At 43.8% G+C, this 60948-nt stretch overlaps 5 protein-coding genes and 1 non-coding gene across 6 annotated transcripts; 3 read left to right on the forward strand and 3 right to left on the reverse strand.

Moving 5' to 3' along the window:
- Positions 1-12015: 12015 nt before the first annotated feature.
- LOC128714917 (RING finger protein vilya-like) lies at positions 12016-13002 on the forward strand. Its single transcript, XM_053809797.1, has one exon. It carries the CDS (start codon positions 12016-12018, stop codon positions 13000-13002), a length of 987 nt encoding a protein of 328 aa, XP_053665772.1.
- An 11373-nt stretch (positions 13003-24375) lies between these two features.
- Positions 24376-24448, reverse strand: Trnaa-agc (transfer RNA alanine (anticodon AGC)). Its single transcript has one exon. It is a non-coding gene; the product is annotated as a tRNA-Ala (tRNA).
- A 700-nt stretch (positions 24449-25148) lies between these two features.
- LOC128712309 (uncharacterized) lies at positions 25149-28400 on the forward strand. Its single transcript, XM_053807204.1, has 7 exons — positions 25149-25221; positions 25587-26289; positions 26354-26812; positions 26882-27295; positions 27369-27529; positions 27809-27988; positions 28270-28400. The coding sequence occupies exons 1-7, from the start codon at positions 25149-25151 to the stop codon at positions 28398-28400; spliced, it is 2121 nt and encodes a 706-aa protein (XP_053663179.1).
- Positions 28401-31366: 2966 nt separating this feature from the next.
- On the reverse strand, positions 31367-32146 carry LOC128714519 (uroporphyrinogen-III synthase). The gene has a single exon (XM_053809394.1). The coding sequence runs from the start codon at positions 32144-32146 to the stop codon at positions 31367-31369; it is 780 nt and encodes a 259-aa protein (XP_053665369.1).
- A 520-nt stretch (positions 32147-32666) lies between these two features.
- Positions 32667-33311, reverse strand: LOC128714420 (exosome complex component CSL4). Its single transcript, XM_053809295.1, has one exon. The coding sequence runs from the start codon at positions 33309-33311 to the stop codon at positions 32667-32669; it is 645 nt and encodes a 214-aa protein (XP_053665270.1).
- A 1377-nt stretch (positions 33312-34688) lies between these two features.
- On the forward strand, positions 34689-55992 carry LOC128714786 (putative odorant-binding protein A10). The gene is made up of 2 exons (XM_053809666.1): positions 34689-34896; positions 55850-55992. The coding sequence occupies exons 1-2, from the start codon at positions 34689-34691 to the stop codon at positions 55990-55992; spliced, it is 351 nt and encodes a 116-aa protein (XP_053665641.1).
- Positions 55993-60948: the final 4956 nt, after the last annotated feature.

Raw genomic sequence — 60948 nt, forward strand, 5'->3', positions numbered from 1 at the left:
GTTTTATGCTGATCTCGTTTTGCGTCCCACTGCCGTGCAGCAGACAGCCCGGGGATGCGCTGCGAGATGGATGAGATGATGGGTAACGTGGACGAACTGTTCACCGTTTTGGGGCACCATAATGTAGAACTGACCTTTGCTGGTGTTTCTTTACATCGGTGGTGTTGTATCGCAAACCGATTCGAATTCGCATCGAGTTCTTTAATAGCTCTTTATATAATTTCCTTTTCTAGAGCTGAGCGAAGCTGTTGACAATATCCACTCTGTAATACTGTCCAACTAGTAAGTGATAAACTTCAATTTTATTTTGTTAAATTAAATAACTATCAGTTTGTCGCTAATTTATAAAAAAGTTCTCCTCACTTGTGTACCTTGTGTACCGAAAGGCACACTACTGGAGCACACTTTCCACAGTTCGAGTAAAATGCATAATTCTACACCCCAATGCACGTAACGCCAACAAAACATCGTAATCTGACCAGAGAGGCATGTCGTTTCGCGACACCACTAACTCATGCCAAAGGTCATAAAAGTGACCAGGCAACGCGAAGGCGCCCGAACCTCGGACTCCCCGCTTCCATTTCCCCCGCCTCCACCCGTCAACAATCGGAGCGACGCAATTTTCCACGCACGACCATGAGAATCCTTCCGAAGGACGCCCCGTCGTACGCACCAGAAGGCGTAACGGATGCTTTGTTTTATGTGGTGCGCCCACTGCGGCCACCACAACCATCAACCTGACCAACCGGGGGGGCTAAGGGTGCATAATTCCCGCACGGAACACGGTGCTAAAGCATGATATTTTCACCGTTAAAGGGCGTCCACAGTGAAGCATTACGGTGCGACAGTAGGCTTTTAAGAGAGCGAAAATAAACGCACGTTTTTTGTTTGTCTGTGTGTGTTTGTGTGTGTGTAAAAGTAGAGCAGGGGTCCCAGTAATAAGCCCGGCCGCAGCTTCCAATCGGGATGATTACGGTTTATTGCGAAAATTATTTTACGATGAACTGCTTTTTAAATCGCACCCAACGAGGGGAGTATGATACGGAGGAGAGAATAGGAGGAGGGAGGGATGGGGAGGGGGGATCTGAATTATGGTTGCCAAATTACATCTCCCGGCCACTGTGCGATCCATTGCGCAAGGGGTTTTGCCAAGAAGTGGCTTTTGTTTCCCTGTTTTTTTTATGCGTCCCTTTCAACCTCATAAAACATTTATAAACATAAGACACGATGGGGTTCATGAATAATCATTACATTACATTGTTCCAATATTTGCTCACTTTAAAAAAGGATTTTTTCGAAGCATAATGGCACTTGCGGTCATTTGCTGTTTCAAATACTTAAAGTTGATACCAAGCAAAAACGTTGTTTTGGCCAAATAATTGAATTATTCTTGTCTTTTCCTATTATCCGGTTTTTTTTCTTTCAAGGGCTTCCAAAGATCAAAACATTGTGGGTTGTAGCGGGGAAGCCACGGTTCCACTGCTACCATTCGGTGTTTGATCCGCGGGAAGCTGATCTTTGCTTTCAACAATCAACCCACAATAATACCCTCACACACCCGATCATACGCACAAAACCACACATGATCTATGGATCTTGCTGCCATGCCTCCTGAGGTGCGGACCCGGGGAGGGAACTCGGTTCGCAAAAGTATTCCCCAGCGAGAGCAAAAGACAAAACCGAGCATGATTGATGGTTTCGTTGAAAATGTAATAATTAGATATGCTCTATCGGATCCTCCATCCACCCCTTTCTCCACTGCTTTTATTTTTATTCATAAAGCTTCCTTCGCTCTGTGGGGCCACAAGCGCAAAAAAAACTAATCCTGCGTATGGCACGACCTCCCTGCACGCCCGCAATCCGACCAGTGGTCCTAATAAATGAAATCAACAACGGTGCCTCGAAGCGCACGGCATTATGGACCTCCGTGCCCCGGTAGGCAAAACACACACACACATACAAAGGGAGGGGGGGGGGGGGGGTTTGAGGGTGGGGTAAAGAAAGCCGAAACGTCGGACCGCGGAACATGTACCGGATCGAACGAGAAGGCCAAACGGGGATGTATGTGATTTGATCTTGTTTGATCCAAACCTAAATGGCTGTCCGGCAACAAACGCTTGTGCCATTTTTGTGACCATTTACGAATGGGGCCGAACCTGCACACCGATCTGCAGGGGCAGAATCGGGAGCAGAAGCAGTAAACAGCCAACGCGCTTTAATCTTCGCCAAAACCGCTGTCGTCAAGTTTGTTGTCGGTCCAAACACTCGCACACGAAATGATCCAGTGATCGGGCCCGGGGGTTGGCCTAGTGTTGATTTGTTTTAATTATTTTTTCCACCCCCGAAGCCTTCCCCGAAGCTAAGAGGGGGGAAAGGGGAAGGGAGGGAAGGGAACCCTGTGAGGTCAGCGAATTGAGGTTTCGGTTGTTGCGGCACCCCGTCGGACCCTACATGTGTTGCGGATTTGTGTGTTTTTCGATATTATTTTCATTGTGTGCACCATCTAACATGACGCTAGACTCCATTGACGTCATCAGGTAGCGATCCCGTCCCGTCCGTCAAGGCATTGCACAATGTGGCGCTAGCAGGCGATTAAGTGTTGACTTGCTGCAGAAAGGTTTGGGGCGTATAGGCCGCACCATGTATGGAGTCTGTGTTCTTGCTGGCAGCTCATCGGTTTCGGTGCAAACGTGCATCTTATGTAGTTCCCTTACACATGTTCCCCCCAAAAAAGGGGTTTATCATCATACTCTCAATACAGCCATTAATTACGCAACCATTCCACAGTATAAGTTTTCTTTTAAAAAACAATGCAAAATTTAAACTCTACATTGTTTCAGCTGAACAATGACCTCAGCACCATAAACGAAACCAAGCGCCATATTTCACCCAAACTCCTTTAGCATAAACTTCACTTTTCACCATTTGTTTGGCGATCAGCTTGTCGGAAGGGGGCAATACAAAACAGTCAGTCACCTACTCACGACCGTACTGTGCGTTAAATTTGATGCGGTATAATCATTGCCAGTGTACCAATGCAAGATAAAAGCATTATTTCACGATTCGGCAATTAAAGTTAACCATTTTAACCTCCGCACGGTACGGGTACGGCTGTGCCTACGGGGCTGTGGAGATCGTGTGGAAGTAAGATTCTCGTGTCACAAGTGCAAATTTCATTAAACCCTCGTTAAAGCGTTCGCTTGGTGGGTAAGTAACGAGCCTTTCCACGACTGCTGGAGAGTATAAATTGGTAAAATGATATTCCGGAGTTCAAAAGCTAAAGGTAGATGTCATCACATCCCCTTTCGTACAGTGGAAATTCGTTCACCAGGCGTTTTAGAGTAATTTACTTTGGATTGCTTCAAGGCTTAATAAACATAAAAACAACCCAAAAGTAAGATACGTTGGAGATTGGAGAGAGTTAACTTGATCATGAACAGTGTTGATGACTTCATAAATCACCTTAAAGCGCCTCACAGCGTTTCATCAGACGAGGAGCTTTCATTAAATTTTCCTTTTCTTCTTATTAAAAAAATGTAATTAAATTAACTCTATTTTAGTGAAACTAACCTCACTAAAGTACATTCTCTCGCTTGAACTCCATTTCCCTTGGCTTAACTTTGTACGGAACCAGTTTGTGCACTCTCTAACGCAAAATGCAACTCTCCTGGCACCGTATTAACTGGACCACCACGGACGTGCAAGATGATTGATCGAATCATAATCGAGGCCCGGGTGGCAAATGAGGACCCACTTACCCATTGCCGGAGCGAAGGTTGACAGATGAGTGTACCGGAATGAGATGAAATTAATTAAAATGCAATTTCCTATCGGTGCACCGCATCTAAGCACGGTTCATATACAATGTTTTATTGATCTGGTATCGGCGTGCATCGTGCTAAATTAGCAGATTTCACTCCGCAAAACCGGTCCGCACACTGTTTTGGGAATTAAAATGTCTAACCGCTTACCGCATCGCGCGAAAGGCAAAATAAAGATATCATTGCATTGCATCACGGGGGAGGGAGGAACTTTCAGCTCAATGCATCAATGCTGTGATTGAATGTTTATCCCTTGTTATGAACGATGACTGTTTAAATCAATCGCTTAAAGTGCGCAAATCTATGCCGTTCGGTACGCTAACGAAATGTATCAGCAAATCAATCTTACTCGTCACTTATGTATTAATGAATGCAATCCGATCTCGTCCTGCAGCCCTACCAGTATTAATCTGCAAACTGAAGATACGGAATCTATCTTTTAAACCCCGCTCGAAAGAGACCCTTATTGATACATTGAAGTCAATGAGGTGACCATTGGATGCTACTGCTTAGAGTTCCGTCGCAGATGAAGCGAATCAGATAGCTATAACTGGCGTTTCATGTGAATCACCATGCAGCAGACGAGAGGATCTATCGGTCCCTCGGTCGTTTGACAGACCGATTAGCATCAGTCATCAACATCAGCATTGCCAGACGTAACCGAAACCGCTTCCGCAGATGAATATTGATGTGCTGCTCGTGGGGTGCCGTAATACGATGACAAATCGTTTCGAATTCATCCACGTCCCGAAGGGCCATTCTTCGGTTACAACCAACGCCGGTAAGGTGGACAGAAACATTCCAAATTGCTCGGTAATTGAAAGTGGACCTTGCGCACACGATCCAAACGGGGTTTACCCTCGCCATGGAGGATGTTATTAGTGGCGAAGCTTAGATAGGAACATTCATCTTCCCGTCATACTTTGCTGATGTCACGGATGTGCTGTGGATATGGAGGAGGTTCCAATACGCAGGGTCCTATACGCATCGTTTGACAGGCCTGGCGAGTGCTGATGGCACACCGCATTATTCAGCAGACCTTCTCATTGTGCTGTGAGCGTTAGCGTTCGACTAGATCTGCTCTAGAAAGAGTTCATTTAATACTCGCCCATTGTAGCTCAGCGCTGCACTCCAGCGTGTCAAGGTTTCGCGCAATCCACCAGTGCGTATGGAACCGTTCCGACAGGTTCAACCTACAGCTCCACTTGGCGCGACCTGTACGTATCGCTCCAGCCGTCGATTTATCTTTACCGCCTAACAATTCAATTAACATATTAATTACATCGACGCTAAGTGCTAGACGTTGTACCGTCTCAGGAAGGGTTTCCGCTCTGCCCAGAAGTCATCCCCGTTCCGCGCGGCACCCTCAGTGTGTGTGTGTGTGTTCTGCTGGTGCAACACGGGAGCTAGCCCGATTGCCACTGGCATGATTCTGGCCACCATTAGACGGCGTCGATGTAAGGCTACTGCTGAAATTCGCCGTTTTCACTGGGCAAGCGGCAAGCAAAAACCCCCCAAGCCTTCGCAACGATCCAAGCCGTCCGATCCCATTCGGCCAGACCATGGCTGTGGAGTGTCGCAATTACCTTTCCCTCCTTTCCGACGACAAGCACGACACTCACGAGACATGTCATGTCCTGAAACGGCGCACTGCAATAAATTATTCTCTACGAGTATGGACCCTTATAGGTCGGGAGACCGTGGAGTCCGCGGCATAGCTTCACCGGGAACGAACGAACGCGCAGTGGCGATGATTATCTTCCGGCCGGACGCGTTTCCCTCGATCGACAGAGTTCAACCGTACAACGCGTACAGCGTAGCAGTGGCGACGCGGTGGACGCGGTGGACGCGTGAATCCGCTGTCGGTCTGCTTACGGGTTTCGATGTTGTTCACGTCGAAGTTTGCCTTTTTCCTGCTAAATACCATCCCGGTTTGATTTCCAATCGCAACAAACCTCTCTGCAGGCCCACGGTTGCTCCAGTTCGGGATCAGTTGGGCTGTGTTGGGTAGGTTCGCTTTCGTTGCCTTCCTTCGGTTCGATCGAACGCAACCGATTGGCTTCGATTGCGAAGCTTGGAAAATGTAATTAAAAGTCAATCGACCCCGGAACGGATCGGATGCAATGGACAAAGTTAATGGAAAACGCTTTACCATTCGCGACAGGATTAGAAAGATCTATAGCGCGGCAAGCGACGAACCCTTCTGCTTGGTACGCCGGTTGCGCTAATGAAGATGTAACTTTAGGGGACATGTTGCCGCAGTAAAGTTCGATCGATTTTATTGAACTGTTGCAATTGCGTCCGCCACACGGGTCACATAAATAGCCTTCGGCATTAGTGCGGTGTAGCGCTGTCAGTAGATTAAGATTGTGCGACAGCGGGCATTCTCGCAGCCTGCTTAGCAAGTGCATTTTGTTTCCAAGCGGCTACAGCGATCGAAAACGAGACTTTAATTAAATTGCACATATCGTGCGGATCGGCAAGTGATCGTAGAAAATTAACTCAAACGATTTAATGTTTACGATTATTTAGAAATAACTGCAGCATCGATTCTTCTCTGGAATCATTCTACTTCCAGATCCAATTGGAAATAAATTAGTAAAACAAGTTCTGACAAGTAACGGGCGAAATACGTGACACGATCCAGCCCGGTCATAATTGGATCCGGTAGGCTTAAAACTGTCCGGCTAGCCTTACGGTCAAACATTTTAATCCCTGTCTGCCGTGAAATTTGTTGTGACAGTAAGAATATCACGGCCACATTGCGGTTTGATCACATGCTGCTGGTGATATAATAACGATTCCGAGGTATTAAAAGAATCCACTAACTAACACAATAAGTCAGCGCTATGGATGATAATGAGTCGGCCACTTTTTGTCTTGTGAATTGTTACCTTCTGTTGCATGAACATGAAAAAAAATGCTGAACCTCGTAACGCATATCATTAGTTAACAACGGCAGTGCGATAAAATCTCATGTCGACTAAGGAACTCACCTTAACAGGGAGTGGTCAGGATTTTTTTTCCTCCTCCCGCTGTCGAATATGTTTTGAACCGATTAAGAGCACGGAATTTTTTTGCACGTGATTAGAATGTTTTTTTTTTCTTCGCTTTTCTCTCTCTCTCTCTCCTACTCCTTTCCTTCCTTCCGCCACCCCTGGCAGTCTAATCGGCAATGATCCGAGTGCCAAACCTTAACGTATTTTGCCCGGGCTCGTAAACCATCAGGGTCAGCAGCATCAAATGTGGTCCGAAATGTACGAAACATGCGATCACCGGCAGATAGTGGCCGCGCTGACAACTTCCCCGCCAAACTGATTATAGGGTTTGAAAAACCTCCGGACATTGCGGGGAGTACGGGACAGGGTGGTCCAAAATTCCGAAACGTAACAAAAAAAAAAACACCACAGCCACAAACACACACGTAAACATTTTAATCGCACGCTCTACAAAGTGAGATGTTTGGCCATTTGTTGTTGTTTTTCTCGATTTCTTCTTCCTTTTTACCTGTCCAACTTTCAATTTAGTTGTTCTCTGTACCCACCCGCCCAGGGTTTAATGGTGCTGAGTGTGTGTGTGTGTGCTTTTTTTGTCTCAATCGATCGATTTTAAGATAATATCGACATTGGTGGAATTCAGACCACCGAAAACGGCGGCCTTCCCTTCGGTGGAAGAGTTTCCATTGGATTTCAGCTTTATTTTGGCCCTGCTGCTAGCTGGTTATAATGTTTGTGGACCAAAAAAATGCGATCATTTCATGACTACTAAGTGAATTTTAATCGATCTGAAACATTCCAGAAGAGAAGAGATATTTTCGGTAAGATTCCAAACTCCACCTGGAGAGGAGGCCTGTTGTTTTCATTCAATCAGCGCGCTTTCCTCCAGAGACGAAGGCGAAGTAAAATTATCTCATTCTGGTGCAAACGTGTCACAATTAGGGCCTTCTAGTTAACGAGTCCTGTCGTTGCGTGGCGGGTAATTGGGAATAAAACGAGAACAATTTTTCCGACCCGACGACCCGAACACGTGGGGCACAGCTTCAAACCAAAAGCAAAGGAAGCCAAATTGCCCAAGGGCATCGTCCAGGGTATCCAAAGCGACGAACCCCGCTGTCGAACGCTTGTGTCGCACGATTTAGTTTCAACGACGACGAAAAACTTCAACCACCGATCGCTCGATCAAAAGACAATATCGTAATTATGGCGTAAAATTACGCCTCTCGTCACTGGTTAACTTGCGGCAAACATTTTCACCGTATCCTTTCTTTCCATACTGCATCGAGGAGGTAACCCAAAGCTCGATCGCATGCACAACCCCACCACAAAGCAGTGTTATCAATTTACGTGCGGTTGACATTCCGCGGGTGTTTGCACGTTATCCGCGAAAAACAATGCCACATTCAAGGTGGGTTTTGGTATGTGTAATTTTTGGAGCTGCATTTTTTCACACCGAAGCCGCCTAAATGTTGCACCTCTCTTGTTCTCCTTTGCTTGGCGTTGGTTGTTGATGTTTTCCCCGCAAAAAAAACGCCAACACGCACATCGGCATCCACCATTGTTTCGTCTGTTGTGTGAATTGAATGTTGAGAAATGCAGAAGGATTTTATTGTGCGCCAAGGAATGCTCGATGGAGATATTTATTGCACACTTACTGTAGCGCGCGGCAAAAGTTATACTTTCGGTGCGATTGTATTAAAGGAGCATATAAATTTTATCACTTGCATAATTTTATGGGAAAGCTGTAGATGGTGCTATAAATTGTTTGGAGGTGTTCGTTGAAACTTTAACGAAAAAAAAACTTATTGAACTAACGTCATGCTATAGTGTTGTGCTGAATGAATATTTTGAGAAGAATCATCCATTTGTATTAAGAAGAGTCATTACAATAATAACTCAAATCAGGAGTCGATTCTCTCGAGATTCATAATTCGAAATACATTTCCCAAAGATTAATGAATCCTCAAGATGAATGAATCCTCATGATTCATTGACGAATCATGACTCAATATTCACGAATAATACCTCCTCAAGATTTATAAATACTCAAGATTCATACATTCTTAAGACTCATGAATTCTAAAGTATAAGCACTGTTAGAGCTTGGCTGATTTTGTGGCTGCATGAAATTTGAGAAATTATGAATCTTGACGATTATTGAATCTTGAGGATTTATGCATCTTTGAGGAATCGTTTAGATCTCTGATGATTCATGAATCTTTGGTATAGAGATTCAGATTCATTTCATTCATGAATCCATACTCGGAGATTCATTCAGATTCATGAGCCAAAATTCAAAGATTCATTCAGATTTATGAGTCTGAATCAGATTCATCCAACACTAATTATACATTTTTAAACATATTTAATATAATTTTTGTATATTAAAGTACATTAAATGGAATTCAGCACTCCTTTTTAAATAAAAAAAAAATGTTGTCAAATAAATTATGTTACAGCTTGATCTTTCACATGTCTTAATGCCGATCGAAACAGCTTTAACTTCAATTTTAACACTAACAAACACAGGTAATTGAAAAGTTGACCCACCGGTCAACATTTCAACCACGCTGCAAAACATATCGGTTCGTATCCCGAAGGCAATGCTGATAATTAATAATTAACCCCAAACTCCTTTCGTTCTCCCCGCCTTTGTCCAGCGTATTTCGGTCGATTCTCTTTCTCTCTCCCGCCATCCTTCACGCAGACAAATGCTGCCTACTGTTGGGTTTTGATCCGGTTTGAAATTCCGTTTGCCGGTGGTCGATGGTGGCAAAGTGTGCGTTGATGCCGCCGGTGGCATCCCGTCCATTTATCATTGCGGCCCGGTTCCCCCACCCGAATAGCACGTCGCCGGGAGTATGATACGCAAAACTGGTGCGTATTCCAGCTTCTCCGATGCTGGGGGTGTTTGGGTACAAGGGGTTTTGTGTATGATCGGATCGTCGCTTTGCGAAAACCACCTGCGAACGAGGGCGAGAAGTTTGTACCATGTCAACGCGCGGATCGGTTTCCATTGCGGTTGTGCTGGTCGGAGTGCGTGCAACGTGAGCTTGCTGTGAAATTGAACTGTCTCAAAGGTCTTATCTTTTTTGAAACGACTGAAGAAGCAATTAAATACCTTCACATTCGTATGGAGGAGTAGCGATGCCTTTTTCGCCCAAACGCACACTTCCAGACACGAATAGGGGCAGAATATCTGGTAATATTTCATCCCTTATCATTCGACCACATCCTACGCCCACAAGAGGTCAAACATCGAACAGAAAGCATTCCATAACTCATAGAATGATATAAATTGCTCATAAAACGTCCACTCCTTTATTCGCTCCCTTTCAGCTAGAAAGCTAAACAAAATAGCAAATCTTACACGGCGAAGAAAGCCACATGAGCCTGGCTATCGATGGAAGACGCATGAGCAAAGTGGTACACCTTCTGCCGCTGGCATAAATTAAAATGATAAATTGATACCGCAGAGCAAACTCCCAACATTCCCGGTGTTTTTGCGTTTTTGCGTTGCACAACGCGCTTGTCGCGTTGAACATGCAATTAGCTTTTGCCAACATTATGTGTGCGAGCGCGCGCGCGCTCGTAGAATGCAACGCAAACAACCTTTAGCGCTGGGCACGAACACAAATCCATTCGGCATTCACCTGGCCGCATGCTGTTTTAACTACGCAAGTCTATTCCGTTTCGTTGTGTACCTTGGGTTTCTGCTTATTTTTTCATCTTCCTGCAGATGAATGATCGAAAGGATGGTTAAGCCTTCCCGCTGGTTGCATTAGATTGCTAGAAGAGTGCAATTATTTCCCGGCGTGGTCCTATTTTACAGCGTATCTTGATTCCATTATGAAACATTAAAGGGTCAACCGTTAACAGCAAAGTTATGATTTGGCTTAACACTGGCAATGCATCTTTGAAATGCGAATCCTCCATTACGCTAATGTTACTAATCGTTCAATCTAAACTGCACTGTAATGTGCATTAAATTTGTCAACCAAACGATGAAGATAAACGGCTCGTGGGCAAAATGGGTGAAGATTTCGTATCGTTTCTGGCGACAAAACACCGATCGAAAGGCTTGCGGACGATCGCTATCGGTCTGGCAAACAGGGCGGGACAAATAGTCATCTGCGGATCGGATAAACGTTGGTCCGCAAACCGACAAGTGCATAAGTTTAGTTTAATGTTCCAGCTGCTGCATAAATGAATAAATGAATTTTTCACTAAATCCACACACTCCAAACGGTCTGCTTTTTTCCATTGCGAGTCGAACATGCGAACGGGTTGCGAGCGATTTTCTTCCGTTATCACACTCATCAGCCTGCATGAAATTCAATCGTCTGAGCACACGCGCACAGCTACTCCCGGGCTGATCGCTTAGTCATCGTTGTGGACCGTGTGGTTGTGTGAAAACTACTTATTCTTTTATTCATAAAATACCCCATCCCCATCGTGTCGGGATGTACTATCGGGTACAAAATGTTCACTTTGCGAAATGGTTGTTTATTTTATCTTCAATCGAAACCGCGCCACTGCTTGGCACAGTGAAACACATCCCTTTGCGTGGTGTGTGTCAGTGGTCGGACCGAGACGCGCGAGACGCATGTACCGCCGAACGGATCGTTCAATCAATTATCGAATTACCGGAATGTCAAAATATTGCACCATCGCCATTAATGGGTTCCCGTGTCGTAAAACGTCAATAATCCGCATAAACAACGAAGACGATGTAGCCCCGTTGGAGGAGCCATTATCGTTCGGCATTAATCGGTGCCACATGGTGCGTGAATTAGGGAAGCGAATCGGAGAACCACAACCGGAGAGACGCTTAAAAAGAAGTCCAAAAAAAAAATGGCGTAAAATAATAATCACGATATTTATATCTACATGGCAAGAGTTTCGGGATGAGCTACCCATTTACCCTTGGTTTTTATTTTGAAATTTAATTCTACGGTTAAGTTGTATTTGTATCAGTCCACTTCACGTTTGAGCAACTTGTAACGGTCAATTTAAAGTTGAAATTGTCTAATGATTGCAAATCCATTCTAGTAGCCTTTCCGTAAACTGTTCTTGTTCATAGTAGTAGGCGCTGAAATAAATAAAACGTCAAAAACCTCTTAAGTTAACTATTATTTGTCGTCGTTACGAAAGTTTGCCGTTGCCCGTGTAAAAGTGACCCAAAGATAAGCAGAACCATGTCCGTACAACGATGGATCCACTGCGGGCTTTGCAGCAGACTGATGTTAAACCAGGAAACGAAATTCTACCATCTATCCTGCACGGATGTACTGTGCCGGGCGTGCATGGCGAAAACAAACCGCGGTACTAGCTGCCCCATATGCAACAGCTCCGTGCGTCATTTCACCGAGCTCGGTGAAAGTATGGGCAGACGGGAGAAGATACTCTACCATCCGTCACCGGCCAGCTTCTACCAGCTCGCCAGCCAAACACTCATATTCCAGCAGAAGCATCGATTGCATCTCGTCCAGTCGATACTGAAGACACGCGCGTCGTTACGCCGGCTCGATGAGCTGGAAGCACAGATACGCCAGCGGGTCGCGGAAACACACCAGCGGTACGAAAATATGCGCCGATTTCGTCGAACTTTGCAGGAAAACATGCGCAAAACAATAGTTTCGGGCGAACGAAGAAGCGGCGCAGCGGGTACTTTGTGTCCGGTAGCATTGGGTACAACTTCTCAGCGCAGGATGTCTACATGTACACCGTCGCTGCGACCGGTACCAGTAACTCCTGTGCAGTCTCAGCGAAGATTCTCCATTGATGCGTTCTACATGGTGGATAGTGTGAAGATGTCGCAGGGAAACAATTCGAATGATTCCGGCATCGGTGTTACTCCTTCATCCGATGGTAGTTTTGTTGGAAGTGGTTGTCCCTTGTCGAGTAGCAGTCCGAAGAAGATATCTCCCATGCCTGCTATAGATATTGCTCACCGACGCATGTCTGTTGGCGTGGGTGCTTTGCCAATGAACTTCACACCCTTTAAAGCCCCACGAAGATATTCAACTGATTCTTTTAATCAGTTAATGTCGGGGCAAAATTCTCACGGCATTAGTGGCATGTCCAATCCTGGAGGTACTGGAGGTACTCTAGCCAGTTCCTTATTCATTCGACCTAAACCTGTTACAACCGTTAGTGAGTTTTATACCAACAATAAAAAATGATTCAAATGATTAAATAATCAATCTATTTTTTAAGTAAAAGTACAATAAAAACACCAATTACAGGATGTCTAATGTCCAATTGCGGCTATTTTTGTCTTCTTTTCTCAATAGAAATGGATGTCTAACATGATGTAGTCATATTCTGATTAACGTCCATTCTCGGAATGTCTACACCAAAGTCATAACCATTAAATCGGCTCTTACAAGATACATTATTAGACGAGAAATGTGAAAAAAGAAATCGCTATACTTTGGCAGTAACTACCTGCTAAGGAGTTCCTTCCCATTTGGAAGAGCACGTGTAGCATTAATAGAGTAACAGCCTGGTTTTTTTCAATCAAAACGAGTATCGTATAAAATAATGGTAAACTTTAAATGGTCACGACAAACAGATACATCCATTAGGCACTGCACCACACCACCTGCTAACTTCGCTCAATTCAATCAGGCTTATATTAAGACATTCAACCATGTGCTGGATGCTATTAATACTAACCTCAAGGTGCTCACCGCCTGTGATTAGATTACCCTGCTCAAGTGTCTGAAACAGAACGCCCAATTGCCAATCGAAACCACTACCAACAGAGCGGGCTAAAAATGGGCCATAAACCACTGTAACCGGTACCCCCAGTGTGAGAACCTTCACAGGCGCAGCCGGGTTCGTAAACGACCGGGCAGACTGTTGCACCATTCGGTAGCGATTGCACCGTGCGTCGATAATATAGGTTCATTTATTTTATCCCTTGCAGCGTACAAGCAAAGCCGTAAGAGCCTACACCGCCCAGGCACGCAGAGTGGCCACCCATTGGAAAAACTCTGTGGCACGTTTTCTTTTTTTTGTTTCGCTCGCTTGCTTGCTTTGCTCTCAAAGCACCCGTATCGACCGTCATAAATGTATTGGAGCTTTGGTGAACGAAAGCCCCCCAAACGCCCGGTGCGCATATTGCGTGCCAAGGGATATTTTGTTCTACGCGAACTGGTGGTGCGTGCGGTTGCCGGCGGGGATGGGATCGGTACTGGGGCACAGACCGTGGGACGTGGTCAAGGTGCCTTCCTCGGCAAAGCTAATTCAAAGGCAGGCTCGCCGGGCTAGCGACAGCCGAATGGGCGGCCGCTGGAGGAGGAGGTCAATGTGTGTGTGTGTACGATCGCTTTTCTTGCGTGGAGTCGCGATGTCCGGACCAGAAATCATGCACACGCTCGGTACTCGGTGCATGTATGCATTAAATCAATGACAAGTAATGCGTAGCCTACGGGAATCGTTTCCCCGTTGTCGAACGGGTCCGATCCGTACCCCAACCGGGGTACGCAACGACGGTACTATCGAATTAAGCACGAACCTACACGGTTGCTTCTTCCGCCGTGTTTGTGCCCCGAGGCTGGTGCTTTGTAGGTAAATCAGGGAGCATAATTTCTGCGCAACCTCTCGCGGCATTTGCTCATCAAATACATTCACGGTGGTTTTGCAGGAATTTTCCTATTGCTGTCTGACGTGCCGGTGAACGACTCCGTCTGGTCCGATGCCTTTTACCATCAACCGATCAACTCACCGTTGACATTGAAGTAAATGTTTCCGTAATTATAAACCCTCTTCCGTACAAGGCGCTCTCTAATGTCCCACCGATGTCTTCCTTCAGCAAAGCGTCCGAGTGAAAATCCGATTAATGGGTGGCTCGGCGCTTCAATCGTGAAATGAATCCATCTCACGCCACAACAAACGCACATAATGAGTGCATTGAGACTCCGTGCAATGCCGTGCAGGAAGGGGTGTGTTTATCGCACCGTGAGTGAACTCGTGACTGGATCGTAAAAGAGGGTTGGTCCATCAACGGCTGCGCCAGCGTGATGGAGATGGAGATCGCGGCACAGTCACAGCAAGGAAACATTCCCCCCGCCCGTGTGCGAGATCTGTACAGAGCGCCATCTGCGCCCGACCGTGTGTCCTTCACGTGCGCCAACCGTTGTCACGTGATACGCACGCTGGGGTTAGTGGGGAGCACGCATCAAGTCCGGTGCGACGCGGCGATTGGACAGTTTGGTAAATAAATCACTGACCGTTCGTGCCAGTCGCACGCAGCCAGTACTCCCCACCAACGTGGGCGATACCGTCTGGACAGTTGAGACAGGTGACCGAATGGCGGGTGTGTGTGTGTGTGTGTGAGTATGTCTGTTGTCTCCTTCGAGCCTTGTGCGGGTAAGGTGCGATATTACATAACCCGTGCGTCAATACGATTAGCTAGTAGCGCCTTCGAGCGATCGCGACTGCTGTGACTGGGTCGGTTTTATTGCTCCGGCACGACCGACCATTGCCTGTTGGGGCTGTTTGAATTCACCAGATGGATGTATTAAGAGCATACCGCAAAGAGAGCAACTTCGCTTGCGTTAAGCGTTATACAGTGCGTAACGTTACATTACCACGGGCTCAGTAGATGCTTCTGTCAGGACAGTTTTTTTGATATATTTTCGAATGGAGCCCCGAAAAATTATGTAATTTGATTTACATCTCTTATCAAATAATTTGTTCTACGTTTATTGTATTCCTACATACATATTGTGGTTGTTATAATACAGATTTATATAAATATGTTGAAAGCGTTGTATCAAAATGAAAAAACAAATTGAGGTACATTTTCCCAGGGAAGAATTACTTTCCTATTCTTATTTAGCGGCACAATATCCTCAAGAGGTCTCTACAAGAAGGCTTGTCATTTCTGGATATCTCTGACTTTTGTCACCCATAACTGGATATAGTCAAGTCCTGCTTATGAAAGATGGATCCGGATTGTATTTTGCGTTGGTACTGTTGTGTACCAACCGGCGTCGGATCGGAAATCAACCAATGACTAGGTTAGCCACTTCTCTAGACCCTAATGTATTGGATTCATTCAATAGTGATTCATAGCGACTTATCAAGGGGCTACAACTTGGCAACGACTTCTTGGTTGATGGATCAACGCCTTCAAAACATCTTTATTTGGGCCTACTACGCCTTCTCTGTCCATGTGGACGACCTAAGAGGACTTTACGGGATGGGTCGTTCGGTGTCATTCTCATGACGTGACCAGCCCACCGTAGCCTGTCGAGATAGCTCGTACAGCTGGTCATTGTTGTGGCTCCTCCATTGCCCTTCCATACATACAAAAAAAAAACTGAGCTGAGAATAATCATTGGGGAAAACTAATTCAAGAGGTCAGCGAAGATGACCGACCCTAAAATCCCATACAGAAACTTGAAGTCAGAGCATCAGACCGGATTTACAATGTCAAACAGTTCGTGATAGGAAAGAATTATCTAAACGTATCTCTGAATCATTTTTTTTCAAGTTATAAATCATAACAAAGGACCAACTGAAACCTAAATCATCTAATCTTTCATGGATTTATGCTCATTTAAGCCGATAAGGTATCCACGTAAAAAACCTAAGTTATCATATTGGGACCCCATGTAATTTAGTGTAGTGTTTTGTTCTCACGGTTTTTTAACATTTTTTTTAACATTTTTTTATGAATAGCATTCCTTCATTGCATAAATATGTGTGTTAAATTTAAAAAAAATCGACGCTTTATCTTAGCCGTAGGAAAAGAAATGAGTGAAGCTTTATTGGGACACAATGACACAGTGTTGACATAATTAATATAAAAGAAGTTCTAAAGTTACCATTGTTTAAATTACTTTAACTTTCGTTGCTTATATAACTTTGTTTGTGAATTATTTGTATTACTATGAATGCTTTAAAATTTTAATCATATTCGCTAAATCAGTCCACCTATCAATAGGCTTGTAAGAAAAATGCCATATTTAATAATATGCTACAGTTCAAAACATGTGTCTTTACTGCGACCGGACCTCTATTGACATAAAGAATATTTAGAGACGATTAAAATTCTAATGCCGTAAAGCCTTTGGCTGAGTTCGTGTTTACTTAACGACACGCCACGATCTACCACCGCTGGGGATTATTATAAAACAATTGTCGAACCGAGCGTTGACCGTGGACGGTCGGCGGTGCGTTTACAGCTGGCCTGAAGCTATTAGTTTTACTACCAATCCATGTTTAGTTCATACATCCCTGTACACCGTGTTCCCTTCCTTTCCGATAAAACCCCTTGTAAGGTCGGTTCTAATAAAGACTCCTTTGGATGCCAAGAGGCCGATGTGATCTTTGGCGAACTCTTGCTGCTGAGCGTCCCCAAGTACTGTCGGTTTTGCTTTCGATTTGGTTGACATAAACCGGGCGATTGGTGAGGGGAAAGCGACGCGCTGGGGACGGATGACAACAGCCTCCTTTCTAGCCGCCCTCTCGCCTACCCGCCACAACTCGATTCCGGTGGTCCGGCGTAGTGTATGACGTGCATTATTAATAACGCGCAACCTCCACACACTTCCACCAGTTGTGTTTGTTTCATGTTGTTCGCGATTGATCGTACAACGCGACCCTGGTGACATTCTAAGCAAACCGACGACCCGGATTAGTGTGCGGCGGCGCTGACGACGGGGTCGAACCTTCGCTGTCGAAAACAGTTGGCAGCCAACATGAATGGTGAGCCGCGAAATGAAGTGAAACCGCGCTCGGAACCGTCACCCCGTGACAATGTGACAATGAACACGATGAAAGACACGATAGAAAAATCGCACCTGAATGCTCACTGTTGTACGGGGGGGCCTTTTGAACGGGGGACTGTGGAGCCTTTAGAAACAATTTAATTGGAACGCGAGTTGCGCGGTGCTGCTTCCTTTTCCTCTGTGAAGATGATGCCATGGTTCTTGTGATGGGATCACTGAATGTGTGTCTGTGGAAAGAAAAAAAAAACTATTGCATCAGTAAAACAAAAAAACCCCCAACCAGCGGAAGAAAATGCGTCAAACGTTGCAGATGATCAATAATTTCGATCCGTTCCAGCTGCATTGAACGCGACGTCTCATCGAGAACGGTAGCCAATCGATCGTTTGGACCTGATCGAAGGTAGATCAGGGTCACGAGCGACGGTGATTCACAGCACCGGGCACAAAGACGACAGGTCACATGATGATGGGAGGTTTATGATTGGGGAGGGAAAACCCCACGGCGGCAAAGGTCAGCGTGATGAGCGACTTCAGCAGCGCCGGCCAGCTTGAAAAAGCCGAAAATCATGCACTAATTGGCTGGCGCGATGTTTATACGTGCCGATTGATGAAGCGGTAATAAGCAAACGGGGGGTTGGGATGGGACTTTTCGGGCTGCGGCTGCGGTACAAAAGACTCAAAACAATCGGCAAGCGACGAACCCTTCCCTACCGAAGCTTGGTGGTTAGAACAAGGGGCCCATATCCCTACACGCCGCTCTGGCGCAGTGGGCAAACGGAGTAATGATGGTGTGCCACACACTGGTAAGGTCATCCCGCCTGCGGTGTCCTCTGGTTGGTTGGCCTATTAACACCAACCGATTGTGTGATTGTTTTGTTGTAGTTTTGTTCGCTTCCTATCGAAGGTTACCCATCCTCTCGTGATGTTGAAGTTTGATGAATGAATGTAATACACGGCGCAGGTTGATTCAATAAACAACGGCACGGTGTTATTTTTGTGTTAAGCTTATTTTTTCCTTCGTGGCGATGTGTGTGTTTTTTTTCGATTCCACACATGCCAGAACATTATTCATGTCCCGAGGGGAATATTGTATTCTTTTTTTTTTCAACTCCAAATCCCATTACCCATCATCACGAGCCACTTGTTTTTTCTGGGTCGAAGGTCGAAAGGGTTCCCGGGGTGTTACTAAATCAAACCTCCACTGTCACGTCCTGTCCGATAGGGCACAATTATTGAATTATGTTTCGTGCATCTATAATTAAGAAGTTATGCTGCAGCATCGCCAGCTTTGGCAGGGAACGAACATTGAATTTTAATTACGCGTCTCACACAATGGCTCGTTAAGGATCGTAAGCTTGGCTGCGGTGTGTCATTTGGCTATCGTGGCGTATTTAAAACACACCAATGATGGTCATTATTTCACGCGAAATGTGCAATTATGCGAATTGCCTGTAATATGTGCTTAAAAATGGGAAGCAAATAATCTAATTATAATTACTGATTATATTATGGCGCGATGGAAAAACGAGTTCCGATTAAGAATATTTTGCTTTTTGGGCTGAACTAGTTTGAACTGTTTCGTTTGTGGTGATCAAACCCCAAAATGATTAGGATCATGAAACAAATAGGAGCAGAAGAATAGCAAATAAAAACCTCAAGAAAATTAGCTTCTGATCTCGAATGTTTTTTCAGACAAACGACAGATCATTAAGCAGTTTAATTTGCCTGAAGCTGATTTGTATTGTCTCTCTATCTGTCATGTATGGTTCGATTGTCCTACAAAAAAAAACTGAAACCCTAAACACAAAGAAAATTGCGAAAGAGATCCGTCCGAACTGGTGCAATTTCAGACACAAAACCAGTGGCTAAAGCAACCTGCCAAAGCTCACGTTCAGCAACACCAAACAGCAATATATACAGTCTAAATAGTAAAGTTATATGTTCGCACGATCCGTGATCGTGCCCCAAAAATGGCACAGAAGCACCAAAACGCTAACAGAGAATTGTGTGTCGTAAACCTTGGCTGTTGGGAAGTTTTATATCCCAGAGAGAGAGAGAGAGTGACCAGAAGTCTTTACGTCCTAAAACGTGGTTTAGGACACGTTACTGTCCTTTTCGCTGCTACCTGTGTGAATTCCAGAACTGGTTCCTCGGTCGTTGATGAATTGGTTCAGTTCAAAGTGAAGATCTTTTTCTACAAAAAAACAAAATCTCCACTTACTTTGTTGCACGCTGGAAGAGCTGAGTGTGAAGATAACAAACAATTTCGGAAGATTTTTTCGTTCCAAATATCCGCAAATTGTGCAATAACATGAAATAGAAACAAGCTACTTGCGTTCCCGGGGATGTTGTTGGTGGTGGGATATGTACACAACACTTAGTAAGAATTCATCTAAATTTAGAAACTGGGATAAGGGTGATTCTACGGTATAAAGCAACGAGCTATTGAAGAGTCACTTGAAACTAGAGATGGGAAATTTAATTCCCACCAACGATTTAAATCTGAGTTAAGGAGTTAGAATAAAGATTAAACTCTTTCTTCTTCTTCTTCTTCTTCCTCCTCTTCTTCTTTATCGGCACAACAACCTCAACATGTCCTGCTTATTTACTGGCTGTTTTCTTCGACTTTATTTACCCGAAGCTGAATAGTCAAGTCCAGCGTCCAGGTGTATTTTAGTCCGAATGGGATTTTAGCCCGTTCCTGCCGTGTGAAGACCGGCGCCCAATGCCAATTCACCACCGAGCCGACCCGATTAAACTCTTTCAATTGCAAAAGAATTATAAATGCTCTTCTTGGAGATTTGTTTTAACACTCCCTAAAAAGATGCAAATCCTTCAATCATTCTGACTCATTGTGCACATCACTACTTGAAACACTCCAACCAGGCCCACTTCCCAAGAACATCACTCACACTTGAAGTTTGTTTGCACCAATGTAAGGTTAATTAACACTGAAAAAAATTATTCTACACTACCGTCCAAGCGGTATAAAATGTAGCTCGTGCCATGGCTTGGTCGTGCAGTGATGTTGCTCCGAAGATCTCAAGCACGCCAAGATGAATGCTACAGATCAGACAACTTAAACCTACAATCCGACACACCAATCTCACCGTCCATCGAAAGTTTTAACGAGCATGCTCTAATTTTACCACAAGCATACCTCGCACTGCCAGGTATCAAAGTGAACCTGTGTCGTAAAACACTATCGTTGGCGGCTCCCTGTAACGACAGCACAACAACCAGGAATAAAAGAAAAAAAAACACCAAAAACATCTCCCTCCGGATGTGGGTCTACGCGGAGTGGCCGGCCTTACCGAGCGCACTTAACGCACACTGATTGGATCAACCATAAAGGAAAGTAAAGAACGCTGCTTTAATCTTATCACAGTTTAATTGCGCTGTTAAAGCCAGCTTTTATGGACCATTTCCCAAGGTTTGGTGGTTTGGCGGGACGTGGTTGGTGTCCATGCTTGTACGGCAAGATTTGGAGTATCGCACCGACACAGCTGTACAAACTGTGCAGAAGAATAAAAAAATCAAAGTTTTAACTACAAACCAACGCAAAAAAAAACATCACAGCAAGCTCTGGAATGGAACGAAATGTTTGGTCCCATCAAAGCAACCCCAATGGAACATGTGAATTCGCGCATTTTACGACAGTTCTTCGCAACCATAACGGGGAGGGGGCAGGACCGCTGGAAAGCACTATCGGTGCGAGATTGTGATCACCTTCGGATATTCCGGTTCGTCTCCCCCTGCTGGGCAGGAATGTTGGGGTTGAGATTTTATTGTTTGCCACAAATTGATCAAATACCGGTGCGATGCGATCCACTTTCAACGAGATCGCACCGCAGACAGTTTACAATCGCGTTTGTGAATGCGCTAAATGGGATGGTAATGGTCACATTCCTACCGTACCATTTCATCCACCCACTGAGGACCCTTGGCGGACTCCTTACACACACCTCGGAGCTGGAATTGTTTTCATTTGTGGCAGAGATTTTGATCGCCAAAGCCGATTACGGTGCACGTTTTACTGCAAGTTTACTGCAAATCACCCGCCACCAAACCATACGGCCACACCTTTCCGGGAGAGATTTCTGCTGCACAAATGCAATTACTGTCCCATCGTTTCGCGGGGTCTTTTCTTTCGTAAACCGAGACAATTCGAAGCTTTGTGGATTCGCTCCCATTTTGCTGTGGCAATGCTTGATTTACGAACCGTCACGATCATGTTAATCCTCCCGAAGCTTCCGAACCACCGACCTAAACCGAGAGTGTGTCAAGATCGTGAGTAACAAGCGATTCTTTGAGCGAGAATAAGTGAAGAAAGCCAAAAGTTCGAACATCGCTGGGACATTATTATTGTAACCTTCCCCCTCAAGTCCCCCACAGTTGCATTCTCGGGCAGATTTGCGCCCGCGGAAAGAAACAATATAATTTACGCGCCCATTATCAGAAACCCACGCAGTTGCGTTTCGGGGATCATGCACCATAACCGCGTGGCGGACATGGTTATAATTTTGACAACATTATTTCCATCCCACAGGAGGAAAGAGCGGACGGGCAGAATAATATTCGAATCGGCGCGAATCCATCCTGTTTTTTTTCGCACCGGTTAACTTCAATGGTGCATCGGAAATTCATTCTATCCCAGCTTTACGACACCACACGGTTCGAGTTTCGGTAGTTTTGCCAACGCCAAACGAACTGCCACGGTGCCGTTCCGAGAAAGTGATCCTCTGTGGATGTGATTTTTTATGATTTTAGTGGTTAAAAAAAAATGCTAAACTTACCACTCCACACCGTGATCCAGTGGAAAGTACTGCCACGGGGAAGAGTCGTGATGATGAAAATTTTAATTGCGTTTATGTTGGTAATTTCGTTTCTTCGCAGAACCTCCAACCAAGCCAAAACGGAAAGATGTGAGGACCGTTCACCGAGGGAACGGTGTGATTATGGGTATTTAACGGTGAGTAAGTACGGTACGTCCCGAGCAATAAGTGGATAAATGCAAAAGACAAATGAACAAACAAACAAATAAACAAGCTAATCAACACCGATCGCCGTGCGCGAGCGTTGTTACGGTTGCGTGTGTTGCGTGCATTTAGGTGCTTTATCATCTTTGCTTTTTATTTACTTTACACTCGTTTCGTTTGATTGCAATGATATTTTTTTGTTTTGTGCAAACATATTCGTTTTTATTTATAACTTATTTCATGTTTTATTTAATTTATATTTTTGTTACACTTTACTCGTCTTATTAAAAATCTCTCAATAAAACTCTATGTGCGCGAGAGATAATGAAATCAATTATTCCACTATCATATCTAGTCGTGCTTTAAAAATGCAAAAATGCAATTTACAAGACACAAAATGTCGCAATACTAGCTGTTTTTAATGTCGATCACGATACAGTTTACACATAAAATCATCAATTCTACTCACAACAGTCACCCTTCTCCTGTTGGGCTTCCTAAGGCAGTGATCAGTTTCAATCGTTTCGCACCCATGCGATACGTTTGCGCAACTCTATTGGGTGCGTACTAATAATCTTTTACTTCCAAGCAATGGAGACACCCTGTTGAGGGAAAAAAAATCGACGATTAAACAGCGAACGGCTGATATCAGCTTGCTTTTTTTTATGCTCATTCCCCAAGATATACACGCTGTACAGCTTGTCGATGTTGGAATGTATGCTCCCCGAGGCCTCCGAGCACGAACATGAAGGAATCCGTTGGACGTGTCGGGCAAATTCCGCAAACCGCAATCGCAACCGAACCACAAACATCGATCGGTTTCATCCCTCCCGATGGATAAAGTTGTACACACTCCGGCCAACACTCTGGAACGGTTGGAAGCACTCGCGGCGAAGGAATGGAATGTGCTCCGTGCGTTCGTGCTCCCGGACCCACCACGCCTGACAGCGTTGGGTAATTTTCCGGTGTGAAAGACTCCTGCAGGAGCTTGCCGGAAGAAGTCCCACCGTGGCAGATGATTCCATGTCCCCCTGCTGATGTCCATACACGGGGGCCCGCAGGGTTTGTTGGGATGCTTGAACAGAGTTCTGCTTTTCAATTATGCCCTCCTCACCACGGACGCCATCGGGGTCCCGCCGTAATTAATAATCGCTAATTGCCGATATTATCTCCCGGTGGATCCCGCCGCGTTACCCACTGGAAGCAGACGGACGCGACCGTTCATTTTTATATTATTGCTCATGCTCCACATGCTACCATCGGGTATGTGTCGACCTATTCGGTGTACGGGAGTGATCCCATATGCATCCCCCGCTCCCTACCAGCTGAGTCATTGTTAATGAAATTGTTGAATATGTTCAATTAACGGTCAGCCCGTGGCTCCAAACCGGGCCGAAAGATTGATGTACTTCGGGTAGGTGGTGCTGTGGTTGTTTTTTTTGTGGAGCGAAGTCAGATTTTTGATCTTCACACAACCACCGATCGTGCCGAAAAGGGTACGCGAGTAGAAGCGCATGTAAACGTTGATGCATGTGATATCGACCGTAATTTGGAACGGTTTTTTCGGGTGCCAAACAGGATTGATTGATTTGTACTTGAAAGCACTTTCAAGAGAATATACGGAGAAGGGAGTTGCGAACATGCGAAAAACATCCATAATTACAATCTGATCGACCAATCGATAGAGGGAACATGTAGCGGGTTTTTTTTAGTTATAAATTTTACTTATTAAATGAGTAATATTGAGGAATTAGTGCTCAATTCTAACGTAAATGAATGAAAACTTGTCGAACAGCATTACAGATTGTATGAAAAAAGACGACAAAATTTTTGGAGATGCCGGGTATCGATCCCGGTACCTCTCACATGCTAAGCGAGCGCTCTACCATCTGAGCTACATCCCCGAATACGAGAAAGGCGCGTTGTTTTGAACTCGGTGCTGCAAACAAACGAATAGATTTAAAAGATTAAACGTTTGATATAAACCCTAATCGATATTCTGCATTATTTTACAATAATATCGAATTTTACCATCGCTTTTCAATCTTTCAGATAGACGTTCATGCATTATTGTCATTATTATCATACAAATCAAGCCAAAATACTTAATGGGACATCTTTTAACCTTCTTCTTCTATTGATTGATAACCAAATATCGGAAATGCTGATCTGCTGTGATTTATTCTATCTATGCGAAGCTTTCCTGCTCTCCATCTTATCGCTTAACGACTGTGACGCCGATATACCAATACACAAAACACCCAGAAACAATATAAACCAACCGGAGAAAATCCACTAGACAACTAATAGACCACTTCTGCTAGCCCAACGACACCCTCTACAAACACGTACACCTTTGGCATCTTATCAACCATTGATAAGGGCCCCATCAACGGTATCGACGTAAAAATGAAGATGTTGTTTGTCGCGATAAAGTGTTCATCACCAACTTAAATCAAACCTTCATCGTTCGTGTGCAATTTAGTCTGAGTTCTACGCTGCAAGGCCCCAAACCACCCAACATGCGCATTCTAACGTGCTGGCGTGATTAAAGCTGTGAAATAGGTTTATCGCATGTGAAGCACCAAAAGGAAAGTGTGAAGAATGGCTAAAATAGCTACATCAACAAGATTGCTGCCATTGGCTGGCACTGCGACGATATTAATACTATTGTTCTGTAAGTTGCGTCATCTACTCGAGCGGTATCAAGTGGTATTGTTAAATATTGACGCAACACGCAACTTTACGAACAACAATTTGCATTATCTTATTGTAGTTAGCAATTGAATGTAATTATAGTAAAACCTAATCATAAAACAAAAAAAAATGCAAAATGTCTCCTTCGCTGTCGTCGTGTCTGCTATACTAAATGGGCAAAACCAAGCATAACCCGATAAGATAAGCAAAATCGCACATCAAAGTGTTATTGCTCAATGACGAGGTTTTAAGTGAATTGGCGTACGGACGGCTGCGTGCTCCGATCGTGTGCCCAGTGCGGATAGTTGGCAAGTGGTTTTAATTTGCTTTGTGTATTTGTTGCAGTATCGCACGTTCTCGTCGCTGCACAACAACTGGATGAGGTGAGCGAGTCTACCGATCTGCAACAACCCGTTCCGGAAGGTAAGACCTTCGATAGCACCCTGACGGATGACTACGTAAACTGTCCTCCTGAAGATCAGATCGCAGAAGAGCTACTAGAAGAGTCTTCATCACCGTCGGCAGAAGTGGAGAAAGCTGATGCTGGCCGAAAGTTTGATGACTACCCTCCAATAGTAAAGGATGAGAGAGATCGAGTCATTCGACTGCCGGGAATGCGTCCCCGAGGTGGTCCCTTTGACGAGGTAAAGATCATCGATGATCAAGCCGATGCAGAGCTACTGGACATGACGGAAAACCTGTCCGTCGATAATGCTGGACGAGTTTTCGAAGCCGAGACCGATTCACCCGACGGTTCGGGAGATGACGCAATACAACCAGAAATGCCATCCGAACCGAAAACAGCGCAAGTTATACACATTCCAATACGAAAACCCGCTATTCCAATGGATGATGATACCGACGCGGAACCCACCGAAACAGAAGGAATGCTGAAGCATCTCAAAGCGGAAACCCTCTACGATCTGGCGGAAGGGGAAACTAAAGCGCAAGGTGTGAAAAAGTTTCTGGAAGAACATCCGGAAGAAATCATTCTGGAGTCACCCAACTATCCGAACCCGTATCCTAACGTGGTTAATGATTACCGAAAGTGAGTATGCTGGAAGCAGACGATAATCGTTACCCTATCACTACGAACGTTTTGTCCACTTCAGTTTCTCCGTCGATGGTGGACGTGGTGTTCAGATCACAATCCACGATCTTGATCTCAATCCGACCACCGACTTCCTGTACATTCGCGCCGGAAACCTGGAAGCGACGGACGAGAAAGGCCCTGTTCTGACCGGCACGTACCAGGAGCCGTTACGATTTCTGATTCCACAGACGACCGTGTTCACCATTCATTTCGTCGCACAGCAGGACGCCGAGGTGGAGCAGAAACATCGTGGCTTTCGGCTGACGTACGCTTCGTTCGGTAGTCTGAACTCTCCGACGACACCGACCACGACGGAGGTGATCGTACCGCAGGAGGAGCTGCAGTGGACAACGAAGGAGATTGTCATAACACCGGCAATGATGGATCTGCCGAGTACCTGGGCGGAGATCAAGGAAGCGTTGTCCAACGCCAGCAATAAGTACATCGCGCATCACAACTTATCCTACATGCCCAGTCGGTAGGTGTTGAAGAATTGAACATGAGCAATACGCGCGTGATCCCTTACACTTGCACTCCTCCATTTTAGACCGTTCGATGTGAAGCTGCTGGCCCGCAAGTGTCCCGATACGTGGCGAAACCATGAGAACTGTGTCAGCCTGGAATATGCCGTACCGTTGCGTCCCATCTTCTACGAACCGTCGGATGATGAGGATGGGTCGGACTTTGGCTTCGGTAATAAGTTCCTGCAGAAGGGTTTCATATCGATCACCACGGTCGAAGCGACCGAACCGCAGTACGAGCTGGACGTGCAGAAGCTGGACGAGATGTGGGAAGAGTTTGGCAAAAAGGAGCTACTGCTCGCAGGGTACGAGATGTACATTATGCCGGAAAACAGTCGCATTCTGCTGACGTGGATTGGGATCAGCCTTGCGATCGTGTGCACCTTCCTGTTTGTGCTGTACATGATTTGGAAGATTGACATCTTCAAGGACTATCGCAGGTGACAAAATGAGCGTTTGGTTTTGGTGGACAACCCGCTAAATTGTGGTTATGTTTTCGCATTTTCTTTGAAGAATTTCTCGCTCAAGCCACGGCATCTCGGTGGACGATGATAAAAATGAGCTGAAGAAGAAGGAGTTTGATATCTCCATGTTCCCGTCACCGCACCAGGTCGTTCCCACGTTCTTCCCCACCGGTGATCCCTACGGTGCGCCGGAATCGGATGCACAGTACGGTAAGTTGAACGTACAGCAGTCGATCTATCGTTACAAGTTCCAAAGCTCAGTCACACCGAACTCGCTACCAATTACATTAGCAAAGACAAAAAGGCCCCACCAATTCGGGCCTAAATAATGAAGGCAATTTTCCAAAATTACACACCATTCCAGTACTACTTCTGTTTGCTTCTGGTGCAGGACAACAATCTCGCCCCAGTTCAACACCTTCGTCCAGCGCGTACGATGGTGATAAAAAGTAATATTTTAAACCTTTTTGCCACAACACTTTTTTGTAGCGTACGATAATGCGACGATGAGCCAGTGGCCGGAAGACTTCAACGATCCGCGATATCCCGAGACGGCGTTTAGCAACGGGCATCAGCAGCAGCAGCACGGTAATCAGCGAACCGGTCCAACGCGTCCCTACGAACCCGTCTCGCCGATGGACTTATCGCCCGCACCGGTTGACTTTAATGGTATGTAAAACGCGGTTGCCCAGTACCCGGAACAGGGATTCGAAAAATTGCCACCAAGACCTCCGACAACTCGTCCAGAATTTCGCACCCGCACCCAATTTCGATGTGTGTGAGATTGTTTGCTGTTACTAGGCCGGTCTTATCCTGACACAAACGGCACAGCTGAACCGTTTGTTTTTACGAAACATTTACATATCGAGAGACTTCAATATTGCGCCACGTTGTCTTTTTTTTCACTCACTCTCTCTCTTCTCGGTTTGCATTCCATTCCGATCGTCCAGTATCGCCCCGTTCCGCACGTCCTTCGGCAGGGAGCAGAAATAATCCATTTTTATCACCCCGAGGAGGAGGACCCCGTACGTCCGCCGGTAATCATCCACCGCCACCGCCCCCGCCGCCCGGTATGAGGTAATAAACTGTGGAACGCGGTTAATTAAAAATATGTGAATTAACGCAACGCGACGCTTCTGGTGAGGACCCGGTACCGGACCAGCAGCGGGTTCGAAATTTAGAGCAAAAGAGAGCAAAACAAAACAAAAACAACGTTCTCTATAAAATAAAGTAACAACCAAGAAGGACTCACAAAATGTCTTGTTTTTGCGTCAACGATAACAACATCAAGGCAGGACCGTGGTGTCATTCCCTACCCTGCCGGTGTACACAGATTAGCATGAAGTCCATTTTCATAAGGTTGATGAAAAATGCATCTCATTCGCATTTATGTCGCTGCTGTTGCTTGGCGCAGCTCGTCGCTTTCGGGGAGAAATCAATTAATTAATTTCATGACGTTAATCTACCGCGTCTACTCTCCCTCCGGAGGGGGACCGTTGCCAATACTGGACCAATTTAGACCAGCGTGGTTCAATTATTCGATCACTATGCGCACATGGGACCAAGACGAACCAATCGTACGAGCCGTCTCAATCAAGCGTGTCCTGTGTGTCCGGCCGGTTTAATTTCTTTTCGTCCCGCTTCTCGCCATCCGTGCTCGTTATACAGCCACAGTCCCACTTTATATCGTTATCAAAACACCGAAACCTTCCTTATGTTCTACCGTTCAACCCGGGCCGGGTATCGTAAACAAAAACAAAAAGTGAACCTCCTTCGAGGTACACCATTCACCACTTGCTCCTGTGGACCGAATTCGAATATAAAATTAATAATATTGATTTCGTTCATTTCTTCATTTTACGCAAATTAAGCTTCTGCCACGCAATTCCAACCATGCTCGAAGATTTGGAACCGTACCGGTTCGTCGGTGTTGGTAGCAAACATTCCCTATGATCACATTTAAATAAAGGTGAACAAAAAAACTGAAGGAAGAAAGCGGAACATAATCTGCGAAACGAGTGGCATTGCTTTGATGTGATAATGAATCCCACCCCGCCCTACTGTCTTCTAACCGGGCCCGCCCGTTCTCGGGACACGGTTGGGCCGATTTTTGGTTATTAATTTCCGTCCGTTCGTGTTTCGTGCTCCCAACCGCCCGGATGCCACTTGCGGCTTAATTACACGAAGCGCATGCGGCTCGCGAACGATAATTACGCTAATATACAATAAACGGAAATGATCATAATTTGGCTGCTGCCGATGCGGCAGTGCGCGGGGAATGAAACCGTTGCCAAGCTGTTGATTTCGGCCAAGGGGCACTGCAAGTGGTTGTGGTTCTTGCTGAGTTTGATCAAGCATAAAATTAAGCTTTGTTGCATATCGAATGCCACATTACGGTGGATTATCATTGCTTAATTTCGCTGCACTGTGACGTTGCTGGAAGGGAGCGCACGTTTTTTCGATCGAAAATGAAATCACGACCAACTAGCTGATATGGGATTGATGGTTTTTGAAGATAATCGATTGACTGACCGGTTCTCCTGCGTGCTCAGAGAGTCCTCTTGATGTCCAAAAGATCGTTAACAATGAAGAGATCGATATGTTCTACCTTATCGATGCTATCGATACAAAAAGCGACCCCCTCCGACCTTCTCAAATCGATCGTACATCAACGAGGTCATCTGGGAAATTCTCATCGATCATACATACATGTTGCAAAAAACGCCTAGACTTTTTACTATCACAACTCTCATTCATTCACAGAGTAAATTGAAAGTCAACCAGTAAACTAATTCTCCTACATCTACCAGTAAATTGTTAATTTAAAATAGATCTTAATAACATATGTTCACTACTTACAAAAAGAAAGGCACAGCCAGTTAGGGTCAACATTTTGCCACTGTTGGCATCCTCTAGTGCTTTATTGTAAACGCGCACGACAAACGTATTTTTAAACAAGAAACTAGACCAAAAAGTGTAACAATTATTTTCTATCCAGTGTGACGCCGTACGCTAATCCACGTATGATGCACGGTATGACGACGATGTGCTAATCTAAAACTATAATTTATTCTATTTTTCACTAAGAAAACAGCAAAGTAAATTTTCACAAAAATAATGTAACATATACGTCTATAAATATATCGACTACTGTAAAAAAGCAAAAGCAATCGCATAAGCAAAAACCAGCAATTGCAATGATAAGGGTAATCATTCTCGGGGTTAAAACATTGATTTAAAAAAGCCCTTTAAATTGTAACTAGTGTCCCGTTGCGGCTAGGCCGTAGTTCTCACACCGGATGCTGTGAGCCGAGGAACTTAATGTTCATTATTGTATCTTCATTTGGCTTATTGGCATACATATTCCATATTTCCGTAACGGCTAGTACTCGGTTCTCTACGTGGGAGCGTACACGATTTATCACTAAAACAGCGCTAGAAATTGACTTTACGGTCTTTTGTTTTGATGTCTATTGCTATCGACACTATGTATTAACCGTCTGCCGGTATATCAAGAGAGGAAGTTACATCAACTAAAGGTCCGTAAGAAAATTAATGTTGGACGAAGCGATGATGTAGAATAAACCTTACGGCGCTTCTTTCGCTCAGATACTATTTTTCTTTGTCATTTCTTCCCTGTTCATATAAAGAGATGCTCTGGTAATAAAAGATCTAACAGACTTTAGAAAAGAACAAAAAGGGAACCATTTCAACTAGAAGAACATACTTCTAATAAAACCCTACTTCCTTGCACCATTATTCCAACCGGCTAGTATACACTTTATAACAACAAGATATCAGTAACATTCACGATCATTTAGTTAGGTTTCCTTTGTATCGCTTAATTCTACAAGTTTTCAGCACTTCTTGGTTACTGAATGACAAGATAAAAGTACCTAAATATTATATCTTGTCTGTCTTCTAACGCTTCGTCTTTTATGCACCAACATTTAGGAAAAAAATATACACCGAAGACGGATTATTGCACTCTCTGGTAATCTGTTTTGCGGGCTCCTTTCCTTTCTTTTCATTCGCCCGGGAGTCGGTTTAAGTGTCCTGAAGCAGAGCACCGACGACGTAATCGGGCGACGGTTTCTCCGCCGTTCGGTGCACCGTAATGCCTTTGTTCTCGATCGCTTTTTTCGTGCTGGGGCCGATCGCAATGATCCGTTTGCCGGTCAGATCGATCCGATGCTTTTCAAACACGTGCGCACAGTAGTTGATACCGGATGGGCTAAAAAAGAGTAAACTGTCGATCGTCCGATCACTTTTCTCCTCTCGATCGCCGCGAAACAGTGCGACCAGGTTTCGCTCCAAGTCCCGGTGTGGTACCGTTTCGTACACTTCCACCGAATCTAGCGAGTAGCCGTACTCGGACAGCTTGTTCTGCAGCACGTCCTGTTTGAGATTGCCACAAGGAAAGAGGAACGGCATAGTGATGGTTTTGTTGTACAGATCGGTTTTGATGAAATCGGCCAAATTGCTAGCATTCCCCGAATGGTGGCCCTTCGTGTCGAGGTCAAGCGTTCGCTGGATTAGTTCCCGCGATGTCTCACCAACGCTGTAGTTTTCCAGCGTTTTCCAATCGTCCTTCAGCTTCTGGCCTTGAACCGCATCGCGGACCGCCGATATACTGCGGGGACTGGTGAAGATAAGGCCTGAGTACTTGTAAGGCGACAGTAAGTGATCCCGCAACACGTCCAAATTTTTGAAGGAAAATTCTAGCGTCGGTATGAACACGGGCACGAAACCGTGCTTCTCCAGCAGTGTTCCGTAGTTGTCCGCGTTTTCGCTTTCCGATTTCAGTATCACCACTAGCTTCCTCATGGTGCAGCGAACTGGCTTACCAAAAACCGCAACGTGTACTGCAGTTCTATGCAGCAGGGCACCCCTCACAACGGATTGCAGCTATTGGTGTTTGATTATGCGAATGAAATTTTCACGATTTATCGATGTTTATGTTTTGTTTTTGTTGCGCAGGTTTTGACAGCTGATAGGAAGAAACGATAAACAAATGCGGAATATTATCGTGGAACAATATTGCGTGTGAAGTATAGAGTAGTATAGAACTGGTGGAAAATTTTGCTTACATTACAGGACAACTTTTTTCAACGTTACAATAAGTTATTTTTGCCTGATTTTCGGAAACGGTCTTTCCGGACGATAAATTTAACTTTCAACCAAGAGCCATAAACGCGCGTGAACGTCAGATCGGCACAATGTTTACATGCAATTTAAAACTTTGTCCGTTTTCTCAAAATACATCCACATCGGAAACTATCGATTATTTCAAGCTGTTTGCATTAATTTATTCGATTCCTTAACAACTTTACCCTTGCCTTCCTCATCAGAATAGCGCTAGATTCTTTTTCAGTGATTCTCCCTTTTCTGGTAAAACTTTGGCCACTTTGCGCGGTTCTTTCACCAGCGTTACAGGACACTGCACTTCCGTCCAACAGATAGGAACCATCGGAATCGGTTCTGCACCCCAGGTAGCTCGCGAACTCGGTGATAAGGCCACCACAACGCCCAGCTCATTATCCGCCGTGGAAAGATGGAACACATTCAGCTCGATTTGATGCAGCACCCGTGCCAGCACGATATCACCCGGCCGGAAGCATTTGTGCATTTCAACCCGGTCTACCTCCGTTGCGCGAACGTCCTCTTTCCGGATGATTCCTCGCAATGTGCGATTAAGTGCCGTTTTTCCGATGCACAGGATGCGACATTTCACCATGCGGTGTTGCACCGCCGTAATCCGTGCAGTTACAATATCGCCTATGATCGGGACTGTGGCTCCACCGCCGAAAGACAGCACTGAGATGAATGTGTTCTTCTCGCGCTTTTTCATGTGAACTATACCGGCCAGAGTAGCGTGGATGTAGCCAAGCTTTTCGTATGTGCCCTCGCCGGCTACCGTGAATTCGGACGCAGCGCACAACACCTGCCCAGGCACACAGATGAGCGTTTGCTCCGCGCTTTCTTCACTCATTTCGGGAATAAATAAAACGAAACTCTTTGTAAACTGAGTTAAAATCGTACGATAAACGGCACAATGCTGGCAAACGTGATTTTGGTAAACAAACGCACGACTGTTGTTGACTGACAGCCACTTTGACAGGTGGCTGTTTCAGCGGCACAATTATTGTTTACAGCGGTACGGGAACGCACAGTGGGAATCCTACACACTTTGGAAGAGAAATTGAAATTAAATATTTCTTTCAAAACTAATACTATTTAGAGTATAACATTGTTATAAAACATGTTGAGCTCGAAAACACAGCTTAAAAGTAAATTTCCCAGTTTTTTATCTTTAAAATTATAAATTCGGCAAATCATTCACAATTGGAAGCTGCAATTTAAGGCTTAAAACGGTTCATCGTGATATAATTCTTAACCTGTTAGTTTTTTCAAACGAATTCATTCATGTAATTGATACTACTTCCTTTCGTTTCTATAACTTACAACTTTTTATTACAACTTTACAAACCACCAAGCGCCTCCTTTCAGTTTTACATACTAAACAACGTGTCTGTACGTATCAGCATGTTCCCATCCGAGAGCGACACAACACTCGTGTAACGTGCTCTCTCACTGTTTATGTGCCACGGTATAATGAACTCTCTTCAGAGCATACCCAACAATGGTTAGCATAAAACCATCACACTCCGTTGCCAGCTCAGTTCAGTCGTTGGCGGGATTCCTATCTTACCGGATCGTGGTCGTGTTTGGTGTGTCTAGCGACCGATATCAGTTGCACTGCAGTCTAGCTGTACGCTAAATAACAAAGAAAACGTGCGTGTCGCCATCCCGCGGCGCGTTTGATGCGTATCCGGAAGCGAACGCAAACCGTCATTATCATATCGGGTCATATCAACGCTGCGGTGAATCTACTCGTACATATCGGTCATATCAAAGCCTAACCACCGGGATTGATTAACCGGCAACCGGAAGCCGGCCCCCGGAGTGTCATCCCCCTACTTGTGCGTCGTTCAGTGCTGATTGGCTCGTGGTGATTTGTCAGCTGTTAACGTTTCTATGCAAAGAGACCCGCTGAGGCTGGTTTCGGATTGCATCAAACATAATAATCATTAATTTATCACATTAACGCAACCGAGCTGCTACATTCGAGGGTGGTTTGCTGGCATTTCAGTTGGTTTGCGCGTCCGTCAGAGTGTGGTTTGCTGCGAGTGGTAAAGGATACACCGCCTAGATACTTTCATCTATTCGGATTTGCGTTTGAATATTTGATTCCGTCAGCAGTGAAACAAGTGAAACTGTATTCAGTGCGTGCGGGGTAAAAGATTTCCCATAAATTGCGTCCATAGTAATCAACAGCAACACCGACCGTACCAGAAAGCAAACAGAAATGAGTTCAAAAGCATTACCAAATCTATTTATGCTATCAGTGGCGGTTATTGCGCTAATGGCGTTACTGATCGTCGGTCCACAGCCGGCCACGGCCAACGACAGCCAGAACATTAACCGACTGCTTAACAATCAGGTGATTGTCAGTCGGCAGATCATGTGCGTCCTGGAGAAGAGCCCCTGCGACCAACTCGGCCGACAGCTGAAAGGTACGGTACCGGCGAATAGACGTTAAGGCTTGTCAGCTAAAGAGGCCAATGGTGCCCGCCCGAATTTACATGCTTTGAATGGTACTTGTGATGGAAGTTGTGCCGCCACGATTGGCGCAAATTGTTTAGCTGCGTTTGCGAATGATGAATGAGTTTGATAGAATGATTGGATTGTTGAACAATCGTTGACAGAAATATGGGTTTATTCTCACAAAGGCTTGGGAAATTTGAAACGAAATTATAATAATAACTGCAACTGGTTTTTAGGGAAACTCCGGGGCGAATGATTGTTAATGTTAATTATGTTCGAAAAATTTACAATCTCTTGCTTGACATTAACTGCAGACGTTTCCAGACTTAATAAGCTTGTTTTACGATGAAACATACAATGCGATACACGTGTACCAATTTATACGTGCATTCACTTAACGATCCTGCTCGTTTCTTCGTCCATTGAACCTTAAGCTCGCGAAACAGAAGTTGTCAAGAGTTGGTAGCAAACAAAAAGAAAAACAAACCGAGAAGATTTTCCCTGCAGCAAAATTCCCAAACTGTCACCAACTTCTCGAGCGAGAACGAGTGCGAGAAAAAGGAACAAAAAAGAAATCGTTCCATTTTAATACCCATCGAATGTCGAGGATTTAGGCAAGACAGTAAATAAACCACAGCCGATAGTCTATGCGCCGCAGTGGAATGGTCGGCAAACACTACCAATGATTGCGTTTCTTATGCTCTTTCGCCCACCGCCACCCTACAGCACCCGGATGACACAATTTGCCATGCTTGTCATCTTTAATCCCTCTTTATTTATAAGGTGCGGTGGTAAAAATAAAAAAGAAACCCAAGCGCTAAAGGAACCACTCCACTTGGTACAAGCTCAAGTTCTGGAGTACTATCTACGTGGGGGAAAACTGTTGGCTATCGGAACTCGCTGGACATCCGGAAAAAAAGGGAAACACCACGACCGGAACAAACAAGCAACGAAACAAAGCAGCACCATTGTCAGGGAAATTCATTAACGGCTCTCATAATGAAGTGAAATAGGAGGAGATTATGTTGGATTATGTTGGAATTGTTTTCCGGGGTGCTGGAACAGTTCGTGTCCGAACCAGGGGAGCGCACAACCGGGGGGAAAATGCTATCAATTTATGCTATTCACCTTTAACGTTGCAGAGGACCTTTCTTCGTTGTCCTTTTTTTATAAAACACGTGGAAGTACCAGGCGTCTCCATTATTAATTTAAATGAACGCTTTTTAATTTTCTTTCCAGTTGAGTACGAAGGGCTCGTCGAAAATAAACCATGTACTCGAGAACTGCCCAATATTTCCATTTAAATATTTTATTCCATTATACTATTTTGTCTAATTTCATGTTCAAAGTGTTGAAATTGAAATCGACTGTCCGCTCACATTTTTAGTTCCCGTTCCCGTTTTCCGTTGATTGTTTGTTCCTACTTCACTATTGAGAGCTGGCACTTTTTTATCGAGAAAATTAAAGCACCCTTTCCCGAAACGAACGTGATCGTTTGTGCTTAATAATGGCGGGCAGCAACACAACAGAAGCCTTTTCAGGACGCATTTTGGCGCTAAGTTTCTTTGTTTCCCAACAGCAAAGCTTTACGTTTTAATTAAAAAGGGAGAAAACATTTCCAATTTCGATGCTTCCCATCATAACAAGTTTGAAAAGGAGCGAAAAACAATATGAACTAGCGAGTAAAAAAAAAACTGGTAAACAACGACCAAAAAGGATTTAAAAGCAAGCGTCATCCGTGAAAACACTTTTCACTTGAGAGGACCGCGCTTTTGCCTCTTTTTGTTTTTTGGGTGTGATCTTTTCTATTTTGTCTCGCCGGTGCAAATTTTATGATGCGTTGAATAAATGAAACAACAACCAAACAAAAGCAACCGAAATACAGAGATGAAATCGTGACTGTTCCATTTTTGTTGATAACAATTTTCATCTCTTCTTTCATTCTCTGGCTGGGAAGGAGTTTTTTGTTGGGAGATCCGAAGGGTATTATTATATTTCAATATAGCCGTTTTTTGTTATTTTGCTGGAATATTGTTTTATCTGACCCGGTAACGGTTTCCATTTGTTTTTGCTCCTCCAGGCGTTAAGACTAAAGGGTCAGCGGTTGCCATTTTGCTAGCGGTCAAAGAGACGTTTCCTTTCATATGTTTTTTTGCCTTCTTTTTTGCTTTCAAGTTTTTGCTCGGTTTGAAGGATCATTTTTCACCATCTATTAAATCGTTTGCCTCGGGACAGGATTAAAAGAAACACTTTGGCAAAAGAAAAAGCAAAAAGACCCAAGAACGAAGAAAAACGACCGTCTCAATCGTGCCACACAGCAGCAGCAGGGTAGTTTTATCCAACGGGCAACGAAAAGCAAAAAAAAAATACAAACTTGTCCATCGGATGATAAATCTTTCCCGGAAGCCTGTTGAATATAGTCTGGACCGGATTTGCTGCTACTATCATAATAGAAACAGCTGTTAACTTTGGTTCGGAGATTTACTGACTTCAAGAAATGACAGTTACCATCAGTTGGGGATGCGATATCCATTTATCTTTGCCCGCTCGCCGTCACACTTGTCAAAACGGCTCTATTAACGGCATCAAGTGACAAGGCGCTGAAAAGAAATGTCCCAACGCGAGCGATAAATCAATCACGGGTAATTATTTCAATTCTCCAAGCGACAGCAATGGTTAAGAGTACCAATTTGCTGCAAGGCAAAAATCATACTTAAACTTGTACTCACTCAGCCGTGGAAGTGTTGGACACACAAGCACACAGGAACACCTCGGTTACGGATGCATTGAAAAGAAGTCACACTGATACAGAAAGCAAGCACAAGCACTGCGGAAAACGTGCAAAATCGGTGCTCCCTATCGGACAAGGTATGAAGGAAGGTAGCAAAAACAAAACTCCAAGCACAAAAAAGTGAACTCACCAGGATGAAAATTCCTTCCCTGGATGCCGGAAATGAAACCGGAGAAGCTAAGGAAATGCTTGAGAAATAGCAACTTTTTCCACCGTTGCTAGACACAAGTACGGTACAACACGATTGGAAAGCCAACTGCCCAAGACCTTCTCGGACCTCGGCTCGGGTTGCCCAGTAGCAACGGTTTGTCCCTCTAGTGGGAGGCGAACGTACCACCAACACAGCGAAGCACGCCGGTTACGAAGGATGAAGAATTTTCACCTATTTTGTTGCTTCGAGACTGTCCGACTCGATCTAGCCTGGCCGGTGTTTGGTGGCCCTGAAAGGAGCCAAGTATTTACGGGAAATTGAATACCTTGGCTGTCGGCATTCGTAAAGGTTGAGAGGGTTTCGAACGGTTACGGCAATCACTGGAAGTCAGTTAAAGCGGCAGCTTTTCTACGAAGCGGAAGGTTTACTGTGCCGTACGTTAAGTAAAAACGAAGATACGTAAAGCTCGAATGTACATTCGAACGGTGCTCGGATGCTGCAGGAGTCTCTTATTTCGTTAAATAGGACACTTTTTACTGCACAGCTGAAAAGGAACGGGAGGAAAATTTGAATAAATCGAACGGAAAGATCCTATTCCGCAGGTGTAGGTGTTTGGATGGAAATGTGGATTTGATTTTTCTGGAAACTGAATTGATACTGTTCCGTTTTGTGTTGCAAGTCGAACTACAATAGGGTTTCCTGGCACCGAGTTACTAATAGATTCTCTGAAAAGAGCCGTTTGGTGTCGCTTTTTGACAATAAAATAACAAGAATTCTTTAAATTTTGTACTTCGAATGTTACTGCACATTCTAAATGTTATATCCTTTTGTTGTAATAACCAAAACAGCAGGATATTTCCTCAAAAATATTGGCCTCTCCAGTGCTATGTCATGTTGGTAGAATTAAACCTAAACTTCTTTTCGATACAACCTGCTCATTAAGCCACAACTATGCTTTGGATTCCCTGTAATCCCACACATTCAATGAAACTCCTTCGGATTACAAGCATCTCCAATCTAACCACCCAGCTAATGAAAAGCTCTCTACTGTGACCCTAAGCCTATCGGTTACCTTATCCATTCCATGTGCCCGTACGTCATGCAGCAACTGTTGACAGCGTACATTGCTTTGTGTCTGCGAGGGAGCATCGTAAACCAGCATGATATCGCTTATCGCACGTGTTTCGTTTGGAAACAAAAAATAAGCACAACCCACCCCGTGCTCAACGACTGTCCCACTCGACAGTGTGCCAAATGTAATCAAATAATCCAACCAGGTTCAGACAAAAGCCACCGATTTTTGGCATGGGAAGCAGCTTTATCTACACCTTCCGGGAAATGTCATCGGCAAATTAACGACCCACGTCACGAATGATAATTAAATCAGTTTTAGGTTCGCTAGAAATTGAAAGCAAATGAAAATGTTTCCATTGGAAGAAAAATAAGGAAGGTGGATTAGGAAATTCAAGTAAATACATTTTGAAACTACAACCTCCTGGAAAAGAGTCCAATTATTAAAATGTTGAGTAAAAACAATGTGTTGAACTTTAATTTTACTTGAAGCTTATTGACTTATCGACTTAAATGATCAGATCAAAGTGTAGGTATTACTTAAATTACTCCAAATACACAACCTCAGACACTCTTTCGACTTCATTTCTTCACATTTCGAAGTTTTCATCCCTTGTAGCTACTCTTAAAGCCACTTAAATATTGATTAAAAATATGTTCACTCGTTTTAAGCAGCCTGTTCAGCCGGATTATCAGGTTTTACATCAAATTTCTCTTAGGGGGTTTTGAGTTTTCAAACCATCTTGTCCAGTGAGAGGATTACTTATTTTTGGGCGTTTCATCACTCATTAAACTTTCTTTACCAGCATTTTTTGCCCCATTTTTAATACGAGAAATCTATTTACGAAACATCACAAAAATAAGAACACCCTGGTGTTCCTTAAAAAACCATCAAATTATTATCTAATTTTGGCCATTATTCTGCTGTTGATTTGTGGCCTCATTCACTCTCTGCCCATTTGCTGGACTCTCGCTGGAATATCCCGAGGGTGCGTGCCACCTTCCAGGAAATCAAAAGCCAATCAAACGCCGGTCGGTAGCGAAACCAGCTTCAGTAAACCACCGATATTGATGACTTTTTACGAGCCAACAGCAGTAAAAGGGCTCGTAAATCTTGCGCCTAGCATTGTGTATAATGTTATTTGGAAAGCGGCCCTAAAAGATTTATTCGACCTCATAAAAGGAAAACCTTACCAACCGGTTTACTATCATTGCAGCTGTTGCAGGCCACCGGACTGCGTTACTGTACTGTGTATGTTAATAGTAGCCAAGCGACCGTTGGGATAGCGGACCATTTTATCGGAAATGGAAAATGGCTGCCCTGGAGGTTTCGGGGTGGAAATGTAAGCATTAACAATGTAGACCGTGCAGCGCCCGGTTAAGCTCGAAGCTAAAACAATACTTTAATCCTCTTATGCCGGAACATCTCGTCCATGCATGACAATACCTTTTGTTAGGGAGTTGTATCATACAGTCCGTGAAATAATCCTACTTAAAATTAAACATCACGCTGTGAGGCCACTTCCAGTGGTTTACACTTCGCTGGTGAAGTTTCTTTTGTGCTTCAGTCTGACGCGAGTTTCAATACATGACGCTGACATTTATTCGCCGATGGGGAAAGCCCCGTCGCGAAACTCACTTGCTTGCTTTCAGATCCGCTCACACATAGTGGCAACGGGCAGGGAGCGCGAAATGTAAGCCCAAAAATTAATTAAACTTTTCCAACTATTGCACCACCCGAACCCGATCAACCCGTTCCGACACACATCATTCTAGTGATACTGATACTCGTGCTAGAAAATTCGACCGTTTGAAGAGAACATCATACATGAACAAAAACCTCTTTCATTAGAGGACGGAAATAGAGTATTTTCACGTCTGAAAAAACATGTATTCTTCAAAAGCAATCTAATTTCGAAGGATTTATGCAAGATTTCCGCAACACAAAAAAAAGGAACAAAACTAATTTATTTCGAAGGAACATGTTCTTATAACACAAGTTTGCCCATCCCATCTTTTTAACCGCCGTAAAGGATATTAAAATAACGCCAGCCAAGCGACGGCTCCGAAGCAACAAAACTTATCCAACCAACGGACCTCATTAAAGTTCTGCCCGAGAACAAAAACGAAAACATAAATTACTCCGAACTGTTGAAGAGTTAATCTTGCAAAAGGGAAAACGGGACACTCTGTCCGGAAGTCCGGAAACCCGGAAGCTAAAAAAAAACCCCTCGTCGCACGGCAAAGTGCAATCAGTGCTGATGGAGAAAAACTTGCATCTTGCCGAACGGATGAACATCACAACCGAAACGAACCACAAACCAATACCGCACAATAGAAGCAACATAAGAAAGCACCGCACGACAATCTTTCTGCCCAGGAAGCATATTTTCTTGTCCACATTTCTCGAGTCCAAGCGGTGGGCAAATTGGGAAGTTGGGGAGGACAAATGGTGCTGGACATGATCATGGGAGTTGGAAGTTCGGCTGCAAGTTGATTCATTTTATGGTCTTTTAGAGAAAATGGCGTAAGGAAAACATTGCTGGTCCCGGGGAACGGAAAACACACAATCCACAATCGACATCACCACAGAACAGATGTTTCACTTTAAGGGCACGGGAGAGAGAGAGAGTAAGAAAAGGACACACAGAAACACTGTTGGAACCCTTGTGGAAATCAAACGACAGCAGCAAAACTTCGATCGTGTCTTTGTTTTGGATAGATTGTAATTGAAATCGTGCAGAAGAAACAACGGAACTTCCTTCCCGGGGTGTGCTCTGCTTCCATCATCTGGCAAACTCGTAAAGATCAGCTGCTCATTCTCGATAAATCTTATGTTTTGTTTTTCATTTTCCTGTGAGCAGATGGATGGGAAAGTGGAAAATGGAAAAGCCTGGACGAAGAGTGGTAGCTTAGAATTACATCAGCAAAACGATAGCTGGCAGGAGTTTGTGGAAGTTTGCACTGTCTGGAGACGCTGTTGTCCATGATGGTTTACTTCCGATGGTCTTACACGGGTATGGTATCATCTTACCCGGCCACCGAATGTTTCTTATCGTTGTGAATGAATTATTCATAAGTTTTGGTTCTCCATTAGGCAAGCAAAGAGCACCATAATGGGACGTTATTCTTCTGCCGCACGGCATGGTACCGTCGCGGAGGTGTTGTTATAATTTCGTCTATATTCCGATAAGATTACCTGTAAACTATCCTACTGCTCCTGCAGTAGCTCAAAAATACTACACCGAACGTGCGCAAAAAGGTTGCTAACGAAACTCCACAGCACCACGGACGAAGTTGCACAAATCCACTGTAATCCCTTTTCGACTTTCGACGCTTATTATCACGCTCTCATGCCAGCTCATCCTCGGTGAAAGATTCGTTTCGAAAAGCTGAGGCTCTCATTTGTAAAAGCTCGTTATGATGCGTAGCATAAAACGTGCAAAAGGTTCGTTTGGAGTCGTTGTTGTGCTAAACCAGGAAAAAGAGCAAAAATTCCTCAACATTTAGAATGTGTTCTACACGGTTCATTTTTCGCTTCTATCGCTTTGGGCGCCTTTAACTTCCGGAACCCGCCCAAGAAGTTTGACGACCACGGTGTGCTTCAACCCTTCGACCTAGATCCTTTTCGTTTTGTTACTTACTACGAGCGACCAGCAGGCCGTAAAATCACGCCTCCACCTTTTCGGAGGCTTTTCCAACACATAAACCTTTTTTTTTATTTTGGCTCCCACAATGTTTCCACGAGCTTTTTGGACCTGCAACGTGAGCGTGAACAAGCGGTTGTGGGTAGAATTTTGGGACACACGTATCCTTCCGTTTGCGAACTACTTCCTTCCAGTTGTACGGTACGCGTGCATCCTTTATGGCGCAAGCTTGCCACATCAACCGTGGCTTATCTCTCTTGCTGTTGGAAAACCGAAGCAAGGACAAGCAATAGAAGTTGCAAAAAAAAAAACCCCCAAACCGACCTCCGAATTCCGGAAACCCGTGACATCGTGAAATGGAGGCAATGCCACGAATGCCATTCATTTTTTTGCGCATTACAACTCACCATAAGGCTGGATGGAATGTGAGACCCACCAGAAGGACATTTGGGCTATCCGTTCCGAACCTCCAGGATCTCCTTTTCTTATGTCTTTTTTCCTCTCCCGCTCTTCCACTCATTCACTGATGAGCAAAGTTTTGTGGCGGAGGACAACGAAACGGAACATCAGCAATAACACTCACACACAACATAAAAAAAAACCTACCCATCATGCAAAGTTGCAAAGTTTCCTGGCATGTCCAATGTCGGCCATTCCCAATCCAACCCTCGTGGACGCACCATTCACCACCCGGAAGTCATTCGATCCATCATAAATTATTCAACATCGTTAAATCTTATCGCTGACGTATGGTAACGGGGCCGCCCCCTGTGCTTCACCAGGGGTCATATGCGGTGAACTCGCGAACCACGGAAATCTTTTGCTCCCGCTGGGGGGCAGAAGGCAAAAAATAAAATAAATAATTCTCGCATTAGAAGTTCGTCAAGGGCAGCTTGGTGTACTACGTCAAACCGCTTGTTGTGGGTGCGGTTCCAGTGCGATGCGTTTTTCGCTTTCAAAAGTCCAGCCATGGACGTCTGAAGGAAGCGTTAGTAAATAAATTGCCATACGGGAAACATTGGCGCTGATACGGTATCGTATAGATGGAAATGAATCGTGACGTATAATGAGATTTTATCACCTTTTCATCGCCTCGGAAGCTTTCTTCGTTCAGATTGATGGATTTTCCCGTAGGTTCATTGAGGAATTGTACAATTATTACGTAAATTCTTTTACTTCATAGTGCAGTGCTTGAACACTAGAAAGACCAACATTAGGAAAGGGCTACTTAGACTGGACGAATCGAAAATATTTGTCAAGTATTAGACTGGATATTTTATATTCCACTATAACAAAAAGTTTAATTATTTTTCATGGTAATTTTGAGCATTTGAAGATTTATTTTCATCACAATACTTTGCAAAACTAAGTACAGGGTGTTTCGAGCTAAATATGACATTTTGACAAACGTTTGTTTACCTTGTGTTTGTTAGTATCAACGTGCTCCTCTCGATATGGTAAAGTGTTTAATGTGAATACATGAAATTCATGATATCACAGAGGATGACCAAGTGGAAACCCCAAACCCCAAAGGAAATCCCAAAAGGATACTAAAAGAACTTCCTGTAACACCAAAGCAACACCTAGTTAAATGAAAACAATAGAACAGCTGTTATCGAAACTAATGTTGGCTATGCGAAATACATATTGTAAAATTGTTCTGTAATTTATCCTTCTTTTAACCTCTTTTTGTTAGCTCATAATAAGTATAATAAGTACTAAGAAAATTTTCTTTTGCTATACGCTAATTTATCCCAAACGCCCTGTACATGATCATTCGTTTTTTGTAACTTGAAATCATGATGAGATAAATTTAAAATCACAATTTTCCGTTTTTGCATAAATTTTCTTCCATTTTTGTAAGACTTATTACACAAATTACGTGGTTTAGATTGTAGCATAATTATATCAACACTTTCTTCTTTACATCGATAGCTCATTTTGACCCGTCCGCTCAAATTGGCATAAATATGAGTCAGTTCCGATTGCAATAGCTTTTCAATTTTAATTCATGGAAATACACATGTTAAGAGACCAATGGTTATCATATCTTAGCAATGTTCAAGTTGTTTTACCATAAGAATTTAATTCAGCTTTTAAACATGAAACAACTCAACATGACTTGTGGGTCATTCTAGTGTTAATAAAGAGGCATAACATTAAAACTTCATTCGAAATTAACTAAGCTTTAAATTGAATCCCTTTTCAACACCATCCATTACAAGACCTCATTTGCACCGAACAATTACTCCACATTCCGGACTCAACATTCCATTGCCGGACTCGTTTCTACTGCGGCCACCACTGCTAATGAAATGCCAATTTTGCCTTCGGTGCAACACCTTTCGTTCGTTTGCAGCTTTGTTGTACGGAACGGAACGTACTGCGGCAGTTTAATGCTTCACAAGCATGGAATGATTCTTTTTTGTTTTGAGTATGTTGAACATTCTTGCTTTGCCCTCAAAATGAGCAGTTAGTGTGCTGGAATTGTTCGCTGGAATAGCTGCTTGATTAGAGTTTATGCAACAAAAACCCAATAATCAGACCGTTTTGCCGCACCGGCAGCTTAATTGAGCTCATTTCTAATGTAATTTTCATTACTTCTTTGTGTTCACCAGCTTTCGATGGGTGAATAATGCAACTTGCGTCAGGGAAAACTCTAAAACTTTTATAATAAGCAGCGCTTAGCAGAATGAAAAGGGCTAAACTTACCAATTTCTTTTGCACAAGCTTCAGAAAGACATAATTTTCCCTCCGGATATGATAATGCAGAATCGTCTTGATAGTACGCAGCATGAAACTATGCTCACGCTCCATCCATCCAAATGTTGGTAGCACCAAAACACGATATCAACAAACATTCCCTTCACAAACAAACGAAAGCATGCCAACCGCCTTCGGCGGAACTAGAACTGAATAGAAAAAAAAGGCTGCATTCACAAAACACAAACACTGTAACATTCATCCTAGTCCCGCCGGTAGGTAAAAGTTTCGTGTTTGTGGATAATAAATTTGGCAAACAAACAAAGCACCCGCTCGCTTTTCGTGCCAACCTCCCGTTCGTCTTTGCATCCCGCTTTGTAATGCATCAACCGGGCTGGATGCGACGTTCAACGTGATAAATTCACCGCACTGCGCAAGCTGACGGGCCTGTGGAGAAAGGGGACGGGGGACGTAGGCAAGGGAAATGACGGTGCTTGGCAGGAAGATAGCTGCATTTTCCTAAGGATGATATCCTTTCTTGCTTTCACCTCACATCACATGTCTCAAAAAACTATGACTTTCAGCTCAGTCAAATTCGACGAGATATCAACGGTCTCGGCTCGAAACGAGTTGTTTGGAAGTTCCCGAATTCGTGTGCCAGGATTAAAATTCTTTACAAATTTTAACTCCCTCCTATCCCTTCCCATTCACTCCCCCTCGTTTGCTTCTTCCTTGGCAAAGGAACGATTTTGGCATGAAAGATGAGAAAATCAGAATGTTTGTCATGTTTCGAGCATCGTTGGAACTTTTGTGGATGGCGAAATATCTTTATCGGGGCAAAACTTTCGTACCGACTGATTAACATATCACGCACATCGAAGAAAGCGAGGAGGGAATTAATCTAAGCTGAGCAACACATAAATTGCTAACCGAATGCGTTGGTTCCTAATATCAAAGAGAATCAACGTCGCTTTTCTCAATTTTCACGTATAAGTTCATCAACAAAATAACATGTTTTACCATCCTTGGCTTAAGTTTCATTCGTCCGGAAACGGGACGGGGGAAAAGGGAAAAATTAGTTACGTGGAAAGATAAAGTGACTGACTGAAAAGCATCGTACACACACATACCGACTCCGAAACATACAGTACGTAACGTAAATATATGGTTGCTCTTTTGAAATACGAGAAAATGTTCAAACGATAAATATAAATAACGCTATGAAATTTTACAAAATCAAACAAACATTACACAATCATATATTTTAAATGAATGATGATTTCTTATCAGATCAAAATCAGCTTATTGTAACATTCGAAGTAGTATATCGGTATTATATTATTACTTGTTGTATACATTCAAATATTTAAACAATTTTAAATAATTTTTTTCTGCATTATCACCGAAAATTAAAAAGTAGAATGAGTAATAATATCAAACATCAAACTACACTAAATTCCGCATTGAAATTCAAAATATTCTATGCAAAGAATCACAAGATATTTCAAAACGAATTCCATCAGAAACTGCTTATTTTACTCGAGGAACTTCACTCGGTCTCTTTCCGGAATTACTGCAATTACTTGAAGTAAATTAAAATAATTTATATTAAAAAAAATTGAAACAAATCTCAGATTTTTCGACCAGCCTAATAATTATGTTATACACTGTGCTGAACTGTGGAAAAGCTTCTACAAACAGCACCAAAAACTCCTTTCTTTCTCACAGCAAACGTTACGAAATTCGCGGCCTGGAAGCTAAACAGTCCATGTTTCTTACCGTTCCCCTACTCCCTGCTACCCCATTCGGTCGCTTTCAACACATCCACACAAACACGCTCCGTGAACGGTTGATCCATCGCGATGTTCTGAAATTTATTCATTGCCCGAAAATTTGATTCTTAATTTCACGGATCAACGGTTACCGGGCGTACCGCTCGATATAAATGGTGGTGGAAAAGGTTCGTGAAGTTTAGATTACACCACGCCACGTTTCTGCTTATCGATCACGATGAATGCTTAATTTTGGCTTCCGTTTTACGCGCTTGTATGTGTGTTCCGGTGTGCGTTTATTTGCTTCTCGCTCGAAGCGAAAGCGGGCTTTTGCTCGATCGCATTTTCCACACGGGGTCACCGTAAAAAGGAAAAGTTAATCATGGTTTAAAAATTGTGTTACACTTTCCTTCGCAGCCGTGTGCTCTGCTGTGTTTAGAGGTGAATCACACGAGAAAAGAAAAAAACAAGGTGCTGATTTTAGGGGGCCAAAAACACCGCCAAAGGTAAACAGTCATTGTGACGTTTTCCTTTTTTTTGTGTAACCTTTTTGGCGAAAGATCGACGACTGGTAAAATTTGATTTCTTACCACACCCGTTCCATGTCAATCGTGTTTCTTTACCCAAGGGCTTCCACCCAATAATCGACCCTTATGGATGTGGTAAAAAATGGTCCCATAATTGGAAATCCATCGTATTTCTGGGACTGGATTGACCGGGTTTGTTCTCTTATTTTTGAGTGCAAAACATCCCTTCAACATGAAAAAGGTGATCACAAAAAGCACTACTCCCTATTCCTGGTTGGATTTTCTCCATCCCTCACGGGGTGATTGAAATATGGGAGAAAATCCCTTTAAAAGGAAGACAAGAAATGGACCGTTCGAGATTTATATAAAATGCGTCGAGACAAATATCCCTAAACGACAGAGCAACGCCAAAAACAAAAGCATCGATGTGGAATGGACCCAATGCAATTGGATTAACTTTTTGCCGCTGAAGCTTGAGATTTTGGGACCGATATTTATGGGGTGAGATTTTTTTTCCAACAGCAGCAATGACTCATCGCCGATAAGCTTGTCGGGATGATAAGAATATCCATGCCAGATGCTTATCCTAAATCTGTTTTTGCTGATGCCATGATAAAGTTCTCTTTATGTAAATAGTAAACAGAATTTTCATAAAGATATCTTTCGCTTATCCTTCAACAGCAATTGATTTATGTTAACGCATCATTTATCAACATTCATAATACTTGCAAAATAATTTGATTTATTTAAAAAAAACGTACATTAGACAAGATTTATTGATGTATACAAGTTTTGCCTCCAGCGAAACGACATCAAATAAATTACATTCATCAAAAACATCTTTACAAACCGCCGCCCTCCACCGTACCGTACAAACGGGAAAAGTAACAAAGCAACCGGAAGAAGGTATTTAATTTGAATAATTAAAATCTTCAACAACTGCACCATTTTCTTCGGGGGGCCGCCTAAACGCGTTTACCAAAGTGTTCTACATCGAGTTTTTTATGGCATGGCATGGCATGGTTTACAGAAGCAAAAAGAGGAAAATGGGCTCCGTTTCGTGTTTTCCGCAATCTCCCATGGCGGTGCTGCTTTAATTGAGATAAATTACACACCACTGCCGTTTGAAGCCGTGGTAATAGGCTAGAGCGAGAGCGAGGTTGGCTTTGGGGCTGGTCGACAGAGCCCCAAAAAGTGTAGCGCGATCATCCCAAAGGTACGAGCAGTGAAAGCGCCCTGCTGCAAGATGCAATTAGGGCCTATTTAAAAGATGGCAAAAGCGACTAAAACTTTCCCTCCGTCATCTATTGCGCCGTACATTCACTTCGATGGTAGAACTTGCAATTAGCGCATACAGAATGAAAGAAAAGGCTGCTCATCCTTTCTAACCATTATCCACGGTATGGATTGCTCATCCTTATCGCTGCACTTGCATTGAGTGTATAATTGGATTTTTCCTCCATTCAACGCCAGCATCAGGGGGGTGTGGGAGAAACGGGTTATCTGGTGATTGTAAAACTTGCAGTGATTCATCATCGACGAAAATCACGATCTGCCTGGTGCATGATGGGGTGGCTTTGCGTGCGCCCATGTATGGAAAGATTCAATTTTAAGCATCGTTTCTAACGTTTTGCTGGAACAAGTTTATAATTACATTGAATCAGTTGTGATTTTCCGAACGGGTGACAGTCGAAACTGATGGTAACGTATGCGAGGGAAAACTTTTCACCCGAAACTTGCCAGCTAGAATCAATTTGCCCGTACCCAGCGAAGGAAAGTTCAAGCAATGCGGGCACGCCAAGAAGTCAATAAAATTTATCACAATCCACCGTGACAGCATCGCACGGTGTGACCCCCAGGGTCACCATTTTGGTCCTTTGATGCGCCCTTCAAAAGAGTGCCCCAACGTTGCACATTTTTTTTTTTTTTTGGTGGAAAATATATCATTTTCACAATCGGAACGCTCGATCGGGGTGTACCTAAATGCTTTTTTTTTATTTTCACAGCGGAAAGTTGGGATCTTTAGTATAATATTTTTTTGAAGCAACACCTTAGCCCAACCGTCACAGGAAAAGGGAGAAAAACGGTTCAGATTTATTACTTTTGACCTTAATTTTTTTTGGGAAATCTTTTCACCTGACCGGGACATTTGCACCTGGAAGGTAACACCACTCGTTTATCATCACCTCACATTTTGACCCCAAAAGGTTTAGGCACGAGCAAGCTGATGCAGTGGATAGTGCGATAAGGATGATTGCATATTTTATGAAGGGTTGCTTTAGCTGTTCCTTTTTCGGGGGCGAATGAAAAAGCTGACTGAGCTATCATGTCAATGGCCATTTGTAATGCTAAATGAATGCTCATGAAATGGAAAGCAAATGAACTGTGTAACGGACAAACTCTTCCCTACCGACGGTTGATGGAAACAAATGCCTCACAAATACCATTTCATTCTCTCGTAGATCAAATTTTCTGGACGGATTTTCCCAAACCTTTATTTGCTCACTTTACAGCCCGACATTTCTCGCTATTCTATCGATTTTGATTGGTTCCAACGTTGGGCGATGGGTTTTTGTGAAGCTAAAAACCAGGTTCACGGTACGGTTATCGTACCATCACCGAGGGAGCAATCCAATTTGCCATCTCGGAAGAAAAATTAACTTCATTTATCGGTCCCATTTTTCACATGACTTTTCCCACCACGTGGGCAGAATGGAGGAGAATCAAAGCCAAGCTAGAAAATGTGTGTGGCCGTTTTTTTTATCGCAACCAATTTTTTGCCTCGCCGCCGATGTGCTTAGCGTCCCCCGCCATTGGTCAGCAAAGTTCTCCGCAAAGCCAAAATCTCCACGACCACCAGCAAACAATTACACAACTTCGATAACTGGGAAAATGCGCGGGGGGTAGAAAAGGAAACTAGCCCGAAAGCGTGCTAATAGGAGCAGCAGGAACAGCAGTTTCCGGGAAAACTGGCCAGACGGTATGGGGTTTACTTTTAATTCTCTTCATCCCCGACAGCTGATGCTGGTGTGTGAACCGAGAAAGGATTATGCTGGCCTGACGGGTGACTGAGGAGTCAATGAAGCGTTCCTCAAACCAGCTCTGTCTGTCCTTCCACATACACCGTTCGCCAGATCTTTTGCCCATCGAGTTTTCTCGGTTCGTTAGACCGGGTTTTGGCACCATCGGACCATCGGACCGGAAGCTAAGCAGCTAAGTGATTCCGAAAAAAAGGGACCGGAACATCAATTTCTAGAGCGAAAGTTTTTAATTGAAAAATAATTCAATCTCCAATCAAACTGAGATATCTCCCACCGTAACGTAGAGCAAGGTCCTGTGTATCGTCGATGTAACGGGTCGGTATCGGATATCCACACGGTAGCACGGATAAGAGATGTTGCCGCTCAAGCACGGTCCGGTAGCGAACAGGCGTGAATTATTTTATCCCATGCGCCCACCTTCCGGGAAGTGTTTGTTGCCGGCTTGGGTAATTCAGGCAGCAACACTTTCCCGGAGTAGCAACCGGACGATTAAGAACCAATTAGGGAATGTTATGTTACGTTCGAGTGCGATCGACTAGCGATGAACCCTTCAATCCACTAAGTAGCGTTCAGTGGGCCGGTGAGTGCAATGTAAACGAAACTGTTTGTTTTCATTCTGGACAAAAGAGAAAATGTAACTAAGAGTTTCTTGTACTTGTAGTTGCCTTGGACATTAAATACTTATTACTAGTCATTGTTAAACAACTGGCGTTCTAAACATGTTGACAAGTGCATCGTATTCGGAGCAATAATTGATCAAATGTTGCCATCCACCCTTGCCATTGCATGGAGGGCTTTTCTCCCGAACTATCTCAAATTTCTATTTAATGGAGTGCACAACTGTCTGCCATGCGTCTGTACCATCTGGAACAGTCCCGTACAGTCCCACGTGCAGACAACATCATCGTCTATGACAAGCACTTAAGACACACAACTTTGCAACATCATCATCGTCGTTCGTCGGCGTTCGTCCAGACTGTGTTGAAACAGGGCGAAATATGATTTTTGCCTCCAAAGCAAACATCTTCCCCGGCAACGACAACGTGGCTTAAATGCTTTCACTAGCAGCCAACGTTCCTTAGGCGCACTACGCTGGGCTGCACGAGTGCACTGTAAGATTCAATTTTACGTTCCTTTGTAACCCTATCAGAACGCTCATGGTGCTCCTTCTTCCCTGTGCTGCTGTCAGCAGCGATCCTGCTGCAGCCCGGTACCACGGTCCCTGTCCCCACACATGATAAAGCCTTTCAAAATGGCTGAATAGCATGTGGCGTTTAACGGGACGATGCTTCGCCTCACCACCCCATTGGCACCCCATTTGCACTTCATTGTAGTGTGTGGCCATTAACGCAATTTGCTTATGGCATTTACCACGCTTCGATACCGATGAACACGCCCGGTCACGTGAACGACATTATGGTTCTGGTTCCTTAGTAAATTATGCATCACCCCGGGTGGGGTATGTGCTGCTTCCACTACAATATGCAGATCATCGGAATGGTCCACAGACACGCACCGTGTCTGCAAATCGGTCATCGAGTATTTGTCAAACAACTAAACCATTGATAGCTGTCAAATTATACCTTCCCTTGCCCAGGCATCTTTGGCCCCACAAACCATCGATAGCCAGCTAGATAAACCTCAATACAAATAGGACGGGAACCGCTTCGTGCACCGGTGCCGTGCATCAATCTGTACAACAAATAACTATGTCATTTGTTCAGCGGTTCGTTACGTATGGAAATGGTGGTAGCAACCAAATGTCAGTGATAACAGAGAGCTTCCAGGAAGCGTCGATCAATGCCACCATCCCCCATGCACCATGGGACCTGTTTGGTCCACCCGGCTGGGCGACTATGAAGCTTATAGTTGACGACGGCCGATGAGTACGTTACGGTGCGGGAGGGTGTCCAATAATACTTCCCAATCATGCCAATCACACGAAGAGCATATCATTATTTATTCCTGCTCAGCCAAGGAAGCAAACAGACAGGCAGACAAAAAAGACACCATCCAACATCGCTACAGACCGTCCCGGGAGCATTCGCTTCGGAAAATGGAAACGAAACCCCCTGGAAAGAGGTTTCTTTTCCCCCATTTGCTTCCATTACGTTTTGGTTCACGGCAAAGGATTTGCCGGTGGAGGGATTTGCTACCCACGGGTATCCTTCTTTCCAGGGTGCTAAAGCCAATTCGATCTTTATTTCCATTCCGTGTGGATTTTATTTTCGTTCCTTTTTTTTCGATTCCTACTGGAAAAGCATGTATGGATCCTGAAAGTGCACGAGTGGGAGTTTTTGGTTTTTCTTCCATTGGATTTAGGTCACCTTTTTTATTCTTTGGTAGAAATTCCATACGATTGGATCATCAAATGGCAAGAGAGACGTTTTTCCTATCAATCTTCTCGAACGGGTATATTTAACTTGATATTTGTTCAGATTGTGTATTTCTACTACTACAAATCACTCGATTCTCCACATATTACAAGGCAATAATCATTGATATTACGTGTACATTGTATGAAGGTTTCGACATACGTATATTATTTCCGCTTAACAGGAAGATCCCAAAACATTTGGAATTTTATATAAGAAGGATAACAAATTCATGGATATTACAAGTCGACTACAAAGTGCCTACAAAAGTCACAGAAATAAGCGAAAGATTTGTTGATAGTCATACCACCAACATGCTTTCTCGCAATGTCCAATTATCAGTGGAAGCTGCTAAATTGAGAAAGTCTGCGGGTTTTTGTGAGTGGGTTGTGAGTGGGGTCCACGTCTCTTAGTACACGATGATCTCTTTATTTTATTCCCATATCTGTAAGACACCAACTGAAGTTGATAAAAACCCTGTTTTAGTTAATTTTACCACCAAAGCAAGAATAGAAATCGAGACATGTATAATCTAAACACGACACTTTGCAAGGCCATAAAGTCATCGTAAAAGAGGAGCTATTTTAAGAATGATTGCGCATTACTTTTTTCACGATGCTTAAGTATAGAGGTTCAAGGCCACAATTTCACTGAAACAAAGTCTGATGTTTTTCAAAACTGAAACAAACATGGCCTGCATTAAGAATTGTCAGAATCGCCAGTAAGAAGGCTCGTCGTTTATGTCTTCTGAAATTCAGAAGCAACCAGGTGTATACATTTCAGTTCCACCTAGATCGATCCATCACTTTCCCGGTAAATAAGCATCATCGCTGCAAGGAACTCGGTCCGCAAGAAAGCTACCACCAAGCTATAATTTTCACGTAGAATGTATTTCGCACCTGGATTTGATACACGTGGAAGTTTCAGATATTCAAACCATCGAATTCCACGAATTTCCAAGACTGTTTGTATTATTTGAAACTTCTTATCAACGTCATGTACATTCCAGACACAATATGAGTCCTTTCAGTGGTTACTCAACTGCATTTCCGACCACCTTCAAAACACTTCACCCTGCAGAGCACTTGCGCTTGATTAGCTCCTCGGTGGTTGAGTCGTATAACTCACCCGACTCACGTTGGTTCGTGGGAATTGTAGAATCAATTATACAGACATTTCATCCAGTAATTCAAACCACTAATTAACGTGTTTCCTCCGAAACTCCCCAGCACGGATTCCGTGTGTTCCTTGATTATGAGCCTTACCACCGACCAAACACGGCTAAAACCCCCATTGGCATTCGGTTGCTGATTGGGAACCACCGAACAGTGCTGAATTAGGCTCATTTGCATGCTCATGCTATAATTTACCCCGTAACCTATTATGTAGAGGGAATGCATCGCATTGCAGAGTCGGTATAAATTATTCGTCCGTTCTCGTAAAGCCGTTTCGCCAACGTCTGACCAACGACTAGGAGGACTAAGGTGTGGGAATTCTAAAGACTTTTCTTTCAAATTTATGCTTACATTGGAGCATCGTCTGTTTTATAGAGGAGGTTAGAAATTGGCTATACAACAAGCAAAGCTAAAGCCTCATTTTGCACCCATCCCATCAGTCAACTCTTCAAATCTGAAAGATTGACTTGCAGAAAATTAACGATCAAGGATCACACGGTGAAAAGTTTGTCTTGCTCCCACCGCCAAGAGTTCTAACGTCTCTAGCGAACAGAAGAAGCTGCACAAGCACAGCAGCATAAATATCTTTCCACTTCACTCGTGACTGTTTATCTCCTACTCAACTGAACTCTATTATGTAAACTCTAGGAAACGAGCGCACCGAAACCATCGTGCTGGTTAGGGAGATACCATCACCGCATTGCATCCTTCTTTCCGCCCCTTATAATCCTTTCCACTTCGGTAAGCCGGTGTGTGTAGCATAGTGGCGGTCGAAAATTGGGAAAACGGGACCGAGTAAACTAAGCACCTAGCCGTTAAACAAAGTCTACTGCCACCGAGTCTCAAACAGGAGCTTTTCATCCACCCTTTTTCGGAACACAGGTAATGAACGCGTCTACCCAAAAACCCCATGAAGCGCCTAGGCACGTACCATGTTTCTCGGAGCCTTATACACACAACCACCAGAAACAAAACTACACAAAAAAAAAAACGGTTGTAAGAGTTGCAGTTAGGTTGTCGTGTGGGTTTTGTGCATTGCACCCGGTGCGATGGTAACGGCGAAGGGGAGTAAATGTTTATCAAAGCATCCCAAACCCCGTTCGTACCGGTGCTCATTAAAGTGTGAGTCAAACATCGTGGGAGCTCTAACAACCTACTTCATGGCCTGCCAACATGCTTCAAAACTTTGCGGGACCACCATGGTTCCGTGGGCTTTCGCCGCTTATTTATTTGGCACTCGTGAGTTTAAGCTTTGCACGGTACCGTGTACACTCAAGGTGTATAGTGTATAGTCAACCAGCGACCAACAAACATGTCGCCCAATTTTTGAACGAGTGGAAGAAGTTACGAAGACTGAAGAATGAGCAAGTAGCGAACAAAGGGATGTTTAGTACTCTTCTCGATAAAGTCGATCGCACGAATTGAGGGTGACTGGTAATGGTATTAAACTTCACTGCACCCGCCCCATTTGCGGTGGGTGAATTAAACTCTAACGAGCCACGGTGCTTGTTTGTATCGCTCTTGAATCAATATTAAATCACAAGTACATCAAAGCGTTCCCAAAGATTGCATCCGTTATGCAAACATAGTTCAAAATTTATTATATCCCATTTGACTTACCGCGTCTATATAAATCGTTCGTTGTGCTTTTCCGCCTCTCCCTTCACAGCCGCCCTGCCGGAAGTGATACAGCGCAACTGTCGGAATTGCTCACCCCAGCAGGCACAGAACGCCCAAAAGCTGACAAACTTCCTGCAGACCCGCTACCCGGAGGTGTGGGCGATGCTGATACGCAAGTACGGTGCCGTTTAAAGGACATCCACCTTCCGCCGTTTTGTTTTTGGGTTTTTTTTCTGTTTGCAACGCGCGACAAAAGCCGAAGCGGTTGTGCTCCATTCACCGATCGAGCGCGTCGAATGGAGGGCCTGCCGCCACACATCCGGACAGAAACCATCACGTGTGCCGCCATGATTTCACCACCATCGTCGACTAGCGGGGGAGACACATTCCAATAAAAACGAATCACCTCCCACCCCCAGAAAACTGCGCTCTTGCCGTCAAACATATCGCGAGACCAGAGTACAGCATATCAGCTAACATGCTTATTGCCGTCCAAGCATGTATAATTTAACGTTCAACCACACAAACACACACACACGCACGCACACAAAGACGGAGCGAAACGGAAACGGGAAGTGAATCTGGAACACTTGTCTTCTTCGGTTGTCACTGTGGACGGTTTATTCGCTCATTCGCTCAAATGCTCGTGACAGGCACGCGACAAACCACCCGGAAGCGGGCAGAAGAAATGTTAAAGTCGTTTCAATTTGACAGCTATTTTTTTTTCGTTTCGGCATTTCTTTTCAAGACTATTTTTAAACGCATAAAGGCACATTTTTACATTCATGGATTCTATTTGACTATCGTGTCGGATACACTGTTTTTGCGTTGTTTCTCTCTCTCTCTCTCTCTCTCTCTCTCTCTCTCTCTCTTTCTTTATTTTGTGTCGCTACGCGTTCTCTGTTTGCTTTTAGCGTCTTTAGCAGTGGAAAGCTTCTTGTCGTGTGCCCATGTCACCATGGTGATGGGTTTCGCAAAAGAAGCTTAACGCGAAACGCGTACTGCACGGCGTGTGGTGACGTTGTTTTGCCTACCCGTCATACAATTTCTTGTTTGACATCTGCTAAATGTGTTTGCGCGATGACAAACAGTAACGGCATGATGCATAATCGGATTACGAGTCCTGCCCCTGTTCTCAAGCAATCCGCCTGACAACGGTGGCGGCTATATACTCCCTTTAGTACATCATTTACTTCCATACTTTTGCAACCGCACAAAACTGGCGGCTGCCGTGTCGTTGTCAAGCTTAATCGTGCGCAGCCGAATGCCAGAAATGAAACGCCCCCGATGATGGTTGATGGAATTTGGCGGTACAATGTCACCCCCCGCTGGTATATTACTATTGTGCGAACACATAATAAGAATGGAAATAATAATAATAATGCTATGTGATAGAACCATATCCCGTACCATATCGTCCTGAAAAATCCCCGGTTTGGAAATACAAAAACATGCCTACGATTGGATATTTTGCATACGAGAAATAAATGTGCGGGAAAGTATCAAAGAAAAAAACTTCCCAAAATCTGGCAAACATATACAACATGATATATCGATATCAGTTCCCCCCTTTCAACTAGAGCCTAGCGTTCCATAGCTCCATGTGAATATAATTGTCTTCTACCATGCGTCACGTTGTGAAGTTTTACACGAGCAATGAACATACACATACACAGGAAAAAAAACAGACAACTGAACAGCATTTCTGTACACATACTCCCCACAACGTTAGGTTAGTTTGAAGTAATAAAAACGATTGAAGTAAAACGATAAAGAAAGAAACAAATTTATCGGCTTGTGCACTAATTTTCCTTTTCGAGAGGTGGTGAAAGAAATTTTCTTTTTATTATTTTAGTTCTAAATTTTCTCTTATGATTAGATAAATCAATCTCTTTTTCCAATAAAAACAGGCATCACACAAAGAAATTGAGAATTGAACCCAAGCCGGATGTGTTGTTGAATTGCACGCTGGACCGATTGCACTATATGACCTTCCTGCCGATGCGAAATTAAAACTGTAACTGTTTCCACAGTTTTCCTCACTTCCTCAAATTCCTCATTTTGAATTTAAAATCGAAAAAGGTTAAAGCTCAAGCGCAATATGAACATATTTAATGGGCTTATGTATTTAGCGTTTTTTACTCAAGAAATATCTTTACAGCTTAATTTAAAAAAAAAACCTTTTATTTAGACACATCTCAATTTTATTGCTCGATGCTTTTTAACCTCAATTTAAGAAATCCAATCATATGTTATAGTGAAAAAAACCCTAACCTCAAAGGATCGCATTCATGTTTTGGCCACGGGTACCCGTAAATCGGCTTAATGGCTACATGATTCAGTGGCTTTACTTTCATTGGTTATTTCCCCCGCCCTTAAGCCAATCGACGGGACGACAGGACACCAGTTACGGCAACAAAACACTCTAACAAGCTCGTCCCTGCTACAGAGCTAGCGAACGGGATTGAACAATCCCGTATTCGTACGCCCCCCGAGCATACTGGAGAATATAAACGCTTATCGAATGTCACATACCGTGGACATGTGGGATGGGGAAATACCCCGGAACTGGTTGCTATACATCTTACTGCTCACAGCGCCTTGCTCTACGCAGCACAAAGAAAGCAACATCGTCCGGATTGCTTGTTGCGGTAGCATTTCACTGCGAAAATATGATGCCGTCTGCCTGAGAAAGTAAAAATAGGAAACGGATTTTCTCAGAAACACACACAGCCAAGCAGGAAAACACAACAGTCAGGCTCAGATACACCGGGATACCCTGGCCCATGCCGTCATCTGCAGTAAATTTATTATTACTTTTATTATCAGCGCGGTACGTTTTGGGACACCCGGATTTTTCGGATGTTTTGCCCTTCCTGCTCTAGACGATTCTGGAATGAACGTCTACGAACAGAGCCTTTTCGGTCAGCATTCATAACTGCCAAAGAATTCTTTTCCGCCGAAGGAAAGCACCACTGCTGGTGAGCTTATTGTAAGGAAGGATAGAAAGTCGCCATGATTAAGAGGAATAAGAAAGGAATGGTGAGCGTGGGGGATATTGATTGAAATCATCGACCAAGACCGTTAAATTGCTGACACCATCGGTGCGTATGTACCTTCATTCGTTAATACATTTCTTATCCCACTCGGCAAGTTCGTTATGTGTGCTGTGAAATATTTATTTGCAACGATCGTTCCTTTGCTACGATTTTCCTCATCTTTCCTTGTCAGTTGGTTCTTTGTCTTTGAAGATATATGAAATGCCTTCCGAAATTTCGCTCGTTCTCGTTCAATTGGTGAGAAAATTATATCCGTTTGTGATTTCCACCGCCCCACACCCACAGTCACGCTTGGCCGGTGTGGCTGGAATGCTTTTGCTTAGCGAAGCACATTTTCGCACACATTGCTTTCTGTTGTGTCAAGCGGCTATATGGAGGGATCAAAATCTGCCACCATTGAAACGTCTGATGTAATGATGGCGATCAAACGAACGTCTCTTGAGGAACAGTATTGAATCGGGGCCAAAGACATCGCCGTGCTGGCAATGTGGAAAATGAAAAACGATTGAAAAAGCGTTAAGCTTTTAAGAAACCAAGGAAAGCTCTCTGCCATTCTCAAAACCGTTTTATCCCTACCGGTCCTTCGGGTAAGATTTCATTTGTCTCCCCACCCTTTTTGTCGAGTGTTGTGTGGGTGCGCGCCTGTATATATCCTGCCTCAGCTAAAGGATTATCGACCATGTCTTGGCATCCGTACCGATGCTTCAGATCTTTACCCAACAAAAACACAATTTAATCTCATTTTCTACGGTTCTGGTGTTTGTTGGCTCCAGCAACGCACCGACGAAATTCAAGAATTGTCCAATGCGAGGGCGTAGTGTTTCAGCACGTTTCGGCAAAACTTTACCAAAAAACCACCGACCACCGTAAACCTTCGACATAAATATTAAATGATATTCGGTTGTTTGTTGTCCCGTGCCGAGAGCCCTTTGAACAACATTGTCCACGAAGAGGGTTCCAGACGAGGATATAAGATTTCTCCTTTACTACCCATGTAGAAGGATCCCCCGGAAGGAAGGTCCTTCACACCGTAAAGGTTGCGTTCATAAAACATTTTACTATCACAAATACAGAAATACAGGTACAGGAGGCTTCTGCCATATCCTTTCTTTTTGTGGGCGTTCAAGCGAGGCACACTAATTGAAATTAATACTCCACCGTAGTACAAGGTGAACGCACATATGGAAAAAACCACGGCATTCCACGTATCTGGGAACCGTTCACAATCACGCACGCACGTCTGTAAAAGCTATCAAATGACAAACGCTCTACCTGAAAGCGCCCAGTAACAGATGTGAGGATATATGCAGGTTAATCAAATTTATCCAAAGCCACCTTTCACCGGGCACTAAGTTTTTCTGTGCCCAACGATACACGAAAGAACGGTGGGACCCTACCCACCAAGACCCCATTGCCCATTAACCGCCATCGTGGGTTATAAATTCGGCATAATTTATGCTCGCGTGTACGCACTCGTGATGTACTTTCGCACAACGTGCACTGGTATGGCGTGTGTGATTTAACTGTTATGGCCGTTCGTAATGGTTTCAGGGTTAATTTCAGACGTACATCAGTGGATGCACGTATGTGGCATAAAAGCGGATGAGATTTTTCCTAAATAAAAGCAAAAGATACATAAATTCGAATTAAATATGTACTTTGTACGTGTTGTTGGTGGACACGAGCCATCAGAAATTTCAGATTGAGGAACCAGCTGATATGTGAGAGTCCTTTCTTGTGCTATGAAAGTAATTGCTACAAGTACAAAAAATGGTCAAGGACATTCCGGACTATCGAAAGGAAATGCTAATCAATTTAGACAAAGCAGTAACACCAAGAATTGAGAGGAATGAATATTGTTCAGCCCAGAAGAAACTTCAAAATTGAGGATTAACTACTATTGAAATAAAGCAAAAGGGATCAGGTCAAGTTGCCATCTAGAGTTTCCAGAGCTTCAGAGATCGTTTTGTGGTTGGTATAATACTCTTAGGAATTACTTACAGAGTGATTATCAGACAAGACATGCAATCACCTCGGAAAGGTATACTTAAAGGTATACTTAATTAATTCTATATATTATACATTTAAA

The sequence above is a fragment of the Anopheles marshallii genome, chromosome 3 (assembly GCF_943734725.1).
Source record: "Anopheles marshallii chromosome 3, idAnoMarsDA_429_01, whole genome shotgun sequence".
NCBI lineage: Eukaryota > Metazoa > Arthropoda > Insecta > Diptera > Culicidae > Anopheles > Anopheles marshallii.

Bases quoted from the DNA above. Each gene is read 5' to 3' on its own strand.
- LOC128714917 (XM_053809797.1), top strand. From the start codon at position 12,016: ATGTCCGTACAACGATGGATCCACTGCGGGCTTTGCAGCAGACTGATG.
- LOC128712309 (XM_053807204.1), top strand. From the start codon at position 25,149: ATGGCTAAAATAGCTACATCAACAAGATTGCTGCCATTGGCTGGCACT. The intron at 27,296-27,368 runs GTGACAAAATGA...TTTTCTTTGAAG, and splicing joins ATCTTCAAGGACTATCGCAG to AATTTCTCGCTCAAGCCACG. The intron at 27,989-28,269 runs GTATGTAAAACG...CCGATCGTCCAG, and splicing joins CGCACCGGTTGACTTTAATG to TATCGCCCCGTTCCGCACGT.
- LOC128714519 (XM_053809394.1), bottom strand. From the start codon at position 32,146: ATGAGGAAGCTAGTGGTGATACTGAAATCGGAAAGCGAAAACGCGGAC.
- LOC128714420 (XM_053809295.1), bottom strand. From the start codon at position 33,311: ATGAGTGAAGAAAGCGCGGAGCAAACGCTCATCTGTGTGCCTGGGCAG.
- LOC128714786 (XM_053809666.1), top strand. From the start codon at position 34,689: ATGAGTTCAAAAGCATTACCAAATCTATTTATGCTATCAGTGGCGGTT. The intron at 34,897-55,849 runs GTACGGTACCGG...CTCCCTTCACAG, and splicing joins ACTCGGCCGACAGCTGAAAG to CCGCCCTGCCGGAAGTGATA.